Below are 71,188 nucleotides of genomic sequence, written 5' to 3' on the forward strand. Positions count from 1 at the left end.
GTTAGTGATCTTTTGTTTCCATGAAATTTTTAACATTTGCCTGTATGTCCAGAGCTCGAAGGCATCGATCCGTTTCTCCATTTTTTGTGACACTGTCCAAGTTTCGGAATTGTATAATAGGGTCGACCAGATATAGCATTTTAATATCCTGAGACGAGTTGATAAATTTAAACGTTGATTGGTTAAAATATTTTTCATTTTTCCAAATGTAGTTCTTGCAATTTCTATCCGTCTAAGAATTTCATGGTCACACCTCCCATCTTCAGTTATTAAATGACCAAGATATGAAAAAGATTTTACTTTTTGTATAATTTCGTTGTCAATTATAATTTGGAGTACTGAAGTGTCTGGTGATTTTGATATTATCATTGATTTGGTCTTTTTAGCGTTAATTTTCATATTAAATTCTTTACCAATTGAGTTAACATTGTCCAATATTCCTTGAAGATCTTCTTGTGATTCAGCCAACAGAACAGTATCATCAGCATAGCGTAAATTTGTTATATTCAAGCCACCAACTTTTACTCCTCTCATATCATCAATGGATCGAAAAATCATTTCTGTATATAAATTAAAAAGACATGGAGAAAGTACACATCCTTGGCGTACTCCACGCTTGATATCAATTCCTTTAGACAAATCTTTTTCCATGCGAATAAATGCTTTTTGATTCCAGTACAAATTGATAATAAAACGTAAGTCTTTGCCATTCATACCAATATTGGACAAACAATGAATCAGTTTCTCGTTAAACACATATACACAATATACATAATAGTTAACACATATAAAACAGAGATTTTACATAGCGACTGGGCAGAACTAAAAATGTTAAATTCACGACTGGAGAATGTCCCTATTCTGACACCGGTTGCAATAAATTAAATTAGTTACATAGTTAGACATACTTTTTCAATTTCCCGAATTTGTAACTTTGATTTAAATAAAAAGTGTTTAATTCTTTTTAATTCGTTTGCTTTTTTTGTAGGAAGTCATACCCCTAGACTAGACAGAAGCCTAAATTATCCTTTTTTAATTAGAGACTTAGTCTCTCAATATTCTTTTAAATTATCCTTTTAGTGCGTAGCAATGAGTGTTACCCCTGAAGTCGGCAGCCGTGGCCGAGTGGTTAGCGCGTTGGGCTCGCAGTCGAGAGCCTGCATGTTCGACTCCAGCCACCCGCACTTGCTGTTGTTTCTCTGGGCAAGAAACTTAACGATAATTGCCTCTACCCAGTGATCGATTTCGAGTAATGGGTAGTACCAAATTTAAGTCATAAGTAAAGTAGACAACCGGAAAATAGACATTGCGTCGGCTGCAGCGTGGGTCAGGTGTATGTCGGAAGGCGTATACCGATGCATAGCGCTCAAGTCCGCTTTCCCGCAATGCAGGATAAAGATAAACAAACAAACAAACAAAAAAACAAACAAAATTTGTGTATATCGTCCTAAGCCAAAGGGCTTCCAGGGAACATACGACATCGCCTTATCTCTCATGATAAACGAGTGTTACCCCTGCTACAGGTGTAGAAGCTGGGGTGCAGGGGGTGCGGTCTCACCTCCAAAACATTTGATTTGTTGAAAATTCGGGCAAAATTTTTTTGGATATTTTGTCGACTCATTAAAGTTACCTTCTTTTTAGCTTTTTGTTTTAAAAAACTAATTAAAACTGCATTTTATATTTTACAAAATGCACTAATTGGCAAGAAATTCAACAACTTAGATAAAATATTTAAATGTTGCATATCTTTCAGTGACGACCCAACTCAAGTCTGAAACTATTCTGAAACAATTCGCGGGCCAAAAAGACGGAGCTCGCGGGCCTGCAGTTGGACCACGCTGAGTTAGAGTTAGGTGGTGGGATGGTGCAACGAATAAGGCGTTGGCTTTCCAATTATGCAAACCTGGTTCGACTCCCGGCTTTAGCTGGTTGTTGACAAACACCGCTCACCTCTACCCAGGGTGTAATAAATTGGGTAGGCATAATTGTTGCAGAAAAGGCGGCCGAGAGAAAGGAACTGGCCACCCTACTCTCCTTAATGCCGAAGGCTTAGTATAATGAGAACCTTATCTTCTCATTCCCCAAAGCTCAGTATCTGAGTATGGGAGCTTTACCTTTAAGTTAGATACTGTGAGATACATTTTGCTGCAACCTAGTTTTGTGTATGGTAATCCTCGAAACTCATACAGTAGCCTATAAATTTTGGGCAAAAAAAAATTAGTCAAAATATATGACACGTCATTAAACTCATTGGGTGTTTAATCAGAAAGCTGTTCAGATACAAAATAGAAATCATTTTTAAAAGCCCTGATCCCACATGGTATATTCATTGTCTGCAAATTTGTATTTGAAAGATACAACTATCCTGGTCTATAATTGGAAATCCTGTCTGTTTGAACTTCAAACGCATATATTAATATCTGACTTCCATACGTTTTTCCTTTTGATACCACTGGCCGCCGCAAGTTTTTCGATGTATTTAGATATTTCTATTGTATCCACTGTACCTCTTTTGTGGTCTTCCTCTTTATATTTTTACTGCTTACCAGTTAGTCTACCACAATACTTGTAAGATATCTTATTTAGGGGAAGGTAATTTGACACATTTTTGCCTGTTACCTGAAAATTACGAGACATAAACTATTGATTTTAGGCTGAAATGAAGGTCTAATCCCATACACACTTTTTAAAAAACATTTTCACTTTTGTTATTGTTTTTTAATTAAAATGTTAAAAACGTCACTCAAATGTATCTTACTTTAAACAGAAAAAAGAGAACAGAAAATAAAACTGTTCACATTCGCCTTTTGAACACTCAGTCAGACCAGTTCAGCTCCGCTTAGAAAACATCAAATCGATTGTGTACTTTTATATAACATTTGGACGACTGTTAAAATATAATAATTCGTGATAATGTTTCACTGTCCTGTAGTTTCATTATTCTGTAATGTTTAATTTCAACTCAACGTCTGCAGACGTTGAATCAATGTAAAAATGATGGATTTTACTGTCTGCGTTTGCTGTAAGTGTTAACTTAAGGCATTTAGGGACCGTTCAAATATTACATAACGATATCGAGGGGGAGGGGAGGTTTATGAAAAGCGTTACGTTAGCGTCACATCGGGGGGGGGGGAGGGGGTTCAAGCAAAACGTTACGTAACGCTTATGAGTAAGCCTACGGTAGTTTATTTGTGCTCGCTGGTATCGTCGTTTGGATACTAAATTAAGCTGAAATCATATCGAACAGCACCTATTCAGCACCAACAAAATCTCTATCAAGTATCAACTACGGTACTGTAATTCCATACAGGTTCTAAGTCAGTGATTCCCAACCTTTTTGTTGTCACGGACCCCTTTAGACAAATTATTAATTCTGCTGACCCCTACCTAAATTTTGCCCTACTATTGACTATTTTAATAATTATGCCACTCAACTACTGTACTGTGTCATATTGCATTGCCGCTATGACTCCTGCGGCAAATATAAGGTTAAACAGTTGCTCAAATAAGAAGATGAATGAATTGTTCAAGACATGTCAGCAGTATTTGAATATTAAGGTGACCTAAAGTGTCATGCAGTGGCCGAGTGGTTAGCGCGTTGGGCTCGCAGTCGAGAGCCTGCATGTTCGACTCCAGCCCCCCACACTTGCTGTTGTTTCTATGGGTAAGAAACTTTACGATAATTGCCTCTACCCAGTGATCGATTTCGAGTAATGGGTAGTACCAACTTTAAGTCATAAGTAGAATAGACAACCGGAAACAGACATTGCCGTCGGCTGCAGCGTGGGTCAGGTGTAGCCTACGTCGGAAGGCGTACACCGATGCATAGCGCTCAAGTCCGCTTTCCCACAACACAATGCAGGATAAAGATATGAAAAACAAACAAACTTTTTCAACGTAAGCAAATTTAATGAGGGGGCTGTTGTCGCCTTTCCTGAACTAAACAACTGAACTGTGGTTGAGTTTTTGACAATGCAACAGGCATGTCATCTTCAACGTCCAGCCGATTTCGATGTTTAGTTTTTATTGTAACAAGAGCTGAGAATCCTGCCTCGCAAAGGTAAGATGTACGGTACCGTAGCAGATGTATTGTGGTAGATGTAGTTTAAGATCAATGTACACACTGTAAGCAGCAGCATAGATTTATTTTAATGCATACCGGTACAGTTTATTCTCGCGGGCTTGAGCTTGACACATTTGAATTTAAAGAGAGAAATGAAAGTAAAAACATCGCTTTTCGTTTCCATCAAGGTAATCACGGACCCCCAAATGCTTTCTCACGGACCCCCAAGGGGTCCTCGAACCCCAGGTTGGGAACCACTGTTCTAAGTGCTTAAAACCTCGCATTGCGAAATTGCAAGGCAGCATTCTTACATCACAAAGCTTCCAATATATAGAAACATTTTTGAGCATTGATGACCCCATTCGAAGATGCTTAGCTTTCCTTGCGGTTTCTTTTGTGCTTTTTCTTTCATCACCTTCATTTACATCACCAAACTATGAAAGGTTTGGATCGAAACATTTTGGACGGTGGGCTACTAAACGTTTTCAGTAGGTACATAACGTTTTAATTCCAAAAAAAGAATATAGCTAAAATTTCATGTCTCAAACGTAAGCTTTAGGTGCATACAAACCAAGATATTTTATCAGCACGTGTTTCCACGTCATAATTTTGATATAAACTGGCAAAACGGGCTTTGTAATGGAAAAGCGTCACGTGGGGGAGTTGACAAAAACGTTACGTTGGCGTCACATGGGGGAGGGGGGGTCAAAAATTCGGGAAAACAGCGTTACGTAATATTTGAACGCTCCCTTAAACAACCCACTGCTGGTAGCATACGCATCATAATCCTACGGGTTGTTATGACATGGTTTGCAATAGGCCTATTGATGTTTGTATAGAGTTTTGCTGGAAAGAAGTTGAAAGAACCAGCGCGTATTCTTTGGATATATCCTACTGAGTGTTTCTGAGTGTAGTCAAAGGATCTCATTGGCACCGGCCCCAACTTATCCTCTCAACGGCCCTGGTCCCAAGAGATCAATCGCTTCTCACCACGCACTGCAAACCACAAATGTGAACAAACGGTGTTTTATTACAGAACAATAATTGTTTGCGTCAAGGCGTCAATCCGTGCGCATAATCTACGATCAAGTGGAATGGAATTCAGTCGCGACTTGGAGCAGAACGAAAATAATCATCTTTGGTTAGTTGGGAAGGTTTTAGCTTTAAAACCTTGCATAGGAGCATAAAAAATGATAGAAAATTTTACAACTTTTGTTGCAGGGTGCGCAGACATGAACACTGAACGTACCGCACTGTCCAAGCACGTACTCAGTCATGCTCGTTTTAAACCCCTTCAATTTGTTGTCACTTTTCCCGAGCATTGACGTGCTGGTATCGCATATTCTCAGACAGCAAAACCCGTCATTTTTACATTGATTCAACGTCTGCAAGACATGTAAAAATGACGGATTTTGCGAACTGGGTTATAGCTAGTAGCTATCTTTTACGGTTAAACATATTCATGATGAAAAATAAGAAAGTTTTCAGCAAAACTTACAGTTTGAAAACATTCATTTCACCAAAGTACCGTAATCTTAATTGAAAGTTTCCACAATTTTGGATCTGTTCGATCGCAACCCAAATTCTGTTGGGTTGGTATAAATGCATTATAAGCAATAAAAACATGATAGATGTGGTGATTAAAACAACGCAAAATTGACGCTTAGATGTCATGGCTACCACAATCGACCAACCATTAATTCAAGCTGTTAGAGCTGTCACTTCTTTTCGATTTAGAAAAGGGTCTCGTTCCATAGCAGTCACGGTAATATTTGTGCATAAAATATACAACATAAAACTTTGTTTATGCTTGCAATGCAAATAGTAAGTTTGTACACTAGAAACCAATTTGTTTCATAAATCGTGCGAAAGACTTCTTCAAGAAAGACTTTTCATTGCAGTTTATAAAGACTTGGATGCATGAAGAATTCAGTCGCACCAGGAAAACAAAAGGGAGAAAACTGGTTTATGATACGTAAACGATAATGTAACGATATTTAGATGGCACAAGCAGCTAACCAAGCCAGTCATCCCATCAACTTAGTTTGAAGCAACGCAGAAAAACTGGCTTGGAGACAGCAAAATTCACCGTGTGCAGACGTTGAATCAATGTAAAAAACGGTAGATTTTCTGTCTGGGTGGAAACAATTATATTTGTGAAAGTCCATCACATGAGCCGTTCACCAAGTTACAGATGTGATTGATTCATCATTGCACAGTGCAAAAGTAAACTGCTCTAATAGAAAACAACGAAGCAATTAGAGTGAAGATTTTTGGGAACCGCAAGGTGTCAGTAGTACTCTCCAGGATGAACTTTTGGTGATCTGGATAAAATATAATCTTTTTTACAACGCAGTAAAACGCTGGAGTTATTTTACTTTATCCAAAGCTTTACCTGCGTCTACGTGTACTGAGCTTAATTATTCACAGTATAACATAAACAGTGTTTATGTTATGAATGTTTATTTTATGTTATGCGTTAGATGAGTGTTTAAACACGCATCTGAAGAACCAGCCCCGAAAGCAACATAATTCACTGTCCAACGGTTATTCAAATGTTATATGCTCAAAACATTTCAAACAGCCCGTATTGTAATGTATCTTGGTGTAAATACCGGTAGTTGCTATCTTGCAAAAAATTAATCGTTCAAAACTTTTCACAAGACTATAAGTATAAACATATACAGAAGCATGTTAGTGTGTTGCCCCGCGGTCAAGACACCAGTTTGTAACGGACGAGATGTACAAAATAGTCGCGACATTTTGCTTGTGCTTTGAAATAGTACAAATCGACTATTTTGACGCCAAGTGGTTCAATTTTAACTTATCAAGACAACCAGCAACAACCTTGCATTGCTACAGTAAGCACAAACACAGGCTAATGCTCTATCAGTGAGTGATGATGACGAAAAATTGATGACGCAATGCGGTGATGACGTCATTCACATTCGACTCACCGGGTTCGAATCCTACAAAGCGCATGCATGCCAATGAAAAAATCAGTTGTTAGATTGAAAATGAAACGTTAGTGATTCCACCATAAAAACCTGAGTGTTTCTTTCACATTCGCCAGTCATATACTGTTGATGTAACTTTAAAAAAAAGAAAAGATTAAAATAAAGTCATGCACATTGCACAGGCGAGGTATGCAAACACCGCCAGTCCAACCAAACATGCATTGAATTCGCTAAACCATCAGTGTGTGGGGTGCCCAACGTACACAGCCAGGCCTTATGTTGACAATCCTGTTCTTTGAACCAAGCACTATTTTATATTTGTTGTACACCTCACCAGTGCCATACGCGGGGGGCATTACATTAGGCTTCGCCCCGGTTTGTGAAATTACTGAAACATTTCTTTATAGTACCCCATTTAATATGTTTTGGATAACACTGTCAAAGCAAATAACAATGTTGCTATAGACTAAGCAAATACTAAACCCATGGCTCAATGCTCCCCCCTCCGGCACCTCACTACCACGGCCAATGCATGTTTTTAACCATTACTTGGAAGTTAACTTCTCAACAGGATACTTCCATGTGGCTTCTCACTTTTAGCAGCTGAATGCTTTACGCAACTTAGCTTCTCCTATTTATCACTAAGCTATCAGAGAAATGGGTGAAGAATTACCTGCACATGGTGAAGCCTCACTAGTCTTTTTCATGCACTGAGACTGACAAGTTCTACCTAGCGTATGGACCTTGCCATTTTCTTATGCTGACGACTTTTCGTTGAAGGAACTTGAGAATAATCCTGATCCACAAGACATAAGCAAATTCAGTGTCATATGAAACTTAAAAAATTCCTTATTGGCACTCGCCTCCTCTCTCCACTTTCGACAGCACTGAAGAATGTACAAGATATGTTGATGCTAAAACAATCCTGGCCTTATAAGGTGCATGTAGGTGTCATCTTTAATTATGTCACTGAAATTTATAAACTTTCTTATACTTGCTAAGGTGTAAGTTCGGAAACTAATCGTGACTATCCAATGATGGTGGCCAAGAAACTGTGCACTTTTCGTCAAAGATGACAGACAAACGTCAAAACTGTCCAAGAAAAGTTACATTCAGAGATACAAAGATATTGTTAAGCTTGGCTGAAGGTAGAGCACCGACACCTTGTGTTGGGTGGATTGCTTTACCTTGAGACAAGTAATAGAAAAGAATTGAAAAAAGAAACTCACCTAAATTTTGCAGAGGATGTCCCATTGGTGCTGCTGAATGAGAAATTGAAGGAAATTAAATTTTGGAAGAATTATGACACCACATGCTCATACGAAGACAACCAAGCTAGTTTCACTCAATCTCCGCTACAAGGGACTTACTTGTGTGAACGATTGAATGCATCCATTTCCATGTTGTCCCACTGCGTGCTTAAGGTGAAGAAAGATCGTGTTAAAATGTTATAGAAAGCCACCAAACTCAGTTAGTAAACAACAGGTCTTCAAAGCGTCTTTTTTTTTTTTTATAAAGGATCGACATCGAGATCACAGGTGATTATGACCAAACAAGCACCATGCAATGCCAAACGGTGATTAGATGCAAAGACACGTTGCTCGATAATTGTCAAGTCCCCATGCCGCATGCACAGGAGAGATTTTGTTTCCATCGAAATTTCAGCCAAAAATTTCCCCAGCGAGCAAATTACAAAACACAAACTTTAAATAGCCGTTGAAGGGATTGTCTTTGCGTCTTAGTCCATACGAGAAAAAAATGTTATTTGAACAACCCCTTACGAGTTCACAAAGCAGCAAAACAAATTGGGTCCCAGAAAACCCAAGGCAAAAGAGGTAAAAAAATAAATGTTTTGTAAAAATGCGGAAAGTTCAAATTCAACACAGAAAACTTGAATGATTTCAATGACCTCGATAAGCGATACTAGCGGTTTCCCGTTAACACTTTGTAACAAATTACGCAATAAAGTTTGGGATTCATTCAAAAACAATTGTTAATCCTAAACAACAAAATGCGTATTTTTTACATTGATTCAACGTCAACAGACGTTGAATCAATGAAAAAATGACCGATTGTGCTGTCTGGGGTCATCTTCCCACGAGCTATATTACAAGCGATTACTTTCGATAATCTGTCGCGCGACAGCGGTTCAAAGCCTCCCATGCATGCGAAGCTGCCAGGATTGTATTTGTAAGAATCTTCTACGTCTGGCAGTGCATGCCGCACATATTTAGACAAATGTGGTTTTGCTAGCTGGGGAATTATTGCAATATTTAGAAATTTTAAAGACGATTAAAAAAACAATTATTTGCACCATCACAACCACTGATTAGAATAAGCAGAAGAAAAGGCCAAAGAACGTTCAGCTCTGCAAAAAATAAAAACAAAACTTAAAAAAATTTCCACTTTAAATGACAAATTCATAAAAAAAAACTCATTGACCAAAACACAACATAAAAACATATTTAATGTATGGAGGTTGGATTCCTTGGGCAAAACAAGGGGTGTATTACAAACCTGACTCAAATTCAGCTGGAAAACGATAATAAAATCAATATATATGACGTTCTAGTAGCATTTCTAACAAGTTCATGTCTCACAATGCAAGAAAGCTTTAAGTTAATTTGGTTATCGATGTTTTACAATCATTTCAGAAGGGTGGCAGTTCAAAGTTAATCTAAGGATGCGCAGTAACAAGGTGCACGAAGCGTCAGTGTAGTGATAAAGTAAGTAATATTGTTGTTGCTTCTACGGATTGAATATTGTTAGGAAGGCAAACAGCCAGACTATGCAAAGGGTGCAACGGAAATAGAAGTAACGACCATCAGCTGTGGATCAGTCTTGCACTTGGGGATGGGAAATCGCTATTCCTTTCTATGTCGTTCAGGTTTTTTAGACAAGAAAAACGAATAACATACAAGAATCGAATTTAACCCTAATTTAAAAAGTACTTTTAACTCAGGGAGAGGTTGGCCATTCGCATCTCTATTCAGGAGACGTGGGTGCGATACCAGACCGAGGCAATAACAAAACACTTGAAAAATTATTCTCAGCAGGACTATCTGACTATAACATATTGTCATCATAGGCCAGCCAGACAGGAAAATCCGTCATTTTTACAATGATTTAACATCTGCAGACGAATTTGCTGTCTGGCCAGTTGTCCCTTTGCTGTGAATGTATACCGCGCTTGAAGCAGCTGGAAATGAGACTGGAATTAGGAAAAACCAACTCCACTTTCTTTTAGCAGTGAGCTGCGTCAACTGTGAACATACAGACGTATCCGGCACTGAAGTGGAACTTACTCGCTGTATCCATCGCCAGGCTTTGTACGCCTGTAGAACTTGGCCAACTTCATTCCAACGATGGCGGCTGGGATCAGGAAAAAGACGCACCAGCCCAGGGAGAACCATAATGCATTCTGGTGGAAATAAAATGGTAATCGGTAAAAATCTACCTTGGGCTACTATTTTTTCTGGGAATTTTTACCTACACAAAAATGAACAGTTTGCAGTTGCAACAATAGAAGCAAAGTAGAAGAAATATCGTTGAAATGGGCTCATTTGCGTTCGTTTTGTCCAAAACTATGTTAAGAGGTGATAAGATTCAAATTCAACCGATGGGAGGCAAGTAAGCCAGTTTGTCATGAAGTGTCTTGCCAAATTCATAGAGGCGTGCTTTTAGCTTCATGGTTTGCTGCCCTTTCGGCCGTCGGTCAAACTGTCCCATCACACAACAGACGCCCAAGGTGCCCGTTGGAATAAGCCAAAATCTAGACCAATCAATCGTTCACAATTTCTGGCTGACCCATGTTGTGAAAAGGAAAAAAAAGCATCAACGATGTCCTTTGTTACAGTTGAAGTGGACGTCATAACAATGTCCGACTGTCCGAAGACGTCATTATTAAGTCACAATAGTGATTCTAATGCAACAAAGTGACGATTGCCATTTACATTAGTGGCCAGTGCACAAGAGAAATCACTTGGTACTTACCAATACATCCATGAAATAGTCGCAGACGAGAGAGACGGCTTGGGTGTACACGAGGAAGACAGGTCGGCAAGCGCCGAAGTATACGGTAATCTGAAAGAGACGTGAACAATGTGTTGCCTCGGCTTGAAGCAAGAACTTTAAGACAGACAGAAATCAACAAGGCAGAGACTTGCGCAGACAACAAATCATTCGTTTTTTTAATTGATTCAACGTCCGCAGATGTTGAATCGATGTAAAAAACGACGGATTTGCTGCCTCGGTCAGAGGCTAACTAGTAAAAATTTCGTTACAAATTCTTTCCATTAAATGTAAAAATTATGTCAATATCAGGTCTTACATACAGTATATTTGCAAACATGAACGTTGTTTGGGGATAAAAATTCCTAAGCATTTCCATCAAATCTGAACGTAAAATTCTCCACTCTACCACGTGGTCTACGCTTATAAACCACGTAACAAGCTTACCTGCAGCAACAGCCAATCAGCGTAACCGTTGACGTCATCAATCAATGAGTTGGCTAGCTTCTCGGTTTCTTCGAGGACGAGAGCGGAGCCATTGGTCTGGATGGCAACATCCAGCTGCTGTAGGGATGCCTTGGAGGCCTCAACCGTGTCCTATAGAAGAAGAGAGATAAAGTTTCATAGTTCATATCATGATTGGCGTCCACTAAGACACCAGTTCGATCCCCTATCACATCGTTTGCTTCACGTGTTTCGAACAAACACAAAACACACTTGAAAACGATTCCGCTTTTTGAAAGTGTGTTTTACTTAACAACGTTTGACGACTAAAGGCTGGACTTTCATGTGTTTAGTTCAAACAACAAAAGATGATTGACAAGTTAACCATGGGATTTGGTTGGATAGTGGATAACCCATGAACAACGAAACCATTGCTACAAGTACACACGCACCATACAGTGCAGCAACTTACATTCAACCCAGTAGAGATGCCTTCGAGGATGTTCACGCTGGTGTTGAGGCTTTCCAAGATTGGTATCAGAGGGTTGACGCTATTGACTTGGATTTGCAAAATGTTGTAAGAATGTACGCGAAGATTGTCAGCAATTGTCTGTGAAAAGAAGGAGAGTTTTTAAGTGCCCTGGGCAGGCATCGAACCTACGTGTTTAGATCCTCAAGCAGACACGTTATCAGACATATGACTGACACCTTTCCATTTCATAACTAGTAACCAACATCATATTTAGTTGGAATTATAGTAATAAAGTGCCTCTGTTGTCTCTGGAAAAGAAGCAACGATTTCTCATGTTTCTAAAAGTGATACTCTGTGCTGTAATAATTTTTTAACAATTTCTTGTAAAAAAACAAAACTCATAACAAAAAAACTGTTCAAAAATACGAAAATAAACGAAATCGAGAAAGACTTTCCCAAATATTTATGCGAAGAATACATCTCACCAAACGCAATGCTGAAAAAGTGTGAGAATTAAGGAGACTTTTTAAGGGGTGTTTTTACTAACAACTGCAGTAAAACAAATTATTATTCTCACAACAATTACCTGCAATCCAGGATCTGACAGACTGTCAGCTGTGTCGTTGAGTAGTTGTGCATACTCGGTCAAGTTTGCTTGAGTTAAGCCCATATTTATCTGCAAGAATTACAAAAGGTCAAGCATTAAATTGACGTGGCGTTCGCATAAAAACGAGGTGTGCCGCCCAAACAAGTCGACACAAATATTTGTGTGAAAGTCACCAAATCGTTCAAATATATCTGGAGAACGCTTATTCCTGTTTAAACATCGTGTCTAAAAATTAAAAACAACCTTACTTTTAACTTTTAAACATAGCACACATGAGCCAGGATATACTGGGAGCTCACAATATTTATGCACGCAAGCAAAAAGAGTCTAAAATCGCAATTCTTAAAGTGCACAATATGTTTAAAGAGCTTAGTCTAAAAAGACCAGTTCAATTTATTTTGTTTTGTTGGCGACAAACCAAAACTATACACAACACAAATAATCCGCACAACAAGGATGGCAGCGAAGGAGCAAAAGGTCACCAAAATCAGCTGCCACCCAAAATAAGTGAATACTTGAACTAAGCTGGGCGGGCTATGCGAGAGCAGCTGACCTGTTCTGTATATGCATTGAAGTCAACCCCGTCCAACCCAGAGTTGAGGATTCCATCCAGAGCCGCTTCTACTTCTGGAGTGTAGATCCTGTACGGAGGAAAGTGACACAAAGATGCATTTTAATATAAAATCGCTTCATTTAGCTCAATAGTCATATTTGTACCAAGCACAGCTTGTCGAAGACCAATCTTGCTACGAGCATCAGACAAGATTCCATGCCTGCTGGTACAAATATATCAGATCACTGAGATGAGTGGATCTTAATCTAAGGTCCACGAACCCTTTAGACCGCTTAGGGCAAGGATGTCCAATTATTGTCCACTGTCCAAAGTCAGGCCAGGGACACGTTTTTGTATGGTCGCGCCTGCTGTTGCACAAAGTGTTATTTTTGGCCCGCAGACACAGAAATCGTACAAATTCAATTTGCATCTTTTTAAAAAATTGATGAAGTATTTTCTCACAGACAAAAGCCGAACGAGAAAAGTTGGAGCCATTGTTGCATCAAAATTGCAAAGTCAACTATTACTGCCTGAGAGTGTCGTAATAAGTGATACAGTCGAGCATTCATGCATTTTCTTGCCAGCAAATTCAACGACCGCTTTCGAGATTTTGCCATAAATGTAAAGGGATTATTGCTATTCACTTCTTTCTGCTTGAACCCTGCACCTGGTGAGGCTCCAGCTCACCAGCAGCTAATAAAATAAATTGAGCTTCTCTGCAAAGCCGACAGCAACATCTTTCCCTCGTGCCTTTTTAGCAGCAGCTGGATAAAAGCAAATTTCCAGAAATGTGAAAGTTTGCAAAGGAAATGTTGAGCTTGTTCGGCTCAACATATTTGTGAGCAAACGTTCTCGGCTACATATGAACTTGAAGAAACAAAACTGAGCGACTCATGCCTCCGTGATGTGGGGAGCAAGTCTTTTAGGCGCTGACAATTAGGCGCTGGTCTAATAGGCGCGCACACTGTGGCGTCTGGATATTTAGGTGCGGAGCACTGTGGCGCCCGGTCATTTAGGTGCTATTCCTAGTAAAGTCTGTAGATTGTAACAGCTTGGCAGCTTTCCAGAAAATTATATCATGGCTTCCGTGAGTGAAGCTGCTTAAACCGGCAATGCTTTTCACATAAAATGTTATATTGAACAGAAAAATATATTGTTGTTTTATTGATTTATTATTGTTTTATTTGTTGTTAGTCCAGGTTTGCGTTGGTGAAAGCTTTATCAATAAATTATTCAAGCTTCCGAACATTATTGGAAGTAATCCTACGGAAGTATCCCTACGTCGTAAATCATGGCAGATCCATAGTCTTTGCCTGTCCTTTTTTGGCTACGGTAATAATATAATACTTTGTGTGAAAATCATTGCTGGTTCAAGCAGCTTCACCCATACATTTTTCTGTTTAATATAATATTTTGTGTGAAAAAGCATTGCCGGTTTAAGCAGCTTCACTCACGGAAGCCATGACATATTTTTCTGTTCAATTTAACATTTTGTGTGAAAAAGCATTGCCGGTTTAAGCAACTTCACTCACTGAAGCCATGACCAACAACGCACACGCATTAACAAAACAACATATTTTTCTGTTCAATATAATATTTTGTGTGAAAAGCATTGCCCTACGCCCCTACCTGCCAAGCTGATACAATCTGCAGACTTTACTAGGAATAGCACCTAAATGACCGGGCGCCACAGTGCTCCGCACCTAAATATCCAGACGCCACAGTGTGCGCGCCTATTAGACCAGCGCCTAACTGTCAGCGCCTAATAGACGTGGACCCGTGATGTGTTACGCTTGTCTATCCCTAACCTCGAACCAGATCTGACCTGGGTAGAGAAATCACGACGTCAGTTCCATCCTTCACATCAATACAGTTGTTTGTTTACAAAGTTTCTGGATGTGCTAATTTGTCATGGAAAAGCAGAGAACTTATAGAGCCTAACTTATCAGATCCCGTGAATCCGTGACAGGCGATTTCAGCCTATACAACAAAACTCTTAAACCTGCATTATTGCTTTATTGTATGAAGGGAGGTGACATTAAATAATCCAATAAAGTTCCCGAACCTGGCTAATGTTAGTTACTTGTTATGGTAGATTCAACTTTAAAATTAGATTTCAGACCTGCAAGATGCCAACAGCTTCTTTTCGACACATGAGGACGAGGTTTCAGCTTCTACTAAGACATCGCTGTGTCTCGAGTAATTTTAAACAGCTCGGGTTGTAATGTTTGATTTGAAGATTCACCAGGCAAAGGTCTTATCTATAATATTGTCTTGGACTGAATTTCAACTATTGTGTATGTGTGCCCAGGAGTGGAACAATTATGAGCAAACAATGAGCAAAGCTTTCTGTTGTTGCAATAATTTCTTTATTATCGTGACAAGTAAGTGAGATGTTGCTTTGCTATGACGACACAATGTGTGAGAAACGTCTTTTTTTTATCTTTGCACTGATCAAACATAAAGACAGCAAATAGGGCATGACATTCTGCATGCGTCGACTTGGCGGCGTGGTGGTTTGAGTGCCGCCTCAAAGTTTATAGATGTGGGTTCGATACCCCATCGGGTCATACCAATCACTTTATAAAAGTGACACTTTATCTGCTTCGCACCAAGTGAATGAATTTAAGGGAATTTACGCGCTAGGCTGCACCGGTTTGACGGTGCGATGGGAGCTAGGCTTTCTTGCAAAGAATAGGCTGTAACGCTTTTTGAATACACACACAATGTCAGTACCCAGCAAGATTCAGGAAACATATTCTTGAAAGATGAGAAGGAAGCAACTTCTGATGACAAGAAATTTTCAACAACGCTAAAAAAATAGACTGCAGCTGTATGCAAATGTAATGCTAGTTTTGGTTTTGTTTCCATAAAAAATCATGAAAATAACTAGTTTCATTTTTTTAAAAACTGTAATTAATCACAACACACAGTTATATATAAAGCCCACGTCTCCTGGAAATAAATATTTTTAGAAAGATCGTCACTGCCTTTTGTGCGAAAAAGAAAAAATTTCTCCAGCATCGCTTTTTCCGCACAAACCATTTTAAAATAGGTCATAGCACATGACTAGGGAACTGTGTTCCGAAAGCTAGTTTAATTCGATATTGCCACAACGTACTCGCAGCATCAGGCTGAAACAGATCGTTGGAATCTACACTGTGCAGTAAGCAACGATCATGCTGCTAAAAGCGAAACTCAATCAATTGCACATTTTAAAATAATTGACACACAAACTTACTGTATTGAGCTTAAGTCGACCGTCACGTTACTCAGTTGAGTTCTGAAAGCGTTTGTCAGTTCTGTTGTGTTTTCAACGAGTTGAGTGATGTTGTACAAATATTCCAATTTCAAAGCCTCATAAATTGAAGCATCGTTGCCGCAATCCCTGCATGAGTTGAGACGTTTCGCTTTAAAACTTTAAAGGGGATCACTTCAAATGTCAAACATTTATCTGTTCCCAAAAGGTGCACAAAAATCTATTCAAAATCAGGCAAGAAACGTCTTTTTAGTTGTTGTTGCAAAGTTGCTGATTTTGAGTGATGTGGGACTGAAATCCCAGAGTAATATCAATGGGAAATTGTTTAAAAACACAATGACAACTAAGCGAAATACAACATAAGCAAAAAACTTGTACCTCACCGGCTTCATGCAATAATGACGGCATACAGTGTTGTGGCAAACTTTATACACCAAATTTGCTACACAAAAAACAAATAGAGAGAATGGTTTCCATGCAAAACCTTTCAGAAAATATATTTATTTTCAAAATAACTTTCTTCCCAACTTGCAAAAGTTTCTATTTTGTAAATATTTTTTCAACGTCCAGCAACGTTGAAATGATATACAAAGGGCAGCTTTCGCCAAGTGGGTTGAAACTTCTACAGGACGACTCACGTGATAAGTCCATACACAGTGACGTTGGCGTCGGGGTTGACGGGTAAAAAGCCATTACCAACTTCGTAGAGGACACGATCGGTGAACTAAACATTGAAAACGGATGAAGTGCACTAGTTAGCTTGCATCAAACTCAAGAAGTCATTCACAATGAGCAAATCACACGACAGACCAACAATGGAGCTAAATGGCAGGCATTAAAATATTAAAAGCACTGATAGTCGGAGCACAGTGGCGGATTTAGGGGAAGGGGGCGTTAAGTGCCATCGTCCCACCCTGGTACACAAGAAAGTAACTTTATTCAGGTGTATTAGCAAGGTCGGATTAATGTAGACCTACAATATTACTGAGTTTTGTTGAAATCGCATCTCCCTTAGGCGACTTGCTGGATCTGCCCCTGCGACTGGGGGGGGGGATCCCTGGCATAATTCGGTCATCGTCGTGTGAGTCTTTGCGGCTGAGATCTATCCATGACCGACAATATTTTCAAGGACTGCACTGAAGGGCTACTCAGAGCTCAGCCAGATTTTGTTTGTCCATTTCATGGAATTAAAGGGATGGAATGTATTGATGTGAGTTGTGAGAGAACTATGTTAATATGTTATAATTGAAATCCATTCACAAATCCAATGCCATTCTACACGCTGCATGAACTGTCTTCTACAAGCGATGGCATTCTTAGATGTTGGAACCAAATTCTTAAAATTTACGGCTGCAAACAAGAGTTCCACAAACAAATTATTACGGTCCCAATAAAGTTGTTAGCAGCCCCGACAATTAAAATACTTGGACAAGCTGGAGTTCTGTTAACTCAACCACATGCAAAGGCAGCTTGCATAGCAATAATGGTATTGCGATGTCAGAGGGGCCCTGTACCGTTGGGGTATTGGATAGCGTCCGTGATGGTTTTTCACAAAGGTTGCACTGAAACTATCTTTACTGCGCTGAGACAAACATATGACAAGACATAGGTGAACCAAGTACTAGAACGAACAATGATCTCAGACAGCAAAACCCATCATTTTTACATTGATTTAACGTCCGCAGACTTTGTAGACGTTGAATCAATGTAAAAATGATGGGTTTTGCTGGCTGAGATGTTCCTGAAGTCAAGTAGGCCAACGATGCCAGGGAGTTGAAGATATCGATTGAATGGATAAAACTGCAATGAAACCAATCGTCGTGTCCACCTTCAAGCATGCTATCACGTGTCTTGCCAAAGACATAGCCGCGTGCTCAATGCCGGCGCCCGTTTGATAGTCGTATAAGAGCTCGCCATTAGGGTGACGATGTGGCCGACAAACCAGGCGAACACGCTGATTTGGTTTGCTAGAACCTACAGGAGAAACGTGAACATGATTTGAAGGGGGAAACTATTTTTGTCGAACCCGAGCTAGTATACATGCCGCACTTCCAACAGTGTATCTTGTATGCGCTACATAGCAGCCTGCGTCAGTTAAACAGCTGCGCTTCTGTTCTCTGTTGTCAGAATCTAAACGACCAAGTTTGAAGAAAAAGCTAAGTCAGTAACGTACGACAGTGTCGTTAAATACGTCAGAGTCGGACAACATTGTGGGACAGGTACTTCCTCTAGAACGTAGCACCATATGTTCATGCACGAGCAAACAGCACGACGACAATGGTTGACATGGTAACAACATGTACGCAACGATGCGTTCATGCGTGTCCTTACAGCAAGACATCAGTGAAATCAAGAGGGAAGCCAGGCGAACCGTGAACGGAATTACCAAGCACACTCCCGATATAATCCCATAAAACATCATCCATAAACTTCACAAAATATACACATTGATATTAGTACTTCTGGGTGTAGATTGGTCTATATGACTTATAAAGGGTAATCGTAACACTCTTTGGACGAAAAAGCAACGTAACTCAAAAATATACGTAAAAGTAGTTACTGAAAACAAGAGAATATTTGTGTGGCAGAGGAAGCCAAGCGCATAACCATTAATTTCAAATATGATGGTTTTAGAAACGAGTCATTCAATTGTTAAACAACTATCACGAACACAACACAGCAAGAAAACCAGCCTCCATTAGACGTTGAATCTATGTAACTAAAACACTTATTTCCCAGCAGAGAATTACAAATTTTCCCTTTGAGAATTTCGCAAAATTGAAAGTTTTGTTTTTGTGTATTTTCGTGTCATGTTGACAAAGGCCAAAAGTAAATGACAGAAAGATGAGCAAAACAAACAAATCAAACATAAGGTGGCAACCATCTGGTTACTCTGAATAGCATTTCATTGAAAACAGTTTAAAATGAAAGTGAAGTGCCAACGACAACAAACGCAAATTAACGAGAAGAAAAGCTTATGCATATAATTGTTCAAACAATTCAATCCTTGCCAAATATTGTCTCAAGGCTGGCTAATAATTGTACGAAGGTATCATCTTCTATCATGTAATACAAACGTTAAAACACATAGTCTACTCGTCAAAACCAATAACTTACCTTTAATCCTTCATATGGTGGCTGGAAATTTTGGCAAATATACCTCTCCCCGTGTCCTCCGATGGTGAAGGTTATAATCACCAAAATCATCAGCAACCAGGCAAATATAAAAGAAAATCCCACACCCCTGTGACAACACGAAGCTAAGTTAATTATTCATCGCTTGAAGTGGCCTGCAGCATCCTACCAATGATGGTAACGCGCAGGTGAACATTGGAGAATGATAACGGAATGTAAGTTACAATGATATTAATATTATGACAAATATTATATTCAACAAAATATGAATATCATGTTATCAAAGTATGAGATACCATAAATTTATAAAAAAACGTTTCGTAAATTTGGCAATAAATTGATCAAAGTCACTAGTTTAGCTTTTCATGAAGAGCAGTTTAACATACATTTGGCAAATTTCGGTGATTAAACCATACATACCGGCTCAATGCACTACTAACACAGTTATCAGTATGAATTAAACATACCATATTTTCCAAAACATATCCATGTATCACAGGGACAAAATTGCTATTTTATTTTATCAAAATAGTTGGTCCCCATGACTGGACCAATTTGGCAATGTCCCAATGAAGTCGGACGGAGCGAAATTGACCAATTTCTTTCTTTGTATCAAATGGTGCCGATAATAGCAATAACAATAATGATAAAAACGGCCAAGACCCAAAGCATAGGTTGTCAACAAATACAAACTGACGTGCCCAACCCTACCCGTCTATAGAAATCCTCTTCTACATACATTACATCCTAAGCTGGTAGGGTTCATGGAGATATTGTTAATTGCTAACCGATTACGTTGAAGTTTCTGTTTCGCATCGGGGTTGCAACAGTTCAATAATTTTGTTCATCATCGATACTCCGTTTACCGTTGAGCAATCACTTGGTTTCTATTCGGAGGTTAATCCCAGACAGCAAAATCCGTCATTTTGACGTTGAATCAATGTAAAAATGACGGATTTTGCTGGGTTGGTCTCACGAGTTCAACACATAACAAAACCACATAAATCGAACAGAAAATCACTCACGCCATGATCAAAATCCCACCACAGTCTGAGCATCTGGAACGGTCGTCAACATGCTTGCTGAAGCTTAGCGTTCCCATTCCCATCCCTAGCCAGTAGAAAGCCACTATGATGGCGACCATCGATGCCAGCACAATACCGGCTATGTACCTGGCAACACAAGATAAGTTACATCGATTCTTTGCATATTTACGTATATTTAGCGCATAAATCCTAGGATATAAATCAAGTCACAATCGTTGAAAATAAAGTGAATCAGCAAACCGATCAAATGCAAATAAAGACTTAGTCACGTTTTGAGTAAAACACAACTAAAGAATGTTTTCAAAATATGCAACGCTCATCTGGTGCATGTTTAGCTAAACCATCACAAGGTGCTGCAAGTGGTAATCCACACCGAACTACAAGTTGGAGCAATGAAATGCGTTAGGTGTTACATTACTCAGGCCAACAAAACCTGGCCTAGTTTTGTAGCAAACAAGATTCTGCTTTCAACAAAAGAAACACATGGCCACCTGTGCACCGTGACGAACAATGCTGCTAATATACCTTGCTATCGATATAACCCGCTACTGATATACATTGCTGAAACTTCTGATATTTCCTGCTACTGATATACCTTATGACTGAATTACCCCGCTACCGATATCACCTGCTGCTGATATACCTTGCTACCGATATACCCTGCTGCCGATATACCCTGCTGCCAATATACCCTGTTGCCGACATACTCTGCTGCTAAAATACTTTGCTACCGATATACCCTGCTGCCGTTATACCCTGCTACCGATATACCCTTCTACCGATATACCTTGCTACCGATACACCCTGCTCCCGATATACCCTGCTGCCGATATACTTTGCTAATGATATACCCTGCTACCGATATATCCTGATACCGATATACCTTGCTGCCGATATATCCTGATACCGATATACCTTGCTGCCGATATATTGATATACAATAATATACATTGCTGAAACTCCTGATATTTCCTGCTACTGATATACCTTATGACTGATATACCCTGCTACCGATACACCCTGCTGCCGATATACCCTGCTACCGATATATCTTGCTACTGATATACCTTGCTACCGATATACCTTGCTACCGATATACCTTGCAACCGATATTCCTTGCTACCGATATACCTTGCTACTGATATACCTTGCTACCGATAAACCTTGCTACCGATATACCTTGCTACCGATATACCTTGCTACCGATATACCTTGCTACCGATAAACCCTGCTACCGATATACCTTGCTATCGATATACCTTGCTACCGATAAACCCTGCTACCGATATACCTTGCTACCGATATACCTTGCTACCGATATACCTTGCTACCGATTAACCCTGCTGCCGATATACCTTGCTACCGATATACCTTGCTACCGATATATCTTGCTATCAATAAACCTTGCTACCGATATACCTTGCTACCGATATATCTTGCTATCGATAAACCCTGCTACCGATATACCTTGCTACCGATATACCTTGTTACCGATACACCCTGCTACCGATATACCTTGCTACCGATATACCCTGCTGCCGATATACCTTGGTACCGATAAACCTTGCTACCGATATACCTTGTTACCGATACACCCTGCTACCGATATACCTTGCTACCGATATACCCTGCTGCCGATATACCTTGGTACCGATAAACCCTGCTATCGATATACCTTGCTACCGATACACCCTGCTGCCGATATACCTTGCTACCGATATACCCTGCTGCCGATATACCTTGTTACCGATACACCCTGCTACCGATATACCTTGCTACCGATATACCCTGCTACCGATATACCCTGCTACCGATATACCTTGGTACCGATAAACCCTGCTACCGATATACCTTGGTACCGATAAACCCTGCTACCGATATACCCTGCTGCAGATATACCTTGGTACCGATAAACCCTGCTACCGATATACCTTGCTACCGATACACCCTGCTGCCGATATACCTTGCTACCGATATACCCTGCTGCCGATATACCTTGTTACCGATACACCCTGCTGCCGATATACCCTGCTGCCGATATACCTTGGTACCGATAAACCCTGCTACCAATATACCCTGCTGCCGATATACCTTGTTACCGATACACCCTGCTACCGATATACCTTGCTACCGATATACCTTGCTACCGATAAACCCTGCTACCGATATACCTTGCTACCGATAAACCTTGCTACCGATATACCTTGTTACCGATACACCCTGCTACCGATATACCCTGCTGCCGATATACCTTGTTACCGATACACCCTGTTACCGATATACCTTGCTACCGATAAACCCTGCTGCTGGTATTCCTTGCTACCGATATACCTTGCTACCGATATACCTTGTTACCGATACACCCTGCTACCGATATACCTTGCTACCGATATATCTTGCTATCGATAACCCCTGCTGTTGATATACTTTCCTGATGATATTAAAAATTATACGAGAACCCAAGAATTGTCCTTAAAAATGATTGTTACCTGTAGATGTCGAAATTATCATCGTAGCTATCCAAAGCGTTGGCCACTGTGTTGCTAAGATCCAGGATGGAAGATTTGAAATTCTCAACCGTATCCAGAGGAAGACTTGAGAGCGAATCGTACAAGGTGTCATTCACGTCGTTCAACGTCACAATCAGATCTATGAAGTAACCAATAGGTTGGTTCACGGAGGGTGAAGCTACTAGCGGTATTTAAACCAAATTGTTAATGGAACACCTGCAAGTAGTGGTGTGATTTAATCCAGTCAGCAAGCTGTTGGCTTTGACCAAAATTAGACACATCTGGCAACCCTGCATACGATGATTATACTTGGTCCTCTCGAGCAAGTTAGCCAAGAACTGTTTCTGCAAACTTTCTTATTTTTAGGAACCCCACCAGAGGCTGTAAGCCAACCTGTTTCGCAAACTTTCTCAAAAATATGATGACGTAAAACAACGCATTTCATTTCAGTTTCACGTATTTCATGCAAAACCCACGCATGTTACCCACTTTCAGCGTTCTATGATTCTCATGTGTTTCGTACACATAACGAAACTAAATTATTTAAATTAGAAACAGAGCAGTTATTTTGAGCAAGTTCAAAAATCTCTACGCAAACCTATCAGCACCGAACAGGTTATAAGGAGCGATAACCCAACCTTATGCGAATGCCAGGCGAGACTGTTCGAAACTGAATTTGAAACTTCACTTTGATCCAAAATTTTTGTCGTGGTATCGTATCGGAAGAAAAACAATTTGATTTTGTTGTGTACAATACTCGAGTAAAATAGGCACCAAAAGTTTTCCAAATTTTCAGACTTATAGCACAAATATGATTCTGATTTGTTAACACCTCACTTCATCAGGAGTATTAAGACTGTGAGTTCGAGCCTCTATCAAGACAATAATTTTTCTTGGCCACACGTTAATCAGTGAACATGCTTAAAAACCCACAAAGCCAAAAACGCGTTTTTTAAAATTCGTTTGTATGTGCTGTCATGTCTGGGGAACATATAATTATCATTCAACAATGCCCACTGTTATACCTCCACGTCCCACGTTGTATGACATCAACTGCAACGTATGAATGGTTGTAACAACGTATTTATGACCCAACAAGATGAATTGATAAATGATTCAGTCGCAACAACAACCATTCACTTCCTGGTAGCTATCAATAGCTTCTTTATTTTCTATTTCAAACATAGGGATTAAGAGAGAATAGGAGATTTTTCGTAATTGCAATCCCGAAACAGTCGGAATTTTTCATCATATTGCCCATTCAAGTTTAAGGACACTTCAAACAAGAAGATAACATAATGTAGGAAACTTTGTTATTACATCGTTGTCGAATAGTAATTCAAACAATGAAGCTTCCACCGATTTACGATGTTCAGACAAATATGTATTGCTACGTTGTATGACTGGAAGAGCTATGACAGCGTTGTGTATGACCTGGTTACGTCAGCACCAAGTGTGCTTTCTCGAAACGACACCACGTTTGGCAATATCAATGATTGACATTATTTTTACGTCACAATAAGAACATTGTTACAAATTTTGGCGATTTCAACACAGAATTGAACTATGTCTAGTGGGAGAATTCTAGGAACCATCAGCAATGACCAAGTGAATATAATTGTTGGTGCGGCATCGTAGGTTCGCCTTCCACAGAAATCACGAAGACATGAAAATTGGCAACACTGCTCTTCCAAAAGAAGCCAAAAACCTTATTATCTGGACACGAGAGAGCAAAAACTACACAAAATGGGATTGCAAGTGTGAGCTTTTGCAAATCAAGCATCCCAGCATTCCTAACATAAACAACATTGGTTCACTTCGCGCGTTTAAAAGAGGAACTTTTGTTTTTATGGACAAGTTTTACTCTTGAGAAACTTCCTTTTTATTGGTCAAATTCTATCCTCTACGGTTCACAACAACCTACAATTCAAATTCATTTACCGTCCACTCCAGCTTGAGATCCATTGGTTATAAGCTCGGGTATGTCATTGAGTTCGTTCATCGCTGAATCTATTTGTTGGTCGATGTCGTACTGGACCAGTGTGTCGTTCAGCGTATCGATCACATTTTGAACGCCAAGCTTAAAATACGTAATCAATGCAAAAGTGCTACCAGACAACATATATATTAGCAAAACTGTGCTAATTAAAACAACAGAACATGAAACAACATACCACTAAAAATTCCAACTCATAAAACACGAGTAAAAGGGTAAAGGGGGGTCCCATACTTGATTCAAGTGTCGGGTATGAGAAGATAAGGTTCTCATTGTACTAAGCCTTCAGCACTAAGGAGAGTAGGGTGGCCAGTTCCTTTCCCTCGGCCGCCTTTACTTCAGCAACTACGCCCACCCAATTTATTACACCCTGGGTAGAGGTGAGCGGTGTTTTCAACCACCAGCTGAAGCCGGGAGTCGAACCAGGTTTGCATAATTGGAAAGCCAACGCCTTATCCGTTGCGCCATCCCACCGCTAACGAAGTACACACGAGTACAACTAAACACGAGTACAACATTAAATGAACCTCAAGATTCCTTGCTTTGATTTAAAGGTTTATGATGTACGAAGAGTATTCCACCAGAGGTGGGTGTGCGCAAATAATAAGCTTTTGACAACAAATCAAGCCCTCGCAAATAGTTTTCCATACCGATGAGAAGTCCGCCCCGGTCGCATCAAGCTCGCTCGTGGTGCTTTGGAGAGACGAACAATCGGTATCTGCCGAGCAATCCGGGTCGTTTAGGTCATTGATCAGAGACGTTTGTTCGGCAGCCAACGCCGCGTTGAGAGCTGCAATCCCTGTATCAAGCTCTGTGACGTCACTTTGAACATCTGCAAGCGCGTCCAATGCCTCTTTCGAATCTGTAACAAAACGACACGATGCAAGTAAGCCGGAAGGGTGGCACAAACTGGCGCATGTAATGCCGGAAGGGTGGCACATGTCTGTGGGTTGGGGCAGTCCAATGACCCCGTTAAGATTGTTTCGCCTTTTTAGATTTTTAGCGCCAAAACCTTGTATTTATTAAATAATTTCGACCTCTAGCACGCTTCAAGTTTTGTCGCTTCTACCTTGTCAGACCCCTGCTGTGTTATGTCGCATGACGTTTTTCGCTGCGACAGACGGGAAAAAAACGACACTGAACTGATCCGCTATTGTGTAATATGTTCAATTGTTGAACAGCAACAGAGATTAGAACTCATTAGTGCAGTGACTACCAGCCACCGGACTCACTTTTAATAAAAAAGAATCGATGTGCTTTCTTATGAAAAGTGTCCGATGTCTAATGACAAGTGCACTGATGGGTCCAAATTTTCAGTTAGGTTTACAAATTTGTCAAGTCCTTTATCTTACATTTATAGAAGACACGGCCACGCAAATTGAACAAGCGCATACCTAGTCGAGAAGAAGCCGTGCGAACGCTGCAAACAGCCAACCAACAACGTACCATGATTATACGTCATTGAACATTTGCATAAAGTGATGATCGCAAAATAGTTGATCAAAAGACTGATGATAGTAATAATAATGGTATTTGTATATTCAAATTATACGAAATTTATGTAAAATCCCCACAAACATTGAAAAATAGATTTATTGAAAATATTTCAGTGCGGGACAATTTTTTCCATACCGTTAGCTGTATCATGCCAAAGCAAAAAGTGTGGTTGGCGAGATTCGAACCCATCACTGACAAAGCACCTGCATCAATGACTGCCATGTTCCCATTTTTAAAGCGCGTATATAAATTAACATTTCATCTACCGTATAAATCATCGTCTACATCTACCATATAAATCTACCGTGCATTACAACTTTCTTTTCACTATTGTAAGAGAGTAGTTAAAGGCTGAAATCAAACTTTTTACAACCATCGCACGATGGAGTAGTTAAAATTTGATAGCTATTGTCTGGGGACGTTGAATCAATGTAAAAAATGACTGATTTGCTGTGTGGGCGCTCAGTCACACACGTCTGCGGAGTACCAGCCAGCATCAGGCAAGTATGAGTACTCACGAAAGCCTTCATCTAATCCCTACAAACACAGGAAGTAAGCGTTCAACACGTTCTTTCAACGTTATATTTTATTAAATCGACGTGTTTGTAAAGCAAGAGTTAGTTGAGTAAGTTCCGATTCGTCTTGGTTAGATTTTCCACCTCACTGGAGACTGGGATTGGTTGAAAAATATGAACCAAAAATATAGTTTTGTGACTTACGTTTATTTAACGTCACCTGTAGGTATATAAAGGTAAAACATTTGTAATTTAGCTAAAACACACGCAGCGCACCACAGGCTGGCCATTAAATTTGTTTGAGGTGAAACAAGCATTTTACCAAGAACGCACAAAAGCGTTTCTCTAAAGTGAAAGCCTTCATAAAACTGGTCGTCAACAAAGCCACAAAGCAACCTTGCAAGTCAGATCAATAGAAGCTTCATCCAACAGCTCAATAACTTTGTGAAGAAAGGGGCGTTCTTCCCGGCTATCAGCACAAGGCTGAGCACTCACTAGTACAGCGAGCAGCTGCGATTCGCCAACCATAACGGTGTAGCTTCCACGCTAGCCATTCAGTTGGGAACTAAGTTTTCAAAATACCAATTATATTAAAAATCTACCCTGTTATCTCTAGTTTGAATGAACCGATAATCTGAACCAACTAAAAAATTGACTAAGTTGATTCTACTTGAATAAGTTGAAGATGTTATTGTTATAACGAAATCGATTCTCTATAAATCATGTTGATAGATAAGATTGCTGTGCAAATGCCAGCATTCGATGAATACAGTTTCCACGTTTTATAAACATGCAAACTAGTGGACGAAGCCCCTAGCTGTAAGCACCATGAAGAACACCGAGAAATAAAAGCACCTGACATCAATCTACTTTGAAATCTGCCGTGGTCAAATTCGAGTTTCAGGAAAACTTTTATGCACAAAACTGCTTATCAGACAAAGACTAAACTTTTTAGCGTTGGTAAAGAAATGAAATAGACGCTGATGTGATGTCTTCTGTTAACCTCTGCTCTGGTTCCTCGATGTTATTGAGGATGAAAAGTTATACAAGGATTCTTCATTTACAACGATTTGTATCTGTACTTTAAGAAAATTAGTTAACATTAAGCATTCTATTTGAATAAGATACTGAAGAAGCCGTATTTACAGCGACAAAAGCTTTATCAACAATTATACAAGTTTGTGAACCTGACTTATTTTGTTTACTTCTTATTAAGTTTAGCGATTGTTGGATGCAATATGATGCTGGAGATGATACCTCCTTCATGTCCAGACAGCACGATTGACTTTTAAAGTTAATAATTTGCAACTTTTTGTCTGGCGCAGAGATGGCATTCGGGTACGCAACTACGCATTCATTCCAAATGCCCGAAGCAAATACCGATCAATTGGTGATATTGGATTATACTGAAAGTGTTGAAATTATCACAAATGATGACGTTTAGTAGATAAGTGGATTAATTCGGTTGTTGGCCAAGACAAGGCCTAAACTGACTTTAGAAAATATCGTACCATCGGAGACTTGAGCCAGGTTGTCCAGCGGGGGTGTAGCGTATTGTAGGAAAGTATCCCGGACGGGGACTCCCACCGTGGTGCCCAGATCTGAAACAGAAAAATTGTTATCCACAATATTCATTGTCATCGTGATTGGAGCATCATAGTATCTATATGACTACTATGCTATGAAGTAGAAGCAAAATATAGACACACACAACACAACATTACACGTATACTAAACATAGAGGGAAACAACAAAGGGTGATGAGAATAGAACAATCTATGTACGCATCATGACATCCTGCCAACTACAATTATGGTCGGGTTGAATAATAACCAATACAAGCCAAAAATAATTTTAAGATAAAGGTAAATTTGGTTACAAACTACACAATAGTTTCCCAGAAAACCAATCAGTCGCTTTTTAAATTGATTCAACGTCTGCGGGTCTGCTACTATTCGGTGAGTTCCTAACCTCTAACCCTAAAACGGTAATGATAATTAGGCTACGGTACCCGATAATTTAAAAAAAAAATTGAAAAAATCCCCCGTTAAGAGATCGGACTCACCGAATCGGATTCACCGAATTGGACTCACCCAATCGGACTCACCGAAACGGGCCATTCCGACGTCTGCAGACTGATTTGCTGTCTAGGTTACAATTCACTTGTGGAGAGGGTCTTATTGGTTGCAGACTTTTAGAGACAAGTTTAATAAAATTCAATAGTTTGTATGCCATGTTTAAGTTTTGAATTAGCTGCCGTTGCTCTTCGCACAATTCTCATGATAATGCGACCATGCGTTTGATGATGATGATGATGAAAAACTAACCCTGTAGCACACATGGTACATTTTTGTTTGAGCCTCTGGGATCCAAGGCGTCTACTACCGGTAGTCCGGTACCTAAGTTGTCACTGTTTGTCCAGGCCAAATGGCGAACTCGCTGCGCTATGACTCACGCTGGCCTACGCTAAATCAAGTGGCCCGTTCGGTGAAGGTAGAACAAACCAAACAAGTTGATTATGACGATTCTTCTTCTTGCGTTGGAGGCGGTCGCAGGTCACGTAGTTATTTCAATGCACAGTAGCCAACAAATTGTTTGTTTATGGAGCATTGTTACTTGTTAGGTCCATATATCTATCCAGAGGTCGGTATAATGGACATTGACAGATAATGTGGTCTGCATTCTGAAAGTCTGAGCCACATGTTTAAAATGGTGAGTCGGCGAAGCCCCATTGGAACATTTTAGAACATGTCCAATGAGAGGAATTGTGACCATAATGGAGCGAAACAAAAAGACAATGAGACCGGTTCTGTTGAAAGTGGAGCCGGCCACCGCGTGCAAGGAATTGCATGGAGTTATTGATGACTATTTCCGGTAGTGAGTGCACGGATAATGATCATGCTTTTGCATACTTTCAACATCAGTCAAACAACAAATACACGGCTTAGTTGGCGCGCTAACAGCGGTACTTTTCATATTTCGTCGAACATTAACGTTTAACAGTTGAAACAAGCTTTAAACTAAATTGTAATAACAACCAACCAACAAATAACCACTAAACACTTTGGGACACTGCACGACAAAGAAAACATTGGAAGAATTTACGAACTGAGCATCTAGTTCATCAAAGGCCGCATCGGCTATAATACTGTAGTAGGTAGTAGTAGTAGTAGTAATAACATTTCTCAACGTTAAAATTTGGAAAGTAAACACAAACTTTTAGTCACTGGATATTGATATGTGCCTAGCGCATGGCGATCAATACTACTGGCCATCCCAACTTGGCAACAGCCAAATAATGTGGGGGCCTATTAAGTTTTGGCAACTAACAAGATATTAGGCGTAAAAAGGCGTCTTTGCATGATTTATTACTAACAAACAAATACTTCTGGATTAGAAAACGAATTTTTTAACATACTGAGTGTTTTGAAAGTTGGGTCACTCTTGATTTCATGTACCTTGATTCTGTTGATATCTTGATTCTCATTGTATTCTTAACATGTAGCTATTGTCCTGCTTTCTTGCCACTTATTTAAGAATATTACTACATCTTAATTACCTTTTGGCACTGTATTTACAATTTTTAGGCTCAAAAACATTACTTGACCAATAAAAATAGCTGATTATATGTTGTAACACTTGTCTCAGTTGGTAAATTGAATTTTCGTATAGGCCCCCACATTATTTGGCTGTTGCCACGTTGGGATGGCCAGTAGTATAGATCGCCATGGCCTAGCGCCAATCCAGTCAACAGCCGTGGCGTCACCAGATGGAGATTGTGTCGAATTGAACCATGCCCTTGTTCAAAAGATATCCTTCAGTTTGTGCACAAAAGAAAGATGTCAAAAACATAAAGAGCTAATCCATCATCATGCGACAAGAAAACCTTCCCTGTCTTCACAAACAGGATGAACTCAGCCGCAGAGTTGTATTTTTTTGGGTTGGAAATGAGCAAAACCAACAAAGTGACAAGAAATAAAGGAAATACGCGAATAGGTTTGATTATGTGAAGCGTGGGTGAAGCTGTCTGTTTAGTAACAACAGTGGCGGGTTGGTTTCACTTCAATATTCCATCAATTCTATGGCGAAAAGCACCAGATACAACGCGTGATGAACTAGTACAAAAATAAGGGTCTGCTACTATTCGGTGAGTCCGATTCGGTGAGTTCCTAACCTCTAACCCCTAGCCCTAACTCCTAACCCCCTAACCCTAAAACGGCAATGATAATTAGGCTACGGTACCCGATAATAAAAAAAAAAAATTGAAAAAATCCCCCGTTAAGGAATCGAACTCACCGAATCGGACTCACCGAAACGGGCCATTCCGCAAAAATAAAGCAACAAAAGTGGAAGTGGAATTAATGTTAGCGATTGGAGAACATGAATCAATCATTGATACAAGCACCGGAATTAGAAGAGTTTTAGGACAATAATATAATTTGTGTTGCACCAAAAAACGTTCAACTTTCTGATGCAGAATGGCAGCAGTTGATACAAAAACGGAAGTTTGTCGACACTGCACACCATGACGTCATAATTATTGGACAAACAAACAAACCAAAATTTGGACAAACAAACAAACCAAAATTTGGACAAACAAACAAACCCTGAAAAAAAAAATATATATATATAAAGTAAAAAACAATACAACTTTCGTCTCCAGAGGATAACAACAAATATTTTGATCGCATGAACCTAAAGTTGTTCAGAAAGCTGCTGGCTTCAGTCAGAGATCAGTTGTCAAAATCCTACGTTTTTTGAGACTGCACAAACTTGCAGCCCCAGCCCACGACATTTTGCGTCGTTTCAACGTTTGGCTAGGTAAAAGCGATGCACAGAAACGCCTTTTGTTTAATGAGTTTGCATAATCGCTTGTCTCCTCAAACATGCAATTACTGACATCGTGATGTGCCAATTATTGTTAACTATCCATCAAATAAAACTTTATGTTATTTTACGTTGATACTTGGTTACAAGTACTAGAATCAACGCAAGAGTTGGAAGAAATAACTTGAGAAAGCTTTGTTTCTCAAAAAGCACTCGCAAATCAAGACGAAAAGAGATTGTCTCAACAACTGCAGGCCAAAGAACGAACAAAGCAACATCCATCTCTGAATGACATAGCGCACCAAAAAGCTGAGCACTGAAAGCAATTAATTAATTTAATTGAGAGTACACTTCTTACAAGAGTGCTCAGCTTGTACTACTGTCGAAATTATTTGTTTGGATGTCTGGTACTAGTGATGATGCAAGAGGGGACGTAACTTAGAAGAAGGGGACCACCTCTTGAAAAGCTCAATAACTTGACCCCTCAAGGTTGCTGTCATTCTGTGGCAAAACCGCGACACTGGCATCAAAGCTGTAGTCAATGGACCGATTTAGTTAAATTTGCCCACCGAGGTTATTATAATAATATGATGGTTTTTATTTATCGTCGTTCTACAACTGCTAGCTATCAGTTTTTTAGCGACAGAGCTCATGCTTAATTTTGTATCAGATTTACGATGTCATCACATTATTATCTGACATGTCACTGTGTTATATGCAAGAAAAAACAACAATCGGTACCGTTTTTAACCCTTTGACGCACATAAGAAATTGGATATAAATTTTCAGTGAACCATTGTATTGTCTGTATTGTCTGAACCATTGACATGTCTGAAGAAATTTGTTCAGAGTTTCCAACTACTAGTTTCAAATTAAATTTTGATGTATAGAGAGGTTGCAGCACAAAAATTATATCAAAATATTACGATTTTGAAATATAAAATCATAATTTATTTTGTGGCACACATGCGTGCCACTGTACTTCAAAGGGCCTGCTACTATTCGGTGAGTCCGATTCGGTGAGTTCCTAACCTCTAATCCCTAACCCTAAAACGGCAATGATAATTAGGCTATGGTACCCAATAATTTTAAAAAAAAATTGAAAAAATCACCGAACAGGGATCGGACTCACCGAATCGGACTCACCGAAATGGGCCATTCCGGTTTTTAAAGCCTTTGGTATGACCCGGTCTGGAATCGACATCAGATCTACCACCACTAGAGCCTAAGACGAAACCCCTCGGCCACTGAGCTGGTTGCCCACTGAGGAAACACCCAGCCACACCACTTGGTACAAGTGAAGAAGACATTCGATCAATTAACACAGATGAGCAACAACACTTGAAGCACTTATGCTCTAAAAGTGTTAGTGTCGACCAAAGGACTGGTTCAACTTGTTTCACACTTGACACAAACCTGTTACATGAACGTTGACACAACGTTGTCAAACAACGAACGAACCTTTGTGCCCTCTGTACAAGATTTTCGAACATTCACTTGATGACAGTGAAGCGACCACTACATTGCACTACAAGAGGAAAGGTTACCATTTCCAAACAAGGTCCTAGTATCTTGTTCGCAAATTTTAAATTGCCAAGACATTTATTCTATTTTACTGCCAACGTATTTTAAATTGCCAATACCACTTTTTATCCCCGCAAACGTGTCAATGCTTTGTGGGACCATTAGATCGGGCTGTCAGGCAGGAAAAGATCAAATGACTGTAATAGTTCGTTTTATAAATAGAGTAAGTGAAACATCACACAACAGGACACCACATGATCATGACGTAAGAAGCATGACATACAATTCGCAGAACGCCGTTGGTTGTAACTCGCTTCATGGGTACACAGATGACGCATTTCATAGCTGAAAGATTTTTGAGACATTTTCTCAATTTGCTTTTATTATATGCAATGTAAACAGCGACGCAGTTAAAATTTGGTCAATCTAGACAAAGCTTGTAACGACAAACTCTTTCAAATTTAACAACTTAACGAAGAATCCAGTCTTCAAAAGCAAAACCTATTTTCTTCTTGTAGAGATGTGAAAATAACTAAAATGTTTTTCATTGCTTAAACGTCTAAAAACGTTCAAATGCGACTGATAATGATCAGTTGACCACAGACAACCAAAGTGCATGAAAGCATGAAACAAAAACTCACTGTCCAATTCTTGTCTCAACGTTGTATCAACCTGCCCATACTGGTCAACAATTTCTTTCAGCTGGCCAGGAACAGTATCGAGGTATGATATGGTGTTGTTGAAGATGGCCGTGGTTTTGTCGGGTATGATGCGCAGTACATCAGTTGTCCATTCATTGGTGAGAAACACGAAGACACAAGGAACTCTGTGGAATAGAGCATGCTATCAAAGACCTTTTTGACCACCTGCTACCAACGAAACACATGCAATGTTACTTGACTTAGGTACAAAATCTCTCTGTGTATGCAACAATTTATTGATATATTCAATGAGATTTTCAAATAAAATTGCTGTTTTATCGCGCAGTTTGTTTGTTGAGCGCATAGCCGCGTCGACTGTTACGTCAAGATGGAAAAGATGTCTTCTATTTTTACAACTTATATTGTTATGAGAGGGAAGGAAGGTATGGAAATTATTCATATCATTCTTTATGTGCCACTTCAGGACGTTCAAACTGACACCGCCCGTTGCCACCATTAAACAGGGTTGCCACAACCGTTGGCGATGCAAATCAAAATTAGCTTAAACCAACCCAGGAACCAAATGGGTCATTTTTTTACATTGATTGATTTGATGTCCGGAAATCTACTTGAAAGCAATATCAGCACCGAGTAGCCGCACGACCAAACGTTGTGTGATAAATGCTATGACGAATCCTAAACAGATGGTTACAACCATGCGATTACAAGTGGGCAATAAAATACTTCACATCTGCCCACTGTCGACAATCAATAACAAAATGAATTAATTCTCTGGTCAATATCTGCAAAATGCGCGCACAAGATAATGCGTGTATGCGTTAGATAATCGGGGATTACAGAAAAAAATACAACGCACAGAAGGTGTGCTCATCATAGGTTGGAAATATGTGAAGGTTTTTCAAAAGATATTTAATAAGCATCGCATGGATTTCTGAAGATAACAATCAAAGTAAAGGTTTTTTAAAAACACAATTACAACAAAAAATACAACACAGTGCATAGAGGTCACTCATATCGAATTGCAATATGATGTGAAAATTTTCGAAAGGACCACAATAAGGAACACATGCTTTTATCTGGGACAACGATAAAACCTTTTGTACATTTTTCTATGATAAAAATGGTCACTTTGCGTTGATCGAACGTTGGCAAACAACAACCGACAAAGAAAGCGTTTTTACTTCTTCCAAGAGAACGTGTCAGCTATTTTTTTACATTGTTTTAACTTCTTCAGGTTTGCTGGCTGGTTGGCTATTCTGCCAATTAATCGTTGTCAAACCAAAATCTGTTTACTGATAGACAAAGCCATAGCCCAGGGACTGCCAGTCCGCGGTTTTTCTGTGGAATTGGGCTAGTTTTGTTTCTGAAAATTTTAGAAGTCGTGGGTTTTGCCTGGGTTGATTTCGTTTCATTTTACACCAAATTTTATTAAACGAATATTATTTCTAGCTAAAAATTTATTTAACTTTAAATTGTACAAACTTTCAAATTTTGAGCTTGTTTCAACTTGTAAATGATTGGGCTACTTATTAGTGGAAAATGGGCTAGAAATGTAAAAAAAATCTGGCAGCTTTGCTCCATCTACCTTATTTCCATATGAGGATACCTCACTGGCATAGGAATGACATTTGAAAATTCCATTTAGTTTTCAAGACGCCTCGGGATTTCCAAACGTTTTAGGACATTCAGACAAATTCAAATAGCTTTTTATTTGAATATGAAATGTTGCTCACTTCTTTGTTAAAACACAAAATCAACTAACTATGGATGTCATTAACGCTTCCTTGAAAAGTTGAATGAAACATAAGGAAAACTATTTCTAGTCTTCAACTTACGGTAGAAATAAAACAGTAGTATGATCTTGATAGTCAATATAAGTACTAAGTAGCCTCATTGTATAATAAATAAAAAAAAACAAAAACAAATATACAATACGACTGGAATAATCCCAAGTGTAATGTTCTCCAAAGACAAATCATTCAATCACAGAATCTACATCAAAGATGGGGGTTCAATTCCCCAGAAGGGATTGATTGCTTTTAGTCTTTGCAAGGCAATTTTAAAAGTATTTTTATATGTACTGTATTTTTATTGATACTGCTTGGAAAATTTAACTAAACTTAGCACACGATTCGAACAAATCGACACACACAAACATGTAAGTGATGAAACCACAGTTTATTACATTGAACTGTACTTTGCAGTTTTTCTTGATTCTTCAAAGTAAAATTTTTATTATAGCTTATTATATATTATCCTATTCTACTCACGCAATGAACACGGACATGATAAGCAGTGACACACAAAGGCAGTGTCTCCATTTACTCTTGGCTCGTTTGTGGGATTGGACGAGTTCCCCGCCACAGTTGTTGCAGCAGGTGCGACAGGCACACATGATCAGGCCAACCAGGACAGTAAAAATGACGAACAAGATTCCAAATATGGCACAAGTTGCATAGCCAGCCTCGAAGGAAAGTAACTGGAAACGCAGAAAAGCAATTTATTAATCACCTGCCGCGTTCAAACGTCTGAATTAAAACATTGATCAGTTTCATTGATCAACATAACAATAATCTCTAAGTCCCGTTTCATATTGTTTCAGAGATCAGTGCCTGAAGACAGATTTGTTTCAATTTATCAGATGAGGCAAAGAAGATATAAAATCAACAAATTTAACTTTTTCAATGATTGAATTCCAACTATTTATACCAGATTCAAAAGTCATGCAAATATAATAAATTACAACATAGTTCAAATATAGTTCATGATTACAGGAATTGGTCATAAGCCATATATTAACATATTTTATGTTCTTCAGATTGTACGACAACAAATACTATAAACACATGAAAATAGCATATAATGTTCTCGTAGTCGTAAGCTCAATTTAGATTACCGTACCGGTACAATTTACCATTATATGCTTAAATTTCACCATAAAAACAAAACTATAATTATTACACAAAAGCACATGAACCTGCTTGTTTATACACAAACAAGCAAAAATCACGGATGAATTGAACTCATGCACATTGCAAATATGAACACAGCAACTAATAGGGATTTAATCGGTTTTCAATCAGGAGTTTTAAACTCATTAACACTTAACTTTCGTTACCGATTAACAACAACCTTAGTCCCACCAGATATTGTCACTTAAGAAACTATGCATTTATTAAACAGTCTTTTTTCTCCCGTTAATTAAACTACGGTAGCATTCTAGCCTATCCGCCATCCGGGTGTATGATTTTGGTTGAAATCACATCGTTTCAATGGAAACTCCAAAATATATTTTCTGCATTGTAGTTGTAGCATAAACGTAAAACTGATGAAAGTTGCAAATTATGCAACAGAGTTAACAGACAAAACAATAAGTTGAAAGAATTTCATGGTGTTACCTCATAAGCCACATACAGTCGACCATGCAAAGTCTTGCGGTGAAAAGTTAAATTTCATTAAGCAAAGAATAAATATCCAACAAACTCTTTAAACAAATAATCACATGAAAATTTTACAAAAACTACCAGGAATCATTAAAGTACGGTGCACTATATTCCTCTGATGGGTGTAAATGATACGCTCATAGAATGTTGGAAGTGATTCTAATGTTTTGTCAAGCAGAAAAGACTGGCTCTTTGAAGGAAGCTTAGAAAATGACCAAATATCTGTCAGCTCATGGAATGGTTTCAGATTTTGTATTATGCATTGTTTTTGCAGTATTTTTAATTTTTGTATTATGCATTATTTCTTACGTAATGGTCAATTGTCTTTGCACTGTTTCCTCGTCATATGGCACACAACAGTTTATGGCATATCTTTTATTATTCTTATGTTTGTGTTGTATGACAAATAAACTGGTTCCAATTCTTGTAGTTTTTATTCTTATTTCACTAATTTATCTGAATAACCTACTGAAAAGTGTGGGAGTTTATCAGGATCTAATTAATCGTTTCTAGCATTAGTTGCAACGTTCATCTGGTGAAAGTAATTTATTTTGCAGTCTTCAAACTATTCTGTTCAAATGCTAAACAATATCGCCACTTCCAACATCCTGTCAAAATTTAGCTCAACACACCAGAAGCGGAATGGCCCGTTTCGGCGAGTCCAATTCGGCTAGTCCGATTTGGCGAGAGCCCTTTTCGGCGAGTTCCCTATTTGGCAAATTTTTTAATTTTTTTTTTTAATTATTGGGTACTAATTACCATAGGTACCATAGCCTAATTATCATTGCCGTTTTAGAGTTAGGAGTTGGGGTTAGAGGTTAGGGTCTTATTTCAACGTTTAGCGACGTTAAAATGATGTAAAAGCGACAATAATAATTAGGCTACGGTACCCGATAATTTTTAAAAAAAATGTCAAAAAATTGCCGAATAGGGAACTCACCGAAAAGGGCTCTCGCCGAATCGGACTAGCCGAATTGGACTAGCCGAATAGTAGCAGACCCCACCAGAAGACACCATGATTTAAGTACGGATACAATGGAACCTGCTGTACTTCAAGGGAAAACTCATTGATAAGATTATTTCTATAATTATAAAGTCTTGAAATATAATCAATTACAACAAAAATATACAATAATAATAGAATAAAAATATTAATACTTTAGCACGACCACCAATAAAAATAAAACAAAGAGATTTTTTTAAATAATAGCTTACATTTCACCAAATCATCAGTGTATACGGTATACAAAATAAAAATATTGCAGAAAAACATTTAAACATACCGTTTGCCATTGGCTTAGAAGCTCTTGAACAAATTGTTGTGAATTGTCATTGAGTCCAACAATAATGTTGAAAATAAATTCTGAAGGCATAAATAATTTATGGATAACTGGATCATATACAAAGCTAAAACACTTAGTTTAGTAGGCCTATGCATTATAGTGAAACTCACTTAACTAAGCCACACTGAGAAAAGGTTAAATTAGTCTGATTAAACAGAGAAGATGGTATATTAATAAAATTGTATTTGATATTAATAGAAAACAGATTAATTAAGTGGATAGTTTCAGGAACCAACTGGTAATAGAAATTTCAATATTCATTGCGTGCAATTTCCAAAATCATTTTTAGTAGCCACAGAAGACAGTTCAACAATATAGCATATTGAGCTATACTGATAAGAATGACTAACAATAGAAAGCTGCCTCATCCACAACTAATTTCCACTTTGATGACGTTAGCACCAAGCTGGGCTACTATTACCCTTCTCCTTGTCCACTGATCTCACAAAAAGCCTTTCTGCTGTTCACATAACCTTTTTAAAGTTGACTTTGGTAGCCCGATAAATCTCAGCTCATCTCGTCTGATATGCCTAAAGTGTATATAATTTTTGTTTTTATTTTTTGCTCAAATGTTTGATCTACAAGTATGAAAACATTAATCCAGCTATGCACATTTAAACACTTTAAACGTATCTTTTTCATTCTGCTGCAATATAATTAATTCTGCCATTAAATTAATTCATTTTGCTGTAATATAATTAAAGCTACATCACAGTTAATTCATCTGCACAAAAATATATCTTAAAAAGTATGGTGGGCTATATAGCGATTGCTTTCCTGCAGACCACTTCATAGTTTAGTAAACGACTAAAACAAACAGTACTGTGTAAGATGGCATCATCTCAAGCCTAGTTTGCCATCTCATTGCATAAATTAAGGATCGAAACAACAGTGAAAAAACATACTACAAATATGACAAAAAGATGTCTGATTAAGCAAAAAATAGATTAGTATGAATAAACATAGGTCAATTTAGAGGCAGTTTATAGATTACACAATGCTATGTTGATATGATCTCATGTGACGTTTATTTATAAACAGAAAAAAATTGGCTATATGTTAACTCTAAGGCTAAGCCGTTTTGCATTTCTGTACATATCTTCACTGCAATAAGGAATCTGTTATTTTAGTCTTCTTTCCATTGCAACATCAGATTCTGTGTAATCAAGTGATTAAAACTGTAGTGGGGATATTTTGCTTTAATGAAATAAATAAAAATGGATTGTTGATACAAACCTTCTATGGTAGAAAAGGGTCTAAACACAATGTTGACAAACTCCCGACTCATTTCAAAAAGATGACTCAGCGAAGATATTGTGAGCTCCACATTTATTTCAGTATAGTTTCCCTGTGAGACAATTTAATATATTACAAAATAATGCATATGACTTTTTCAATATCTCCAGTAATGAAAAAATTATCTGCAGTTGCATAACAATTTTTATAACATTGCTAATAAGTCTCACACATTATGTTAATGTTTCAAAATTCATCCTGCTTAAAATAATTAAAACAAACTAGCCTATTAAAGATCTTATCACTTCCACGAAACTGAGAAACAAGAATAAATACCAAAAGACAATTTAGTTTCTCCATTGTTCATGTGAAATTTATAGTAAACTATCATTAAAGCATTTTTTACCTGAGTGATATTTGAATATGTGATATCCGAAGCCATTCCTAATGACAGAACAGACAACAAAGAACAAAAAAGCAAAAGCTGTTTCATTTTGTAAAATATAAAGTTTATGTCACATGCAAAAATTTCTGCAATAAATTTATGTTACAACAAAAATGAAACAAAGCAAATGCACCGAAAGAACAGGCAACAACAACTTAGAAAATAATTTTGCATTTCTCATAGTTGACAACAAACGTGAGACAGTGTTTAAGTTATTACTTCGTCATGGAATAAATTTTTATAAAAAATTAAAATTATGGGCTAAGAAAAACATTATATACTATTAGGAAGCAAAAACATATATATATCTAGTAGACAAAGTTTAACTTTGGTTAAAAATTCCGGTGCTCTTTTGCAATTCGCCTTGTTGGTCAACTGGATGATGACATCATCATACGTCACACACGTTGGAATGGACTATTATAAAGGAGGAAGTACAGGGTTAGGGTTTACTTTAAATGATAAAAACATTAAACGACAGCCAATTAAAAGAACATGTTACTGTGTACTGTGTTACTAACCCTAAACCCTAACTCAGTGCATTTCCACCCTGTACTTCCTCCTTTATAATAGTCCATTCCAACGTGTGTGACGTATGATGACGTGTGTATTGTAAAATAACACAAACTGTCATGCTTGAGAAACTTAGCGGTCCAACCTTAGCCTTGTAGGGTAGCCTATGCTTATTTGTTTTGTGGAAAAATATAAACTTTTATAATGATAAGCCTGTCACAAAATCATTGAATTAGCATGTGAATATTTGTAATCCTGTGATTTTGAGTTACATGTTCAAACTAGTCTAATAGTTTGTAAGGTCTGCACCTATGCCATGCATATTTCTGATTGACAAAATATGAGACTATCAATTACAGTAAAGTTCAACCTGTACACTGTACAGCACTGTTTATTACTACCATATAGACCACCTACGTACCTAACTACACAAAAAATACCAGTATGAATCATGATCGTTTTAGGTATGTATATAGGCTATCATAATGCTATTACAGCTTAGGTGTATATTATATCTGCCTTTTTCTAGTTTACCCTGCTTTCTCACTGAATACGGTACTTTGGGAACCAGCAAGGATGAGGCTAATATTGTTTAAGACTAAAGTGCCCAGAATTTGGCATTTACCAACAATATTCCAATTCACTCAGCGAATTTCCGCAGATAGTAAAGCGAAACAGGAATGCTTTCCATGCAGCCATAAAACACTTTGAATACTGAAAAGTTTGGGTGTTCATCAGGACAATTATCGTTTCTAGAAAACCATATGGTTACTAGAAACCTCTAGAAACCATAAAACACTTTGTTATTTTCGGAAACGCGCTGCGAAACGTGAATGGAAATCTCATTCTCAACTGTCTGTTCTGTTACTCTGTGACTGAGCTTCTACGCATCATTTCACATTAAAGGTAATGCTCATTCGACCGTGATATACCTGGTAACCGCCCAAGCCCCAAAAGATAGGTTGATTTTGAAACAAACACGAAGGCGGGGAACTTTAATCAATGGTTTATTTGTCAAAAACAAGAACATAGTACATGTTTTGAAATATGCACATCACATATAGAAAAAGTTGCACATGTTGCCATAATGACAAGGAAACCACCATACGGTCTACTAGTCAATTGCTACTCTACAGAAATAACAAATTTTTTCGTTGTGGTGGTCAGAAATAAAATAAATATAATAATTTATTTGCATCAGACAAAGCTGTCCATATCCAAAACAAAACAACGAAATAATACACAAACTGCAAATGCACAAATAACGAACAACAACAACGAAATAACAACGAACAACGAAGAAGTAAAAACAAACTGACAATTTTGCCAATAAAAAAAAATGTTACAGAAAGACACAACGTGTAATTGCAGAAGTAGATTCAGAAAATAAAGTTTGTCATTTCTTTTGTGTACTTATTGGTAACAAATAGTTTAACTATATTTGAACTAATCTGCTCTGCTTATTTACAAACCATGCAATCCCGTGATCTGGACGACATTTCCGCCCCGATAGCTCAATTGGTTAGCGCGTCACTTCTGGAACAAAGACGCTTCAAGATCAAGCGGTGCTGGTTCGACTCTCGGGGCGTGCGCTTGAGCAACGCACGTTAAGGACTGCTCTCCATTCAACGGCATCTAATGGAGGAATAATTTCCTGGCAACAAGACTTCAACAATCGGAAACTTCACTCTGTCAATCTCAGTGACCGGCCCTGCGTCAGTGATTCAAGGCCTCTACAAGTATGCGAAACTGCCAGGATTAAGCTCTACAAGAAGCTTTCCCAGTCCGAGGATAAAGATTCAATCAATCAATCACTTCAGTGATTGGCCTGCTGTGGGCAGGCGCGGATTTATGGGGGGGCCAAGTGGGCCCGCCTCCCCGAAAGTTTGTGATGAATTGTTAAAGTTGTATGTTTCCGCATCAAATGGTTTGATATGCTTCTAAACAACTGATATTAGGCCTAGTTCCACCATGGCTACCTAAAAATACAGCCTGATTTGTCACAGTTTGCAGAAATTTGCAGATTTTGCCAACTTTGGGCGAATGTTTAAATAAATTTTTCTAAAAATTATATTTTGACGCTTTCTTTACTGTTCTCCCCAAATGACACAGTAGATTTTAACATTCTCAGATGTTAGAAACAAAGACAATTTGATTTCGAAGATTTTAGTCAGACTGTTAATTTTGCAATACCGGTAACAGTCTGATTAAACGTTTTTCAACTTACTTTTTCTCATTTGCTACTACTTTCCCAAGCAAAAAAAAAGTTTTTATATCATTAGGAGACAGCAAAAAGTAAAAAATCTCATAACTGTCAGTCAAACACTAGCAGTAGCGGTAATCAAACCTGAAACATGTAACAAATCAGGCCGCATCTCCAGGTGGCCATGGTCCCACGGCGGACTTATAGCTTATCCCGGGAGGGGGGGAGTATAATTTTTGTTATTATTGTGATTCAAAATTATCCATCAATCAGACTCCGTTGTATTTTTTCATACAACCTCACATACATTTTAATAGCAACATTTGTTGGAGCTGACTCAGCTGAAACCAACGCTGAACCAAATGACGTCAGTTGAAATAATCCGAAACCTTGAATGGCTGTTTTATTTAGTTTTCATTAGGCTATAATTTCAATCAATTACCGTATATGCCTACACACATACAAATATTCAATTGGTCATGGACACTGCATAGGCTACTGGGTTTTAAACCAGATTTCAAGTTTACTTTGCATGCTTAGCAATTTTTATTGAAGCAAAATTTATTTTTTAAACATTTACAATTGATGAAAAAGACTATTTAATGTTTATTTTATAGGATATCGTATATGTCGTAGTATCATTGCTCATATCTGTTTTGTCGTTTTCTTTCTTTTTAATTGATTTTCGAATTTTCTGCCTAACAAGGAAGCTTTTTCAGTCCAAGGATAAACATTCAAAACATACCAAACCAACCAAACGTTTTGGCTAATACCAAGTTAAACATAATGTCAATTTGTGAAGAAGGGGTGTTCAGTGAAGAAAGGGTGATAAGAGTTAAACTGACTGGTAAAGCGGCGGTCGATTACCCAAGTGGCAAGAATACGGTGCGATACTGATAAGCCCAGCCTCATGGGGGAAACACGTGTCTATTGCTGTCTATTCGATGCTACAATCGGCTGCCCAGAAACTTATCATAATGTCAATTGTTTACCTAACTTATTTTATATTTGCATGAATAACTGAACCATAGCATCTTTTCACATATAAACTAGGTGGGCACTTGCCCACCTAGTCCCTTTGCTTGCCCCCCTAGCCCTTTCTTTGCCCCCCTAGTTTGAAACTAGGTGGGCAATTTTTAAGACTTAATTTTTGTTTATTTTAGATCCAAGTTAATGAATGAACAGCTAAATTCAGTGGTTCTCAACCTTTTTTTGGCTGTTAGGCTACCTTAATCTCCGCCCTGAAGTGAGCCAATTACCCCCAAGATCAATTTTCAAAAACAAAGTGTTTAGTATTACTATGTATTTCAAAGGGCTAACTATATCACAATCAAAATGCAATAGCCTACAATGCTGAATACAAGATGACAATGCGTGGTAAACATTCAATGCGAAGGTTGGACCTGAACTTCAGCCGCCAGCTTTGTGATCCTGGGTTTTGTGGTACCGGTACTGAGTGCGATTCTTGTGTCGCTTTCGACATCCAGGCGATTGCGCTTCTTTGTCTTCATTCCCAAAACAGTTGAAAACCTTTGTTCACAGCGATGCGTTGTTGAAAAAGATGCCAGGATATTTAATGCAGTGTCGCTAATGTTGGTGCGTCCTGGAGTCTGCCAAACCAGAAGGGTTCCAATCCAAGCCTTGAAATCAAGTTTCAACGCTTCGTTCATTCGGAAAGTGATAAATTCTTCTTTGGCCGGAAAGTCGTCATCATCCACCTGGCTGTCATCACATGTGAAGGGCTCAGCGCAACATTGGAGACTAGCCGTGTCCAAATTCGGAAAGTAGCTCGCCAATGTCCATCTTCTTGGCTTGCTGGCCTAAGTGGTCAGCTATGTCCTCCTTCAACGCCGCTGTCAACTCAAGTCCATTGCCTTCGAAGTACATGTCAAGCGTCTGAAACTGCACTACTGTGAGTAGCCTACTGTGCCTCTTCCAACTCGGTTGTTCCACAATTTAACCTTCGCGATAAATGCAGCTACGGCTACTTTGGTGTCGATCACAGTTACATTCTTGCCTTGAATTAAAAGATTGTCTTTGTTCAATTCACCAAAGATATCAGCACAGCTGAAAAATGTAGATATCATTCACCAAAAAAATGTAGCACAGCTGGGAAATCCACTGTCGGTTAGGGAAATATTCAGACAAGTCGGATTTCTTTTCTATCAGAAAAACATGGACAGCCTCACGAAGTTCGGCCAGGCGGATTATCACCTTTCCACGAGACAGCCATCGTAGGCTACTTGTGTGTGGTACAGTAATGCTTCGTATCTTTCTCCCATCTTCTTGAACAGTTTCTTGAAAAGACGGCTGTTCAATTCCTTCTTTTTTATAAAGTTCACAACCTTCACTTGCTTCATTGTTTTCAAATCGGGTTTCGTTACCTCCCAAAAATAGACAAATCCCCCCCCCCCCCCCCCGGGGGTAATTTACCCTCAGGTTGGGAACCACTGAGCTAAATGGAAAGCTTTAGCATACATTTAGAACTTATGAACCTACCTTTGACCTTACTTATAATATCCTTAATGTTCCATTCAAGCAGATTAATTATCAATTTGTGTTGTGAGTACCGGTACCTCAAATTTTGTGTGAGATTCTAAAATGTCTGAATTACCGAAGTTTGTTTCCTGATTTTCATCAAAATAAAATACCAGCTCTTTCGAATCATCTAATTCTTCATAGATTCAACTCATTATAATATCTTAGCAGTTGTGTTTCATATAGGCTATTACCATAGTTGTTTCTTTTTACTTTGGTACAAGAGACCTCTGCAACTAAATGTTGCTAGATTAAAATTTATTACATTAGGCTATTACTTACAAAATATTGTGGGCGGGGATGAATATAGGAATCAATTATGGGTCTCAAAAGTTTAGTCTAGTTATAACATGCCTTTCATCCACAATTTGCCTTGAAAAAGGCCCTTTTTCCGATCATTTACGCGCAAAAAGTGCCCTTTTTAACATAGCTCTCGCCCTAAAAGTGCCCTTTTTTGAAAATTTGCCCACCTAGTCCCAATTTGTGAAAAGATGCTATGAACTGAACTGTAAAAAGTTAAAATAATGCAGGAATATGACTGTAGACCAGTGGAAGTGAGACTTTGCAAACGAGTGATCTTGTGCGAGCTTTACCACTACCGTACACGCATCATCCCTGACACGCATAAGCAAAAATTCTGGTTCAAGCTTAGGCACTTGGCGTTCTTCAGCTGCATAGACGAGTGGTGAGAGCCCTGATTCTATAAGGCTCCGGTTCGACACTGCTCAAGAGCACGTGACTGTGTCTTTGGCAAGATACTAAAAGGAATGCCGCCTCTGGTATTGGACGATATGGTGCAGACATGTTGGGTTGGCGTTAGGCAGAGAGTGTTGCCTGTGAGAAGAGATGGGCAGGATCACCAGCTTTGGTAATCTTGAAGATCAAGATCACCGAGAATGTGCAATCTTGAAGATCAAGGTCAGATCATCTTGAAGTTCAAGATCACTTTTTGTGAATTTGAAAAACTGAAGTTTTGACCAATAATGTTACACAAACACAAATTTTACTATAAGCAGCTTGGTTAAAGGTAATTGGTATTGCATTGGCTGTTTCACGTATCAAAGCCTTTGAACCAATGAGGCAGAGCCGGTCATCTCTGCCTATAAGTGTGGCGAAATGCAGACGGCTGCCCACATAATTAAAGGCATACTAAAGGAAAATTTCAAACCGGAATTAAGCATTAAAATGAGTAAACTGAACATTCAAGAATACATTTCAAAAACAATTACCGAAAAAAATTTGTTTTCAATGGCGCTGGCAAGGCCCAAAGTCCAGAGTTTCATTTATTTTCATTTTTTTCAAAATGACCAAAACGTGCAAACACTGCTCGAGAATACGTCATAAAGGCCAGCAATAACAAAAGCCACGTTACCATTCTGATGTTTTGAGCAAACTGTCTGCTGTTTTGACGTTAAAATGTGCTGTTTTGATGTAAATACATACATAGCCTACAGTCAAATCGCCCGCAGCAACAATTATTGCGTGATCGGTTGATTGCTAGCCTTTATGACGTAGACTGCACAGTCGCACGCTTCGTTGCTCAGGCTCAATCTCATTTTGAAAGCTCTGACAAAAGCACGCCCACAATGGTGGTCAGACCGCAATGGGGCAAAATTTTATTGAAAATCGTTTTATGGTAGCATGTTAAACACAAAGAACGTGGAAAATCGCCAAGTCAGGTTTTTCCTTTAGTACCCCTTTAAGGATGGTCCGCTGTACGGACTACCACATGTTATTGGAAGCCTTGTCTTTCTTGACGATGACTCCAGGCAGTGGCTAACCGACGGGTGCCCTGATATATAGCGACAACACGAAAGAAGGCAAGGTGTGGGTTTTGAGCTAGCAGACATATTAGCTACTACTTTAGTCTAAATGCTTAAACTCCTTAAGCTTCTGTCAAATCTTGCAAGGTTTTACAGTGTTAGATCATTTGAATTGACTAGGCTATTATGATATATAGGCCTATCACCCAGTAGGCTAAACAAATTGCTGACGTTGAAACAATGGAAAAAGGACTGACTTAGTGACACGGTATTGTATCAGCTGAAATCAAATTATTCGAGACAAAAACAAAAAAATAAGATTTCTTCGAATAATATGTCTAAGTTAGAAATAGTAATGCGGTATTTCTTGTTGCATGATCTCTTTCGTCTTTTTTAGTATAAATAGGTAAGTTATTTAGTTTTCCGCTCTGTATGGCATCCTACAAATCAGAGCTGCCAAATTGTTTTCACGAGTTTGACCATGACATCAAACGTTTTGTTACATATTGCAATCTATGTCAAAATCATGTTTTCATCATATGCATATAAGATATTGCATTACGAAACAAATGAGGTATTGACAGCTTTGGTTTATTATTGCAAGGCAGTGCCGTAGCCTGCCTTTGCTTAGATTCTGTAGTCGTTGAATTGATGAAGGCCTGAAAAGCGACTGATTTATTGGTTGGCGTGAAACAGAAAATTTTTGGCGGGTACAAGCAGTTTTTTGGAAAACTATTTTGAAGAGTTCATTGGTGGTACAATACTTGAAGATTGTGGGTAGAAGGTTGCTCATTGTAGCTCGAAGCTGCGTGTTTTCGTATGATTCTCTTCAGGTGCTAACGTCGAAATAAAATTAACCAAAATGTGGAGAAGTATTCAGGCTACTATAAATATAAATACTAATATTACTATAAATACTCCACATTTAAGCTTATTTTATTCTAGCTCCTGAAGAGAGTCAAATGAAAACCTGCAGTTTAGCAGACACAGTGTACAAAATATCAGAGATGTACGTATGCGCCGCAAATTCTACGCCGTAGGCTTGCGGCGTAGACTTTTTGTTTACGCTAACGCTTACGGCCACATTTTTTTGGATAGTTGTCGCTTGAGGTTACGCCGTAAAGTTTTCACGGTTTTTTTAGCGTATAGGGTCAACGTATACTTTTTAATGTTTTAGCTGTTGTTTGCATTTATTTTTATCAAACTGCAAAATATTGACGTCTTGCACGTCGTGACGAAGATCTAAACCAGTGGTTCTTAACCAGGGTTCGATCGAACCCCTGGGGTTCGACGAAGCTGTTTCAGGGGTTCGGCGCGAATGTCCTCTGAAACATTGACACACGGCCTACCGAATGGTATATCAGCGAATATTTTTAGAAAATATTGTCCAGCCGAAACTTGATTACGGTATACGTGATGGTAAATAAACATCTGTGTGTTTGACACGTGATGTAATGATGCCATCTGCATGTAACACAGAACTGTTGTTGAAACTGTCAATTACGGTTGTTGAAACGGTGAAACGGCTTTGAATCATCGAATTTTTATGCAGCTGTGTGAAGAAATAGAGTCACAATTCAAAATCCTTCTTTACCACATTGAAGTACGATGGCTATCGAGGGGGATAGTGATGAATCGTGTTTTTGTTTTGAGTACAGAATTATTGGAGTTCTTGAAAAGTCACAACCATCGGCATTCAAAACACTTTGAGGACTCAAGTTTTATCCTTATTTTGGCTAATTTGGCTGACATCTTTGGTGCCCTCAATCAACTGAAATACCAAATGCAAGGAGGTGGTAAAATTTAGTAGAAGCTGAAGAGCAAATGAGTGCTTTTCAGAGGAAATTTCAGAGGAAAAGTTGTGGTGGCAGCGATTGGAAAATAACAATTTCGCTAACTTTCCACGTCTGGACAAGGTATAGTAAGTAGTTCCGATACAGCAATTAATGGCGAAGTTGCAGAAGTTCAGAGGCTTAAGCCAGTATTTACTGAGCATTTGCAGAAGTTGCAAAATTCATTACAAAACTACTTTCCTGAACAAACGCAATATCTAGCATGGATAATTGGATCCGTCAACCATTTATGATGCTACAACAGCAGATATAAAGTCCATACTTGGATGACATTATAGAGCTTCAAGAAAGCGACAAGGTGCAAAAAAGAAACTTCAATACAAGAAATCTTCAAACGTTTCGGTGCCAACAAATGGAAAGTTATACTCTTATTACAAAAGTTGTCCTTAAAGTTCTCATGTCATTCGTAACCACTTATTTATGCGAGCATGCGTTTTCTATTCTGGTGGATGTTAAAGCAAAAAAAAACAAAAAACGATAGGCTACCGGCTTGCATGCGAAAATGACACGAGAATTGCTGTTTCCGAGACAAAGCCTCGAATCTCACTATTGGTCACAGAAACACAACAACAGAAATCTCATTGATACAGTCAGGCCCGGATTTAGAGGGGGCAGTTGCCCCGGGCCCCCGACTTTTGAAGGGCCCCCCTATGTGGTTAAAATGTGATTTTGTGTTATTTTTTTTCCTTTTGGCCTTTAAAGTTTCTGCAAAATGCTGTGCAGTACTGGACTGACGCTACTGTAAACGTAGAGATGGTTTTTCGCGCCGTAGGCTTGAAAAAAATTTTTGCATGGGGGCCCCCCGATCTAAAAGTGCCCCGGGCCCCCCATCAGCTAAATCCGGCCCTGGATACAGTAATGTATTGCCTACTATTAAATGTGGTAGATTTTTGTTTTTTTGACTCAGCAAAAATTTGGGGTTCAACGAAAGCTTGCAGATTAGCGTAAGGGTTCGGAAGGTTAGTAAAAGTTAAGAACCACTGATCTAAACAAACAAACACAAACATTCTCGTCTCGCAGTTGAAGGAATGTTTTCAATGGGCAAAGACGTATTGAAACCAAAACACAGCAAAATGTCAGATGAACACTTTCAGGTGCTTGTGCTTCACTGCTTCTTCGTGGAAATTCAAAATAAAACTTGTTTGTTTCGAGTGGTTTACACCGTGTGAATGTTTGGCACCTAGCAAACAAAATGTGTTTACGCTAGTGTAGCCTATGCGCTGACGCTGATGCCGCCAACTTTTTTTACAAGTTACGTTGACGCATACCGCGTATGGTTTTTCGAACGTTTGCGTTTACGCTGACGGCGTCAATATTTTTTGTATACGCGTACATCACTGCAAAATATGCAAGGGTAAGCCCACAGTAGGCCTAGACGTGGCGCAATAAATTGTTTTTTGATAAAAATAGCGAGCACAGAGAAAATTTAATCAAGCCATTGGTTTTCACAATTGTTTATTTGGTGACTTATTCAATGGCCAAAGCGTAGCCAAAGGTTTACTACCACATGTATGTCTTTGTTTTTTACAACCTTATAGATACCACAACCGTAGGAGATGGCGGTGTAGGGCAGCAGTCACATCCAGGGTTGGAAGTAACGACTAGTTGTCACTATTCGATAGCGTTATTCGTTGCTTTCTGAATATCGAATGCTTATACCCATTCCTTTTAAAAATAAATATCGAATGCGCGTTATTCACTGCTTTTTTATGCAAGCAACGAAATCATTATTCGTTTTTCACTGATCGATATTTAGGAGAACTGCTGAGTCATTTTTTGTTGTTCACTTACTTTGTCTTCAAAACGAACTAACGAGATTTAGTTTTTGGATTACTATCCGACCTAGTCCCCTTCCGTTTTTCGAACTTTAAAGGATTAAGAAAAATTTTGCAGCAACACAGTTCAGAAAAACCATGCCAGTGAGAGTCGTTAACAGTGTTGCCAACTTTACGGTTTTCCCGCAAGTTTTTTTTTTCGAGTTTTTGTATTTTTTTTAGTTTGCTGGTTGCTTTTTTTTGAGCTTGTTTTTTGGCCAGTCAATTTTTAGTAATTGCTATTCATTGCTTTTTTTAAGTATCGATAGCGCAAAGTCATTGCTTTTTTGGGCACTATCGAATAATAAAATAGTCATTGCTTTTTGACTAACGACTTCCAACCCCGGTCACATCCCGGCTACAAAAAAACATCACAAATTTGGCAAAAATGTTCAATTATTTGAGCAAATGGTAGCCTAAATTGTTACGTATTTAAAAGTATATTTGCAGAGATAAAATTTGGGCAAACTTTGTTTGCACCGCCAAATTGGTTATTCTCCTACAGCTATGATTGGAACCCAAGATCAAATAAATTATTAACCTAAACTTATGATTTGCGCTGTTTCTCGAAAGATCACTGGAAAGCAACCATTTGTTGGTGTTATCATCAAAGACAATAACATAAAATCTGTGTTAAAAAGACTGTTTCGCACAAATAAAGGAATTTTGAAAGGGAATAGGTCAATAATCTTTCCTGCCACTTGTCCTTACTATTCTTCAATTCCTCTTGCGAAAATGTCAATTAACCCTTTATGAATCCAAGCTGTCAAAATATCTCCTTCTACTTCTTCACCGTCGCAAGTGAATATTCCTCTGTTTAAGTTATAAGAAGTGTGTTTTGTTTCTTGTGCTTCAGAGGCAGATTTAGACGCAACTAAATTTCTGTGTGTTGTTTTGAGAGTACCATCCGGTACTTTTCGAAAGTGAAAGCCTCTAGTTTCGAATCTCCGCAAAGTTGGCGTCTCTGTGACTTTCTTCTTGACACGAATACTCTTCAAGTGCTTCAGGTATTCCCATCTTTTCGAATAGATTAATTTCAAAATTAATTTACCGTCGGCCAAGTGAGATGATGGCTCAAATCCTGAGGGAAGTTGTTCGCACGAGTTGGCATTGTTGCAAGAGCTGGCTACAACAAAGCGGCCTCGGATCACCTAAAAAAAATTAACGTTTAAGCAACAGAAGTGGCAATGTACAGGGCCGTTGTGAGGATACTTTGGGCCCGTTACCAAATAAAATGCTCAATCCCTAAATCAAGACACTTTTAAGAAAAACCACTGTATCTTAAATTATACGCGGTTGTTTCTTCAAATTCCCGGCCCCTTGATAAAGTAACAGGTGTAGGCCTATACTCATTTCAGGCCGGTTCCAAAAGTATGTCCTGTCATTGCTACCGCATGTCTATACAATACTGTACATATTATATACAGGATACAATAAACATTATGACCACTACAAAAAGAGTGTACATGGCTACCTGAAGATATTGCCTGATTTGTCACATTTTGCAGAAATTTCCATATTTTGCTAACTTTGGGGAGTGTTTAAATACTTTTTTCTAAAAATTATATTTTTACTCTTTCTTTACTGTTTTCCCCAGATGACACGATAGGTTTTAACATCATCAGATGTTGAAAAACAAAGAAATTCGAAGATTTTAGTCAGACTGTTAATTTTTCAATAACGATCTGATTTAGCGTTTTTCAACTTACTTTTTCTCATTTTCTGTTGCTCCCCAAGGCAACAAAAAGCTTTTATAGCATTAGGAGACAGCAAAGAGTAAAAATATCTCAGAAAATGTCAGTCAAAAACACTAGCAGTAGCTGTAATCTAAATCTGCAAAATGTGACAAATCAGGCCGCATCTCCATAGGTGGTCTTGGAGTGCTCAATGCCCAGAAAAATATCAAGCAGAGATAATTAAAGCAAGCAAACATGCTAGGTCTATATGTAGACCTAAACAGAGTTACTACTCTCCAAAACATCTTTGCAATCTGATAGCCTTGGTGGGATCTTTAAAAGCTTTTTATTCGTGTAGAAATATCTATTACGGTATAAAAATATTGCCTGCTGATTTGGTCCAATTGGTGACAACTGCTACAACCCAGTCAGCAAAGGTTCGTGGGGCCCACATGGGCTGCATATGGGTTACTCACATTGTATTGCGTGGGCCCCAGTACCTATGTGTCCACGGTTTGCAGAAATGTCCCAAGTGGGCAGCCAACCTACGTCTAATGGGTGGGCAGCCTACCATGAAACCATTATTAAAATGTAAACCGCCGTCGCATTGTATCGTTGTATATATTCAATTTTTATGATTATTGCACTTTAATATAGCATAATGGACCGGTGCGAACGTATATTTTATAATTTTTCATCATGGTGGGTAGCCCACTTCATGCCCACAGAAAGCCCAGAAAGTTTATTTCAAGAAATGAAAATAAATTCCCAGATACATTTTCATGATATGATAACATTATTAAGATAAATTCAATAAAAGATGTCGGGAATCGGTTGTAAAGAAAAAAATATGAAGTAGGCCGCGCACTTGGGGCCTAATCGGAAACATCAGATAAACTCACCTTAAGCCCACAAGCCCACGAATGCCCATGGAAATCCCACGTGGGCCCCACGAACCCTTGCTGACTGGGAACTGTCTAGTTGTACATTGAGTCATAGTGTGTAGTTTAGACGTTAAATAAAGTAGCTTTTACAAAAGTGGCAAGTTGCCAAGTTGGCGCATATTTGACGTCTTACCTTCCAATTCTTTAAGTCTCCGGAGCCTTGTGACGCAGTTGTACAGTAACAATCCGAGCTGTTTTCTTCCCCTGAACCCATGAAGTTTAATTGGGGTGTTGTGTTGGACGATGCTGACTTTGCCTCTGGTTCCAAACACGTACCATTCTTGCCATTAAGCATTTCACTATCTTCAAGAGAAAAATGGTTCGTATCATTGGCTGGAGGAGAATCATTAATTTGGTTGTCTACAGTTTTTGTGAGTGTAGAGAGCCTTTGTTTTGAGATTGAGGATGAAATCAACTTTTTGCTACGAACTTTAAAAACCGATTCATCTAAGCAAACAGAACAAGGATATCGACACTTTGAAGGATTTTTATAGTTTTCTTCTTTGTCGCCTGAATTGTATGGAAGAAATGCTATTTCGGCAGGATATGACTTAAAGTCCCAGAACACTTTTAATGAGACCAGAGTGTACCTTATTGGACCAAGGAATCGAAATCGATGTGATATATGCAGGACATCTGATATTAAACCAAATGTAGTGCAAAAAGCAGAAAACATCTTTAAATTTCCTTTCTCATCATGAGTCGATGTAATGTCCATTGGGTGGCACTCGCCGCACACTATCTGCAACGCTGATGTTTCAGGATCGCTTACACCTTGGATAGTATACAAACACGCGTTGCCTGACCCTGCTGGAACATGGCCGATTCTCAAAGGTGGTTTTGCGTATTTAACAGGTCTATTAAGAAGAACACCTTTACCCTCAAGAGAGATGCCACAACTTTTCTGTTGCGCGATCAAAGTGCCATTTAAAACTTCCGAAAAAGTCTGGTCTCCACCTACGGCTACAACGCCATCATATTTGGATAGATCGGCCGACGAGAGATACTCTTTGGCATGATTTTGATATTGCGTGATAACGACATCTCTCTCGATGCTTGCAAGATCAAACAAAGGAGACATTATTGTGTCATAAATCAACTTTCCTTTTTTCAAACCCGCGAAAGGATTGACCAGCACTAAGAGGTTTCGAGGTCGAACGAAATGAAATTTTGTCAGTGACTTTGTCACTTCTGCATCAATCCGTTTGTGCCAGAGAATGCAATGTTCTCTTTCGAGGGTTCGAAGCTTGACTGTTTGAAGCTTCCAGAGTTTGTTGCTTGTTTTCTTCCAAGTGTTTATGACGAGACAATGGCAGGACGATATGGAGCTGTTTATCGCGCTAAACCATCCCGTGTTAAGCAGTGGCTGGCCGTTGGAGTCGACCTTCCAACAATCGGGCTCGAACGAAGTTGAAATCACTCTCACAAGCTCTATAGCTTTGTCACAAGATGCTAAAGGACGAAGCTTCCATGCTTTGATGCATTTGAGCATGATTGAATCATCTTCCATTTGAAGATTGCAAACAAAATCATCCAAATAAAACTCAACTTGCGTCATCGCCACCTCGTCATCAACAGAATGATGCATCGTTTAGACCAAAAAGTCACTTTAAGCATTGATGTAGACTATATCAATATCAATACAATATCTGTAATATCTTATTATTGTCATTATTGTTATAATAGCTTAATAATAATAATGTTTTAATTTGCACCCATTACGACATCATACATGTTGTCGTAATGGGTGCAGTAGGCTATAATGCGATTACAGATGCGATACAACGGACAACAGGAAGCAGCGAAGTGGCATATTAGTCTTTGTGTCTGCTGTTTTCCTTATTTGGGCTAGCCATTAGGTGTCTTTGCCGAGACACAGCTACGTGCTCTGGAGCGGTGTCGAACCCACGTCCTTTCAAACGTCATACAGATGTTCTCACCACTCGGCCACGTAGCCGACTACGATTTAATGGACCAGTTTAAAGTGTCCATTAATAGTCGGCTGTGTAGCCGAGTGATGTGATGAGTGATGAGTAGCCTACGTCTGTACGACGTTCTCATCATCACTCAGCTACAATATCCTATAAGCTGCTCCTTATATTTACAACTGAAAACTGAAACATGCAAAGTTGAAAAATAATATTCATACTGTAGACATTTTTGATAAACATTTCTTTAAAACAACCTATAGCTGAAGTTCCAACTAATAGCTGCCGCCTAGGGAGTAAAGCTTGGTTTTGTGTCCTCGATTAGGTTAGAGTAGGCCTATATCTTTTTTGTTTATTGAACTTTTTGGGCCTATGCTCTATGTTTTTACCATTCTATCTTGTCGTTGTTTATGGATTTATTATTTCCGTACTATGATAAGCGGCTCATGTGGAATAATCGAACTTTGGTCTCTTCCTCGCCTGCAAAGGAACTAACTGTCTCTCTGGGAAGTTAAGTGTAAGTATAAAGTTCCCTGTTTATTTTGTCTCTTTTTGCTTCTCTTGCGCCGAGAATATGCCACGTAGCCTAGGTCCTTTTCATCCCGTTTCTCGTTGAGATATAGCCTAAACCTCTAGTAACATCACCAAGCTATAAACACGTAGGCTAGTCTTTAGCTATTAGTAGCGAGTCTACTCTGATCTGATAAGTTTTGTCTTGGAACAACCAAATGAGAACACTGAAACACTCAAGCAGATTGCCAGGAAGTAAGTAGGATACCAATCATATCCTCTCTTTAAAGATAGAGACAAGTGGCCAATTCACTTTCCATACGTTAAGCTTATCGCTGTTAGTACAAAGTCTAATTAATATGTGTCTTTAAACCCAGGGTTTTCCAAACCTTTTTGAGTAACGGGCCACTGTTTGTGAATTTTTTTTATCGCAGATCCCAATCATAAACAATTTTTTTCGATCCAAACAAAAAAACATAAGACTAAAGGATTGCATTAAAATATGAGCTTTCTGCCTTGGTCTTTTTGGGGTTGTTGTGTACTATCGCAACAATTCATCAATTCTCAAAGCTATGTGACAGGCAAACTCGCAGAGATGTACGTAGATACGCCGCAAATTCTACGCTGTACACTTGCGGAGTAGACTTTTTGTTTACGCTAACGCTTAAGGCCACATTTTTTTAGATAGTTGTCGCTTGAGGCTACGCCGTAAAGTTTTCGCGTTTTTTTGCGTATAGGCTATAGCGTCAATGTATGCTTTTTAATGTCTTAGCTGTTGTTTGCATTTTTTTTATCAAACTTTCCAAATTTTGAATAAGTTGAAAGAATGTTTTCAAAGGGCAAAGTCATATTGAAACCAAAACACAGCAAAATGTCAGATGAACACTTTCAGATGCTTGTGTTTCTTCGTTGAAATTCAAAATAAAACTTGTTTGTTTCGAGTGTTTTATACCGTGTTAATGTTTGGCACCTAGCAAACAAAATGAGTTTACGCTATAGTGTATGCGCTGACGCTGACACCGCCAACTTTTTCTACAAGTTACGTTGACGCATACGGCGTATGTTTTTTCGAACGTTTGCGTTTACACTAGGTTAGTCAATATTTTTTGTATACGCGTACATCACTGCAAACCAGGCCCGTAGTTATACATTTTAGCTTGGGGGGGGGGGGGGGGCTGAAAAGCTGTTGCGAAGTAAAAGGCTATGCACCAGTGGCGGCTCGTGACTTTTGGCCATGGGGGTGCTGTTAATGGTGATGTTAAATATGACGTCATAAAGTGACAGGAACGGACGAGCGCCGAAGGCGCGAGCCTCCTAGGGGGGTCTGGGGGCATGCCCCCCAAGAAATTTTTGCACTTTTATATGCTCTAAAATGCCATTCCTGGTGTTTTCAGGACAAAAAATAAAAATTTTAAGCAGTTAAAAATGTGGATTTTTAAAACTTTGAAACAAAGAGCACGAGGGATCAGTATCGAGCACGAGGGATCAGAGAGAGAAAGCGAAAAATTAATGAATGTCATCACGGAGGTTGAAGATACTTTATTTCAAGAGCTCTGTGCCCCTGAAAAGAGCGATGTTGGTGCGGTGGACCCAGGGCCGGATTAAGGCGGGGGCTGATGGGGCTGCAGCCCCAGGCCCACCAAAAAAATAGGCCCACCGATAACAACTTACTAAGAGCAACTGACATGCTTATTATCAGGATCGAAAAAATAAAGGACGAATATCATAGAACAAACGCTAACTGTGTAAACCGTTATTTTAATTGAGTTATGGTCTTGCATAATGGAACGGTTTTATAAAACTAGTCGGGCGCTCCAGGATAGCAAAATTACTTTGAATAAGGCCACAAATCTGCTTCAGGGTATACATAACTTTGTTCAAAAATTTAGATCCCAATTTCAAAAGCTCAAAGAAAAGGGTAGAGCAGGGCTCCTCAACTGGCGGACCGCGGTCTGAATCCGGACCTTCTGGGGGTTGATGGTGGACCTTGAGCTTTTGGAAGAATACCCTCTTTGCCACGTTTCAGGGCTTTTTTAAACATATTTCTACTGGAAGGAAGCAATTTCTACTGTGATTATCCTAATTGCTGGGGGTCTTCGACTCCCAAACTCTCCAATACTTCCTCAGAAATCTAATTCGAGTTACATTTTACTTAAGAAAGTGGTTTGATAAAATAGTTTAGCTTTCGTGGTTGCGTGTGAAATAACTTGTTCACCGGACCGCTAAAAATAGACAACTTGTTAAACTGGACCTTTGTTAAAATTAATTGAGTAATCTTGGCGGGGAGTATTAAGTGGCTGTCATCATTATATTGAATGAAGAAATTTCAAGAAGGAAGAGAAGAAAAGTATGCTTGGATAGCGAAGGTGGATCTGAAAACACATCACTTGATCCATCGTGCAGATTCAAAGTAGACTCATATTTGCCAATCATTGACCAAATTATTTTGTGTATGAAATCCCGCATCGCAGCATACGATCGTCTTCAAATAAGATTTTCGTTTCTGGCGGAATTAAACACCATGTCCAGTAGTGGCGCCACGGGGTGGACTGGGGTGGACCAGGGATATCTAAAGAAGGGGATGCGAAGGCTCACATCGATTGCCTTATTCTTATGACACTACCAGGGCGGAAGTTTGTAGTGCGTAAAACATGCAGTTCTTTTCACAATTGCAGAAAGTTTTGTTGTGCAACTGGTACAGTCAGCTACAGATGACAGTTAGTAAATGTTACATAGAGCATATTTAAAGAATTCTTGTTTAGAAAGACAGTTGAAAAGTTACAAGTTAGCTGTTTTTCTTAACAAAGTCTTTGCATTAAGCCAGATTTAAAGCAAATAAACGGGTAGTTGAATTAACAAGTAACCATGAGCGTGCAGTGAGTATCCAGGCTTGATGCTGATAGCGCAATGCAGGTTATCATAACAAGAGTTATTAAACTACTGACAGTGCCAATTGTCAGTTTACGGTAAACAGAGATTATTTACGATAAACAGAAGCCCTTCTATTGTCAGACGTATTAAAAGCCTTCATATCCCCTTCTCTAGATATCCCTGGGGTGGACATGTCCACCCCACTCCTATTTAGAGTCGATTTTGTAATTCGTCGAGATCCGATGAGAAAACTTGGGGGGTGTATGCGGAAGGTTAGGGGAGCCTAGTGACAGCGTCATAAATTAATTTCAACTTCTTACGTATTATTACTATTACTTTTGCAGCATTGACTTATACGAAGAAATGAAGAAACTTCATTGTTATCGCTCTGTTGTATTGATTGATGATTGTAGTTTAATTTTACCATTTTGAGGTGATGGCTTTTGTCACGTCACAGCTGAGACACAAGCTTTTGTGGTGTTTGCTAGTTCACCACGTTTTTTTGTTCCGTAATTTTGACGTAACAATCAAGATATAGAATTAATAGAAAGAGTCGATGGCCACCCTCAGAAGTCAAAATCTTAAATCAGTAATCATTCACTAAGGTGTTGCGACCGTGCCATATTTCAAACTGATTGTCCTGCTTTGGTATCATGCACGTTTTAACGTCCGCGTTTTGTCGCTTCTACTTTTTTCTAGACCTCTGCTATGTTTGTCATATATTGTTTTTTCGTTGTGATGGTCAGAAATAAAAACAAACTGAACTGAACTGATTCATGAGCTAAGTTTAAGTGAAGGTCGATTTTATTTGGCTCGAAGAGGTAGCCTAATTGGAATATTGCTGTCTTGCTATTTATCGAAATGTCTGAAAGGGATCCGGCGTCTGAAGTGATCCACGGCGATAATCGCGAATTTGTTGTTAAATCTGGCCCGATTCAGCCCCTGATAGTTTTTCCGCAGTCGGAGCAGTGCAAAAAGATATACCGATTTCAAAAGAAATGGTATTCAGAGTTTGGGTGGGTGGAGTACTCGACTTCAATCAATCAATCAATCAATGTTTTATTTGTCAGTAACAGGAACATAGGTAGATGTTTGAAATATGCAATTAATGTACACAATGCAAAGTTACACAAGTTCCCATACCGACTGGGAGACAACGAAACGACCATACGGTCTACAAGTCAATTGCCACCCTACGGAAATGACGATTTTGCCATTTAAACTAAGCTTACAAGAGAGAGAGAGAAGAGAGAGAAACCTTTTCTTTTGTCTGTTGCGACTTCGAAAGATGCTGCATTTTGTTTTATGTTTGCGGATCGAAATCAAATTACCAGAGAAACCACCACGTCGGCTGAGCGATGCCGCTACCTACCCAGCCAATTCCGAGATGGTCAAACATTATTGACAGGTTGCAACAGTCTTCCATGAAGTGAATCTGAATCCATTACAGAAAAGTTAAGAGATTTTTTTATTCCTTTCTTGACAGAATGCAAAATGAACTTACAAAGCGTTACTCAGATCAACCCTGTGAATTAACGTTAAATGCACCTGCATTTTATCCCACGCACATGTCTCCATCAAATTTGCCTACAGTTAAATATTTAGCCAAATTCTATAATTTCGATGAAAATCAAGTTGGGCAGCAATATCTTCTTTTTTTTGAGGTCAGCTAATTGTCAAAAGTGGAAACTAGAATTTGAAAAGCACAAAAATGGATTGACCACGTGGTTGTGTAAGACCCTGTGGTTGTGTTTGCCTTCACTTTTGAAATTGTTTGAACAAAACGATCTTAATCATTTGTACAACGATTTGTTTCAAATTATTGCTATTGTTGCTACTTTGCCCGTGACTGTGGCATCTTGTGAACGTATTCACAGCAAAGTTAAGATAATGAGCAATTATCTGCGAGCTGCCATGTCATCACAAAGACTTGAACATCTGGTGCAGATCAGCAGGGAGTGAGACATTGCCGATAACACTGATCTTCAAAAGTTGGTGGAAGCTTTTAAACTGACCTGCGAGCGCAAAATAAAACTCTAACGCAGTGATTCTTAACCTATGGCTATAGGTAGGCTATTATTGGGTAATTGGGAGGCTTTTTAAAATTCTGTTTAAGGGGCCACCCAATAAATTTTTATGAGGCCGCCTATCATTGCAGCAGCTCTATCACATGAAATAACGACATGCTTGCTAACATCAAGATCGTATAGTCGGCAATTCTATGGACCGCAGAGGAAATGTATGGGAGCGTTTGGTCCCATAAAACGACTTAAAACACTGGTTATAACCAGAGAAAACTGAATTTTGATATGTCACCAAGATTTTGGTAACTTTTGATACCTTCGTAGGCCTACTTTATAAAACGGATCATTTCCGTTTTATCTATTTTATTGTTCATAATTCAGAGTGCTCTCAATGGAAAACGAGCTTTTGCCCCCTTGCAATTTCTTTTGTTTATTTTTCAATAAATTTCACAACCGAGCTGCAGTGAATCACATCGCAATTGGTAATAATAGTGACCATACTTTACGCTAGTAGGCTATATTACCTCGAAATATTTTTGTCCACCCCACTCATTTTTGGCTGGCGCCGCCCCTGACCATGTCTAACTGTAAAATTGAAGAGAGTGCTAAAACATTGCTTCACTATTATCCAGATGATCTAGATTTTGGAAGAATCACTGCCTGAAGAGATGGTTCATTTTTCTGCACTGCTTGAACAACACTATTTTAACAGCGAATGCAGCAAAAAAACTCGAATGTTTAGATTCATCAATGAAAATGAGTTTATGTAGGCTATGCATTTCCTGACGTATTTGTTGTAGGCTACTAAGAATGTATCGTTGTCTGATGATTTCTAATTGTTCAGGTGAGCGCTCATTTTCAGTGCTTAAAAGAGTAAAGAATCAACTGCGTTCATCCATGGACCAGAAAAGATTGCATTCCTTAGCTCTACTCTGCATTGAAAACAAAATTTTGGAAAAAAATAGACACCGATGATGTTATATTAACAGCTTTGCTTTGTCTAAATCCAGAAAACATGTCATTTGAATGAGTTTAATAAGTAAATACTGTACTTCGGGTATAATTTTTGTTATTTCATTTTAATTCTGATTGGTACAATGAGGGGAATGAAATATAGGCCTCAGATTACCAATAGCCCCAGGTCCATGAAAACCTTAATCCGGCCCTGGGTGGACCTCATTAAAAGATTTAGGCTATATACGCTAAACCATCACAGCACGCTTAGAATAGTGATACCTTTCAGAGTAAACGTTTTCAAGGCATGTTTTTGAAATATAACACACCAATACCATCCAGCGCGGCTGTGGAACGCATTTGCTTGAAAAGGACATTATGCGTCCCAAACGCAGCAGATTGTCAGACAAACGTTTTAAAATGGTTATGTTTCTACAAGGAAATGACTTAAAGCTTTGAGCTTGAGCAACGAGCTCTGAGGACTGCTCTCCATTCAGTGGCACCTAGCCTAATGGATGGAATAATTTCGTGGCAAAAACATTTCAACAATTGGAAAACTTCGCTTTGGCGCCCTGGTCAAAAACCTATATACAAGGCTTTGTCAGTTCGAGGATAAAGGTTCAAAACAAACTGAACTGAAACTCATTCTATTGTTTAAAAATTTATATTAGCAAAAATTTACTGATTCTGCTCAATTTCTGTAAGAAAAATGCTATTTTCTCAATAACAGTCCTTTCAAAAACTATTACTATCAAAAACTATTACATCCGTTACAGAGTCCGATACCAAATAAAAACGGTAACGCCTAGAACATCACACAACTAAGGCGAAAGAGAAAATTGAAAAAAAAACTAGATGCAAAATTAAACATCTCGCTTTTCCTTTCATCACAAGTATAAAAGTAACATCTTTCAATTATCTCATTTTCGCAAACCATCATTTTTTCCCGATTAGTTTTCTTTTTTCAACTTCTCTTTCTCTTTTAATTTCAATTTCTCTTTTACTACGTAGACCTAGGTCTACTACTCACGAACTAGTGCTAAGTACTATTTATTAACGGCTGTCATCTTATTAACTGTATTCAAGTCGGCCTATAAACTGACTGATTTTGTTAAGGTTTAAAGTTATATACTATGATTAGGCCTACTTTTAGTGTTTCTGTTTCGTCTTTTATGCTAGCAGTTAGAAGTTGTTGTTTATGCATAGTTTTTTGTTTGTTTTTTTTTCTCATAACTTACTACTTTTGTAGGGCATGATATTTTTTGATATTTGAATAAAATCACAGCAATTCACTTGACTGTCGCAGCAGTAAACAACTTTTTGTTTTCATTTTTTACGGAACTTAAGATTATCCTATTTTAACGCATATCTTGGTTTCAACGTAATGCCGATGTTTGACATTTGTCACATTAAAAACACGGGAAGCAGCTGACTCGATGACTAATATAGTCTTTCGCTGCTTCCTGTCTGTTGTAGATTCTAGTTATGGTGCTATTTTATTTGCATTGTCTATATTTTGTACCGTATACTTTTCTCGCAACAGACAAAATAAAAGGTTTCTCTCTCTCTCTCTTTCGCCTGAGTTGTGTGATGTTCTAGGTTTTATGTCACGCTTGACTGCGTTTTCACTAATGTGAGAGCTTTTTTCTCTAATCAGCTGATTTGACATCAGTCCAGTGCTTCCACTTTGAAGGATTTTATCCCGAAATCGGGATTTTTCAACGCTTCGAAGGATAAAAAAGGGATTTGAAGAAAAGAAGGATTTTTTAGGGATTTTTAACAATTTTACAAGGAAATTTTGTCTTAAAAAGGGATTTGTTTTTTTAGCAATTTTAAAGAAAATTTTATTCATATTCCCTTTCAAAAGTTCTAAAAACGACTGGAATAACGATGATCAGCTGGTTTCCGTCGCCACTCGCCATCCGGAAACCCTCTCATTCTCTTTTCTTTCACCCATTCTCGCCTTTCCGTCGCTTCTCGCTTGGTTGATTTGTATTCTGGCATTTTGGGAATTGGAGTTTAGACGTAAGTTCAGTGAGCGAGTTAGTTTTAATTCTTTTAGTTAAAATTTGGTAGTCCGTTGATTTACGGTTGAATTTGAATAGCAATGACAAAGTTTAGTGAGCTTCGACGTACAGTGGCATGATAAGCTTAGGCTAGAGGTATCCTTCCGGTTTAGAAAAGTTAGTTATAGCCTATGCTAATCTATTATGGCGTGATAATACTAGAGCTAGCTAGGCTGTGTGTAGGATATGTATAGTGTACAAAGTCAGACCGAGTCAGTATCATGAATAGGCCTAGTATCTTAAAGTTTTTCATCAGTCTCAGATGATTGTGAAGATGTTACTGACAAGGAGAAAAAAGAGATAGCCTAGCCTATAGAGTTGAACAAGTTAGCACATCAAGGAAAACCAAACTAGACACAAAAAATAAATTTATTAATGGATGGATATTGGATACGGTAATTCGTTACTGGACATTTACCACCTGTACATTTTCAGTGTTAGGGAGAAGTTAGGAGTCTGGGTGGGAAAGATTAGAGTGGTACCGGCACCGTAATTGGTAAATGATGTCCAGGACTCCAGGTGGTAAATGTCCCAGAACCGACTAACTGACAAGCAGTTTTTTGGCTGGACAGTGAACAAAGGAAGTAAACCATGTTATTGTAAAATATGTGTAGCCTACTATTCTAGTAAAACAACGTTGCTTGGACATATTGAGCTATAAACAATAGGCATGAATAGGCCTAGGCCTGAATTTTCATCAGCTTCAGATGATTGTGAATATGTTACTGATGAAGACAGAGAAAAAAGATGTAGAGTTGATAAAGTTAGTACATCAAATAAAACCAAAACTGCATACAAAAATTAATTTGTTAAAGGATGGCAAACTGACAAGCGGTTTTCAGGCTGGATATTGAATAAAGACAGCAAACCATATTGCAAAGTATGTGGCACTTTTGTGTACTGTACCAAAACAGGGTTAATTCGGTACGCTGCTACAGAAAAGCATCAAGCTAACTTTAATTCGGCAAGAAACACTGTAGGGGTCTCGGCAATGTTCGAAAGAAATAATGACACTAAATCTAATGACATTGAAATAAAATGATGCTCAGATTCCATCCTACAGCAGGCCTACTCAACAGTATGTTCTGATTCATAAAGTTATGAAATATGTGTAATTTCTTGTAATAACTAAAATGACAACCTTTATTCAGGTCATACTTTTGAAGTACCAGTCGGTAATAAATTTCATGAACAGCAAGGGCAACGCTGATGCAGAGTCAGTCTTAGAAATTTAATTTTGTATCAAGATTATCACCTATTCAGTCTGTTCCAATGACTATTGTTCCTCTGTAGCCTGAATGAGTGTAATTTGGCTCATTTTGCCTTTTTTTCACCACTTAGGCTACATATGCAGTGCCAGTGTTCACTGTTCACAATTAGTAGGCTAATGTTTTTAATAACTGAGTCTGAGTGTTAAGAGTATTAACTGAATGTTACTGTGCTCCTATGATGTAATCACTAATCATGTGGTGTTTATACTACAGCAGGTGTGAATGTGTTGAGATACTTCTTGTGTGGTGTATTATTTATATTTCCTGCCATAATGCCACTGGACATTAATATGTCAAATTTATGGTATTAGATTGGGTTTGTCAACTAAATCAGCCATGCTACTGCCTGCAAGGTGTTGTTGTTTGTAGCAATTGGAATAGCCTACCGTACCACTTCTTCAATTCACTGATTTTCTGTTCTTTCAGGTTAAAACGTAACTTAGGTGAGATTAAAAACTTTAAAGTTGCATTGGCACCTTTTTTAACTTAAATAACGTCAAAAATAACATCGCCTATCAAGGAAATTTTGAAGGATTTCCGACTGAGAAAAAAGGGATTTTTCAGGACAAAAAAGGAAATTGAAGAGGATTTATCAATTGTCAGAAGTGGAAGCACTGCATCAGTCGCCACTCTCCAGCCTGTTAACGTGGTGTCGTGGTTGGCTTTGCCAGTTTGCCCAATGCCCATGTGCTTTGCCAATTTGCCCAATGCCCATGTTGATTGCTGGCTGCTGCAAGGAGGCTGGGACTTGGTCTTGGAGACAGGACCACCTGCAAAACTGCATTAAGTTGGACAAGTTACTGATAAGCAGTAAACTACCAGGTCATAAAATTACTTTTGGGATCACAATGGACACCACCGTTTATGTGATGAAGGAATGAAAGTTACCGTACGGTAGTTGCTCAAAAGAAATTTTTTATTAAATTTAGGAAACCTTTCTTTGCTGGCTTTTGGGTGTTTTTTTAGTGAGGCTGAGGCTTTTTGTTCAAAAGACATATATATAGGTACCGTACTTCTGATTTTTCAGTCCAAAAATAAAAATTTTTAAAATCAATGCTTTTATAATTGGCAGTGGCTATATGACCGGCTCCGGTCGTTTAATCTGAAACACTATTTGACCGGTCATGACAAATTCTTAATTTTCTTTTTCTCTTAAAGCAAAAGACGTGAGGAGAAGAAAAAAGTGCCTATACTGTATAACTTCTAATCTAAATTCAATTGTTTTATTCAACTGTGTCAGCGGCGCATGCGATGTTTCTCGGGCTGGTATCCCCAAGGATATGAGGTCGATACTACCCAGAAGCGTTTCATTTTAAACTAAAATTGTCTGCTAAAAACGGGTGCAACCTAATTGGTACCATAGGCAATTCGTACCGTCAGTTCGTACCTTGAAAAGATAGAGAGAAAAAAGCCAAAAAAGCCAGAGAAAAAGTCGCTGATCGCAGTTTCCACAAGGTTAGGGTATCGGTTAGGTATCGGTAGTTCGGGTATCGGAGTATCGGTTAGGTATCGGTATCCGCAAACAAACAAACTGAAAAGTTCAAGAGAAAAAAATAGAACATTGCTGATCGCAGTTTCCGTTTTTCTGCAGTTTCCGCAAACATTTTAAAACTTTCGGTAATGATCCTAAGAGTTTGCCGAAGTCGCTGATTGCAGTTTCTGCAAACATTTTAAAAGGGTTTGGGTTGATTGGAGTTTCTGCAAACATTTAAAAAGGGTTAAGGTTGATCGGAGTTTCTGCAAACATTTTAAAATTTCTGGTACGGTAATGATGCTAAGAGTTTTTGTTTGTTTGCGGAAAATTGCAATCAGCAACTTCGGCTTTTTTAAAAATTTTTCTCTTAATCTTTTCAAGGTACAAACTGACGGTATGAATTGTTCATGGTACGAATTAGGTTGCATCCGCTAAAAACACTGTCTAAAACTTAACTGAACATTGATGAAACCATTTTTTTTAAAGAAGTAAATTGCAACTTTTTACAGCCACCAAACTAACTTGTTGAGAGCAAAAATGTAATGCATCGTTCGGCAAACATAGTTGCATCCTCTTATTACGAATGGAAACTTACCCAGAGAAATTCTTAAATTCCAGCAAATTAAATATACTCTAACTTTATTAGCCTACTTATATTTGAAAAGACATAAAAAAGCTACTCGAATTAAAAAATGACCACAAAAATGCAGCAGCCTAACGATTGACTCATTTTGGGTCAAAATTTAGTTAAAAAAAACAACGCTTCCGAGTAGTATCGAACCCATTTCCTCGGGTACACCAGCCTGAGAAATATGGATGCAACCTAGTTCGTACCCTGAACAGTTCGGACCCTCAGTTCGTACCCTAAAAAGATCGAGAAAAAAAATTAAAAAAAGCGGAAGTCACTGATTGCAGTTTCCGCAAACATTTGAAAATTTTCCCCCTGAAAAGATCGAGAGAAAGATAGCACAAAGCCGAAGTCGCTGATCGCAGTTTCCGCTAACCCTAACCATAGGCTAATCTATGCTCTAACCCTCGCTGATCGCAGTTTTCGCAAACATTTTCCCGTAGTTTCCGCTAACCTTTACCCTAATTCTAACCATAGACTAATCTATGCTCTAACCCTAACCCTCGCTGATCGCAATTTTCGCAAACATTTTCCCGCAGTTTCCGCTAACCTTTACCCTAGCCCAAACTATAGAGCAATCTATGCTCTAACTAACCCTCGTTGATCGCAGTTTCCGCAAACATTTTTCTGCAGTTTTCGCTAACCGCAGTTTCGGCTTACCCTAACCATCGAGTAATCTATGCTCTCTAACCCTAACCCTCGCTGATCGCAGTTTCTGCAAATATTTTTCCTCGGTTTCCGCTAACCGCGGTTTCCGCTAACCTAACCCTAAACCTTGAGTTTGTTTGCGGAAACTCCGATCAGCGACTTCGGCTTTTTTAATTTTTTCTCTCGATCTTTTCAGGGTACGAACTGAGGGTCCGAACTGTTCAGGGTACGAACTAGGTTGCACCCGAGAAATATCATATGCGCCATTGACTCAGTTGAATAAAATTGTTAAATTTAGAAGTTATATATATAGGCACTTTTTTCTTCTTGCGTCTTTTGCTTTGAAAGAGAAAAAGAAAAAAGAATACGTCATGACCGGTCAACTACTGTTTCAGATTAAAAGGCAGGAGCCGGTCAAATAGCCACTGCTTTTATGATTTAATTCTAATTGTAATGATCTTCTAAGTCGGATGCAACCTAATTCATACCCTGAACAGTTCGTACCCTGAGGATGCAATCTAGTTTGTACCCTGAACAGTTCGTCCCCTCAGTTCGTACCCTGAAAAGATTGAGAGAAAAAATTAAAAAAAGCCGAAGTCGCTGATCGCAGTTTCCGCAAACATTTTAAAATTTTCCCCCTGAAAAAGATCGAGAGAAAGATAGCACAAAGCCGAAGTCGCTGATCGCAGTTTCCGCTAACCCTTACCCTAACGCTAACCCTCGCTGATCGCAGTTTCCGCAAACATTTTTCTGCACTTTCCGCTAACCCTAACCATAAACTAATCTATGCTGTAACCCTAACCCTCGCTGAACGCAGTTTCCGCAAACATTTTTCCATAGTTTCCGCTTACCCTTAGAGTAATCTATGCTCTAACCCTCGCTGACCGCAGTTTCCGCAAACATTTTTCCGTAGTTTCCGCTTACCCTTAGAGTAATCTATGCTCTAACTCTCGCTGATCGCAGTTTTCGCAAACATTTTTCCGCAGTTTCCGCTAACCTTTACCCTAACTCTAACCATAGAGTAATCTATGCTCTAACCATATCCCTAGTTCTAACCCTCGCTGATCGCAGTTTCCGCAAACATTTTTCTGCAGTTTCAGCTTACCCTAACCATCGAGTAATCTATGCTCTCTAACTCTAACCCTCGTTGATCGCAGTTTCCGCTAACCGCAGTTCTATTAAACTGCGATCAGCAACTTCGGCTTTTTTATTTTTTTCTCTCATTCTTTTCAGGGTACGAACTGTTCAAGGTATGAACTAGGTTGCACCCGTACCCTGAAAAGATCAAGAGAAAAAATTAAAAAAGCCAAAGTCGCTGATCGCAGTTTCCGCAAACAATCAAAACTCTTAAGATCCTAACCGGAAATTTTAAAATCATCATAATCCATCGTCGGTTTGTTCCCCACTAGTGGGGGTGGCCGATTGTTTCCGCGCAGCAATTGTTTTAATAACTTTTCTCCATTTCACCCTGTCCCTTGCATCTTCCTCCTTCAGTCTGACTTTTTTAAACTCATCCTTCACTTGTTGTTTCCACGTTCTTCTTGGACGACCGCGTTTCCTCTTCCCATCCACCTTTAGATCTAGTGCCTTTCTAAGAAAACTTTCTTCCTCCCTCCTTATCACATGTCCATACCATCTTACTCCATTTGCCCTTGCCAGTTGGTCTATGGTCTCTCTCATCTCTAGCATATCCAACAATTCTTCAGTCCTTTTTTCCCTTCTCGTTTTCACCCCACACATTGCTCTCACCATTGACCTTTCCGTTCTTCTCAGGATTGCCAGTTCACTCTCTCTCAATACCCATGTCTCGCTACCATATAGCAGTTCTACCATATAGCATATAGCTACCATAAAATGTTTGCGGAAACTCCGATCAACCCTAACCCTTTCAAAATGTTTGCAGAAACTCCAATCAGCGACTTTGGCAAACTCTTAGGATCATTACTGGAAATTTTAAATTGTTATCGTAGCGGAAACTGCAGAAAAACGGTTTTATTTTTTTACTTGATCTTTTCCGTTTGTTTGTTTGCGGAATCAGTGATCTTCTTCAATCCGATTAGTGACTTCGGCTTTTTTAATTTTTTTTCTTTTGATTGTTTCCTAACCCCTTTTGAAATGTTTGCGGAAACTGCGATCAGCGACTTCGGCAAACTCTTAGGATCATTACCAGAAATTTCAAAATGTTTGCAGAAACTGCGGAAAATGGAAACTCTGATCAGCGACTGCGGCTTTGTGCTATTTTTTCTCTTGATCTTTTCAGGGAGGAAATTTTAAAATGTTTGCGGAAACTGCGATCAGCAACTTCGGCTTTTTTTAATTTTTTTTCTTTTCAGGGTACAAACTGGGTTGCACCCTTCTAAGTCAAAGCCTAATTTTAAAAGTAGGATTTCAGTTTAGTTTTTTTTCTGACCATCACATCCATCACAAAACAATACGCGACAAGATAGAAGAGGTTGAGAAAAAGGTAGAAGCGACAAAATGCGAACATTAGAACGTGTTTGAGACCGAAATAAGTTATTAAGTTGAAAGAATTTTGACATGGTCTCAACACCTTCAGAAAAATTTATGGTGAAAAGGAAAAGACAGGCCTTGAAACTCGTAATTTTTTCCGGCAGCCGTCGTGGCCTACCGAGAGCTCCTTCTCGGCGGCCAAATCTGCACGCTTGGAGGCCAAAATACAAATAACGATAGCACAAGTGAATAGAATTAAACTTGCTACAATGCTAAAATGATCACTTAGCGTTGTTGCAGTCTGGGCGACGTTCTACAATAGAATCGTTGACTTGTACCACGCTATAACTGACCTTATCGTTATCGGGATTAATCCGGTATTGCAGGACCACCTAACGACACTAAATTGTTTCAACTGCATTACCGAATACGCCTTTCATAAAATCTGACCAAATGTACCGTTATGATGTCACAATTGAGGGTGTGAAGTCATTAACCCATAGCGGGAACATTT

At 38.7% G+C, this 71,188-nt stretch overlaps 1 protein-coding gene across 8 annotated transcripts; it reads right to left on the minus strand.

Moving 5' to 3' along the window:
• Positions 1–5,073: 5,073 nt before the first annotated feature.
• LOC145766388 (prominin-1-A-like) lies at positions 5,074–40,627 on the minus strand. Of its 8 annotated transcripts, none has more exons than XR_014288714.1 (23): positions 40,507–40,627; positions 40,101–40,212; positions 38,805–38,884; positions 36,349–36,557; positions 34,058–34,242; positions 28,577–28,666; positions 25,704–25,915; positions 24,999–25,137; positions 23,037–23,196; positions 20,527–20,673; positions 19,484–19,610; positions 17,005–17,090; positions 16,349–16,495; positions 13,108–13,195; positions 12,534–12,623; positions 11,948–12,085; positions 11,479–11,628; positions 11,014–11,103; positions 10,326–10,441; positions 9,538–9,552; positions 8,391–8,438; positions 8,250–8,282; positions 6,349–6,387 (listed from the first exon to the last, which is right to left on the minus strand). XR_014288714.1 is itself a non-coding variant. In XM_082578091.1 (23 exons), exons 1-22 carry the CDS (start codon positions 40,591–40,593, stop codon positions 7,137–7,139), a joined length of 2,553 nt encoding a protein of 850 aa, XP_082434217.1. In that variant the 5' UTR covers positions 40,594–40,627; the 3' UTR covers positions 6,349–6,387; positions 7,111–7,136. The 8 variants fall into 8 exon arrangements, 6 of the variants coding, with proteins under 6 accessions (XP_082434216.1, XP_082434215.1, XP_082434218.1 ...); XM_082578091.1 differs by lacking the exon at positions 9,538–9,552 and adding an exon at positions 7,111–7,155; XM_082578090.1 differs by lacking the exon at positions 9,538–9,552 and having other exon boundaries at positions 5,074–6,387; positions 8,250–8,279.
• Between the last annotated feature and the right edge of the window lie 30,561 nt (positions 40,628–71,188).

The sequence above is a fragment of the Aplidium turbinatum genome, chromosome 3, assembly GCF_918807975.1.
Source record: "Aplidium turbinatum chromosome 3, kaAplTurb1.1, whole genome shotgun sequence".
Taxonomy (NCBI): domain Eukaryota; kingdom Metazoa; phylum Chordata; class Ascidiacea; order Aplousobranchia; family Polyclinidae; genus Aplidium; species Aplidium turbinatum.

Bases quoted from the DNA above. Each gene is read 5' to 3' on its own strand.
- LOC145766388 (XM_082578089.1), bottom strand. From the start codon at position 40,593: ATGAAACAGCTTTTGCTTTTTTGTTCTTTGTTGTCTGTTCTGTCATTA. The intron at 28,667-34,057 runs GTGAGTTTTTGT...TTTCTGTTTCAG, and splicing joins GTTGAGACAAGAATTGGACA to ATCTGGGCACCACGGTGGGA. The intron at 25,138-25,703 runs GTATGGAAAACT...ACGTATTTTAAG, and splicing joins CCGGGGCGGACTTCTCATCG to CTTGGCGTTCAAAATGTGAT.